General features: G+C 39.4%; 1 protein-coding gene and 1 long non-coding RNA gene across 2 annotated transcripts; both read left to right on the plus strand.

Annotated features, from left to right (window-relative positions):
• The first annotated feature begins 15,574 nt into the window (after positions 1–15,574).
• On the plus strand, positions 15,575–22,421 carry LOC125496004 (uncharacterized). The gene is made up of 3 exons (XR_007272589.2): positions 15,575–16,147; positions 21,915–22,108; positions 22,207–22,421. It is a non-coding gene; the product is annotated as an uncharacterized LOC125496004 (long non-coding RNA).
• Positions 22,422–30,294: 7,873 nt separating this feature from the next.
• Positions 30,295–37,736, plus strand: LOC125495845 (sterol 14-demethylase-like). The gene is made up of 2 exons (XM_048640658.2): positions 30,295–30,797; positions 36,546–37,736. Exons 1-2 carry the CDS (start codon positions 30,312–30,314, stop codon positions 37,545–37,547), a joined length of 1,488 nt encoding a protein of 495 aa, XP_048496615.1. The 5' UTR covers positions 30,295–30,311; the 3' UTR covers positions 37,548–37,736.
• Positions 37,737–57,761: the final 20,025 nt, after the last annotated feature.

A 57,761-nucleotide genomic window follows, 5' to 3' on the forward strand; every position in this document is an offset into this window, starting at 1 on the left:
AATAATGATAAGTCTTAGCTACTTTGGCATTTCTTAAAATAATGACTCATGTAAGACATATAAATTAACTATCTAAACACAGTTCAAGAGAAATACACTTTGTTATACTTGCACTTTGTTTATTTGCTAATATGATCCCACACTTTGACACAAAGTTGGGGTTTTAGGTTTAGGATTTTCTTAAGGCTATTACAGCTCTAGTGCAAGAATGTCCATGTCGCTAAGAGGAAGATTCAAACTATGATTAGCAGTAGGCATATATAATGCTCTCGGGTTTATTTGTCCACCTTGGTGCTTTCGTTTCATATTGGAGCCATTATCATAACCTTGACCCCTTATATCATCAACATTAAAATCAAGAGACTTTGAAATATTTTTTAATTTAATAAAAAATCCCAATCTCGATGTGTCATTCACCTCCAAGAACTCTAAAAAGTACTCCTCAATTTTTATATTTTTTGTTGCCATATTCACACATCGTATTATCAAAGTCATTTGTTCTTGATGAGCAATATCAGGAGACAATAAAAATTGTGGAAAAATATTTTGCTTCTTTATAGTGTTGATTAAAAAAATCTTCACGCTTTGGGCCCAAATGGAGATCAATTCATTTTGAATTTTATGCCCAATATGATGATAATGAATTTCACGATTTTGAATGCATCTAACATGATCTTGCATTATCACATCAAATTCTGCAAACATTTCAATCAATCCTAAGAAATTACCATTACTATCTTGATATAGTTTTTCATTGGATCCTCTAAAAGCCAAATTATGAGTAGCAAGACATTTCACAGCCGAAAATATTCTAAGTAAAACTTGCCTCCTTCGATCTTTCTCTTTCATAATGGCTTCTTGCAAGTTCTTATCAATTGTTTCATTCTTATCTAGCCTTACTCTCATGTCATTCAAAGTAAACATATTATTCATATGCTCGGTGCTATTCTCATGTTGCTTGAGCCTCTCACACAAGTACAAAAGAGACGATTTGCGTCGTATGCGAGATGCCTATTTGCGTTGGACATGGTTCCGACGCCACAGGCCTCGACGCAGATCAGAACACATGATCTGCGTCGGCCAACGACGCAACGCAGTTAGTTATCTATCTGCATCAGACCCTGCCTACCATGCAACGCAGATAGTAAAGCCAGCACCCAACTCACTCATGTGCGTCGCATGTAGTGCTATGTGCGACGCACATAAGGCTTATCCACGCATAATTCACGCCAGCAGCCCAGATGTGCGTCGCATGTAGTGCTATGTGCGATGCACATGAGGCTTATCAACGCATAATTCACCCATAATTCAACATAATCTAGATTCATCACCAGCATATAATTCACACATAATTCATCCACCGAAATAATGACTGCAATTCAGAAACTAAACTGGAAAAAAGTTGAATTTTTACATTGATTATAAATTGTATTTTTACAAAACCTAATTACAAAATAATACAAAAATTACGAAAAAATAAAAATAAGCCAATCAACAAAAGGAAAAAAAAAAAATCAATTACATAGTTACAAAAATTAATAAAAACAAAATGCTTCATCTTCATCTTCAGCTGCCTACCGTCTTCTAGGACGCCGGCAAGAAAATTTAAAACAAAAATAAATTCCGCCGGCGAGAAAACTACCCAGATCCCGCAGATTTTTTCTCTGTCTCGCTGATAATCCATCGACAACCATCCGCACTGAGAGCTCGCAACAATGAAAAAAATCAAAATGGAGGAGAGAGAAAATGGTACGGATAAGGAATGATTTAACTTCTAACCTCTCCTCGCTTCGTCTGAAACTCGAAGAATTCATCCATGGCGGTGGAATATACGTGTTTTGAGATGAAGTAGCCAGAGACACACGAAGAAGCCAATAATTTCGTCGTTCGTTGTTCGTTGTTCGCCTGAGGCGAACGGAGATAGGGAGCGGTGTGGCAGTTAAGAGTAGGAGAAGGAGAGAGAGAGAGGGTGAGAGTTTGAGAGAGAGAGAGAAAGAGGGTTTGAGGGTGAGAGAGAGACGAAGTGAGAGAGGGTTTGAGTGGCGCAGTGCTTTTAGGGTTTGAGGGTTTGGATATGAGAAAGAATTTAAAAGGCACTAGGGTTTAAAAAAGTGAGTTGCTCTTTTGAGCTGATCTGCGTCGGTTGGGCCAAGGGGTCCAACGCAAATTAGCCTTTTGCAACGCACGTTAGTTAAGTGCGACGCAGATAAGGCTTCAATTTTGTCACCTGAATGCAGCGATGTGCGTCGGATGGATCTCAGTGTCCGACACACATGAGTTATATGCGTCGCACAATAATAAGAGTACTATGCATATAGCTCGAGTCTGGTGCTTATGCAATAATGTTTTGTGTCGCAATTTTCATAGAATGCGATGCAAATTATGTTTTGCGTCGTTTTGTCTTTCATGCGACACAAATGGGGCGACACAAATTGTCCTTTTTCTACTAGTGTCACTAATACGCTTCCAATCACATAAACCCTCATTTGCTAACAAACTTTTGTTAGTAATAGACTTGAACAACTTGCAACAAAAACAAAATACTTTGTGAACATGATTAACCATTTCCTATCACTAATCACACCATTGTTCAACTTCCTAGAGAAATAAGCATATGAAAAATTCCTATTATTATTATCAAGAGGAAAGACAAGATTTAATTCTATTATAGTCCCCTTTTCAACTATAATGTCTCTTCATTAGTACAAAATCAACGATTTGCGTCTAGAAATGATGCAAATGTTATGGCGCATACGATTTTAATAATAAACACTTGTTACAAAAACCTTCTCATTTACTTCGTGGAACTTGTCCATTCTAAGACGGAAATTGTCCATATTTACAGTATGTTTTGTTGTTTCATTAAACTTGTGTTACCCTGTTATCAAGATTTAGTTTAGGGATCAGGAGTTATACTTCTATGATATAAAGGAGGATTACAGGAAAAAAGGGTTATTATGCACCTTTTCTAACTAGGCTTAGTACCCTTAAATTCTGAATTGTGTTAGTTATGGTCTCCTAGTTATATTTGATCATGTTGATTGATGTGCGATTTTTGTATGTAAAGTTGGTCACAAGATGATTAATTCGCAAATAGTACACAGTGGCGGACCTAGAAGGGGACATGGGGGTACAACTGTACCCCCAAATTTTTAAAAAAAATCAGTTAAAAAAAAAAATTAAAAAATTCGCGCAGCACGCTTCGCGTTTCAATTCTCATTTTTCTCGCTGAAACTCCTCTTTCTTCTCTCTCTCTTATCTCTCTCCTCTCTCTCTCCTCTCTCACACATAAACGAACGACGTACGACGACTAGTCGACTACTGAGATACTTCCGGTGAAACCGGTGAGGGGCGCCGACCGCTGTCACTGCGATGCTGCCTAAGCCAGACGCCGGTGGCCCAATTCGCCTTCTTCGGCTTCGCAAATCGCGCCCCACACCCACGGATCTAGGTTGCTACAGTGCTGTCGCGGTGCCGGCTGCCTGCCAGAATTCAAACTCCTTCGAAGCTTTAAGCTTGTAAGTTCTTAGTTTATACATTTGTGTTTTAATTTCATATTTTTCAACTTTTCTAAGTTTATATATTGTTAAATTCTTAATTTAATTGAATATTTAGATGGAAATTGTTGAATTTGAACACTGTTGATTAATTAGTTAGGGTTTGCTTATTGAAATTCGAAATTGAATTTTTGACAATCAATTTATGAATACAATTGGGAAATGACAAATGATACACCAAAGTCAAGTAAATCCAAGGGAAAACAAATTAAGCAACCCGATCGTCGACAATTCATTTTCAAGAGACTTATGTATTGAACTTTTTTTATGAACTTTTTTTCTACTATATTTGTGTTTGTTGTACGTCCGTAACTCTATACCCCCCAGATTCAAATTCCTGGGTCTACCAATGATAGTACATATGCATATGCTACAACTGCACATATGTAGACTTTTGTTTATGTAAAGTAAATATGCTACAACTGCTCATATGTGAATATGCTAATAAATTGCAATAAAGAAAGACTCGGCACGGTGATGGACTGTACAAAGTCTCTTGAGGTTGATGTTTCCTTATTTGTTTCTCCTATTTTGTAAGTTGGTTTCAGTGTTATGTACTTTTATGAATCAGTCATTTATGTTGATATATATCTTTTCCGAACTCGTCTTGTAGTTAGATTGAGAGGATCCCATTATCTTAAACAGCTTAAAGAATCTTATAGATTACTATACTCTTGGTGTGTGAGTTGGCCTCATAAATAATATTTTAATGAACACAAAGTAGCAGAGCTTAAAGCTACAGAAGTTTTTGCACTATTTCCCTATATCGTACTTTCAGATAATATGTACTTTAAGATAAACATGTGGTGTAATTGTCATGATCTTGACACCTATTCCCTATGTAATTCAAACCTTATTTCCTGTTTTTATAAAAATATTATGTTTGAAGTATGAGTGTAATACTGTAACTGTTTCGGTGTTGAAAAAGTTAACGTCCTTAATAGAGTTCGCTAAAGATGTGAAGAGTAACGTCCTTGCTGGATAACTACACAATACGCCAACGTGAGCTACCCTCGGGGTGGTTGTGAGGAAACCCCCTCCGACGCTCAAGTCAGTATTGGTCCCACTGGGATTTAGAGAGAGAAACTAGAGAGAGACAAGCTATTTTTAGTATTAGAGAGAATGTACCTGCAGAATAGTACTATTGGGGTATTTATAGAAGTACTATTCCTCTGATAGGACGTGTAATCCTTTGACACGTGTAGGGCTATGACGCACTTGACAGGTGGAAAGATTCCCTCGCTTTTGTCGTGTTAGGCGTCCGCCACGATGTCGGACCTCGAAGATGAACTGATGACTTTGATGGAGCTGTAGATGACATTATCATGCTCGCTTCCTTGACTATGCTTGCGGACTCTTCATGAGGGTCTGCTAGTACACTTGGGTTATACCCATTCAACTAGCCCCCATGCATCATTTGGGGTCTTAACCGCTAAGGATGTTATTGGATGGACGCGAGTGTTTTTGTTGTGCTTAATTTTTCTTTTGAAGGAATAAATCTGACGGGTTCCACGTATCGAAAATCCCGCCCAATATATACGTTACTAGGTTTTAACTTCACCCTAACACTTGACATTAATTTGGGGAGAAGTTGGAGGGTTTGTTTAATCTCAGCCGTTTGTCCGCACATATATACATGGGCGGTTATTTTTTCTGAGTTTCTATCCTTTGCTTCAAAGAATTTTCTTTCTTCTTCTTCTTTTTTCTCTGACAAGACGTCCATAGCCGGAACTTGCATTGCTCAAAATCTTACCTTCTAGTGCTCAACCTTCACTGAAAAGTTAATCATCCTTCCAGTTTTCTCTTTCCGGTTCTAGTGCACTAAAAATTTCGCCTTTTCTTTCCTAGTATTTTGTGGGTTTTTCCTGTGTGCTTGAAGTTCCGTGGTTTTCTAGTGGTTTGTCGGTTAGAAGATTCGATTTTTTGGTGTAATTCTGTTGTTTGGAGTCTTTGTTCGTACTTTCCGGCCACTTTGCTCTTTGCTTTTCCTCTCTTTTTCCGGCGACCCTTCGTTTCCAGGTAATCCTTTGATTTCTCTCTTCATTTTCTTAAGTCTCTTTCGCGTATTCATCATGTCGGACCAATCTGATAGCCAAAATGCTTTTAATGAGGCTTTTATGACCGAAAGTGACCCCTCTTCCCGTTCAGCTAACAATGATTCTGCGCCTGAATTGAGCCCTATGGGGAGGACTAGGTTGTTAGCGGACATACCCCCTACGATCGATAGGGAAAGAGAATTAAGATCCAAATTTCTTAACGACCCCTCTACTCCTGAGGAGCATAATTTGACCTTGAGATACCTGACCGCCAGCCAAAATGGCGATAAACAGATGCTTAGAGAACTTAGGCCCAAATCCTGGCTAGGTGTTCTCGTAGACACCCACCAGTCAATGTCGTCCCCGGCCTTGACGTTGCCCCTCTTAGGGAACATGCTTGGTTAGATAGTTTGGCAGATGCCGGGGTTAGGGTGTCGTCCGAATTTTACGACTGTTTGCAGGAGTTTGCAACTCCTAACCCTCCTGTTGTTAATTTAGGTAATGACAGCGACTCAATTGCTACCATGATGGCTCGTGATGATAATACTGAGGCTGTCTACCAGCGTCGAGCTGGCACAAATGCCAGCGTATCTACTCATCTGGCAACTCCTACAAATGTTGCCAGCTCTAGCCGGCCGGTAGATGTCGCGGCTGGACAAGGTTTGGATGCCTTGTGGCTCCCTGAGGATGCCTCTGCCGGTCCTCTAACTGTAGAGGTTGATGGCCCGTGGCGTCAGGATGCTTTGGATCTTGCATACCCAAGGGTTGCGCGAGATCTCTACTATATGCCGACAGGGTACCGTTTGGTTGTGCCGCCAGAAGGGGCCATTATGACGGAATGCCCTCCTGGTCATGTGGTCGTATACACTCATCAATTTGAGTTTGACCTCCGGTTTCCCTTGGACTCTTTCTTGGTTCAGATCCTGAATGCGTTCAACGTGTGCTTGGCACAACTGACTCCTTTGGTGATCAGAAATATCATCGCGTACATTTGGATTGTACGCTTCTTCGACTTTCCTCAAATGATCAACCTATTCCGCCACATCCATTGGGTGAAGAGAAATGGATCCGCTAGGCAATCGGGCTGGTGGTCGTTGATGACGGCTGGCAAGAAGATGACCGTCCAGCCTAAGGTATCGAGTTTAAAGGGCTGGCATGATGCCTTTTTCTGGTTGCGGGTGCCTGAAGATTATCCTGTGCGTCACCATTTCACAAAACGTCGTCCTCATATGGAACATCTCCCTCTGGTGCCGCTAACCGAAGAGGAGTTAGCGGCCTTTGACTACTTTGATGTGGAGGATTTTGATATTACCTTTGAGGATGGGACGTCAGCCATGGTTAAAGAGCCTAAGTATTGGATTCCTCATTCCAAGTACATCTTAGGGAATAAGCCTCTGTCGGCCGTCTTGATGCTGTCTGATTATGGTAATGCATTATTGTATGTTTTTTGCTATTTGTATGATTTGCTTTATAATTCTCTTGTTTGCAGGTTTTGCTAATCTTGACCTCGACGTCCTTTGCGTCGAAGAAGATTATCGACCGTTAACTAATTTGCCGCCTGCCCCAGTCAACGACTACGAAACAATGCACGGAATTACGAATGGTCGTCGCGGTGGCAATCGCCATGGGCCTCAGAATCTCTGCAGAGGCCGCGGAGCGGTGGTAACCTCGTCCCCACTATTGGTGCTACAGCTTCTGCCAGCACAAGTGTGCCACTCTCCCCTGCCATTCCTCTTCGGTCAACTGCTAGTCGGACTGTGACCAGGGGTCTTCCAACTAGGAGGCGGCCGCGTGAGCAAGTCGCGGCTGATACTGCAGCCAACAAAATACTGGCTCTGGAGGACCCTGGCACCTCTACCACAAATGAGGTAGTCCAGGGGGAGGACCTGGACCTGGATACTCCAGAGGAGACTCAGGAGCGTGCTGCTATTGCTACCGGTCCGACACCTCATAGCGGCACTTCCTGGTTATCTGCCTCCACTTCTTCCATTAGGGAGAAGATTATGGAGTTCATTACCATGCCCAGCTTTCTTATTAACCTATCTCCTGGTATTTTTTACCAGTATCAGGAGTGGATATATAAGAAAGAGGTGCCGCTAAGTGATTCTGTGGCGGCCGCGTTTGCTCCTCAGCCCGTTACTCCTGGGAAGATTTATCGACCTGACTGGGACGTCAGGGAAGATGAATCTGTCTACTCTGAGATTCATGAGAACGGTGGCATCCTGGCCTACTAGATTTTGAAAGGTATGCAGCTACCCTTGGATAGGCCGTCAGGGTCCTTGATAACTCCTGCAACTCGGCTGACTCATGATCAGCTTGTGGTATGTTTGATATATATATATATATATATATGCATTTTAATTTTTTTTTAACTTGCGTCCTATTTCTATTTGCAGGCCAATAATGATGCCCTTGAACTGATAGAGCAATATATGGAGTATCAACGGTTGGTGGATACCTACAAGACCTCGTTGGAGACTAACCAGGGTCTGCTTAAGGATGCAGAGGGTGAGCTGGCACCGGTGAAAGATGAAGTAGAGACTCTAAGGGAGAGAGCGGCCCTATTGGAGGAGACTGAGGAAAACGTCAACGCGTTGACCAAAGCAGTAGAGGCCGCTAACACTGAGAAGGAGGCAGCTGTTTTGGATGCCTCTGTTGCTGCTGAAGCTAAAGGAGCCGCCAAAGCTGTTGCTGAGTTCAAGGCTGCTGATGGGTATGTGCGGATCTCCATAAGAGGTATGATGGCGGTTGGGCGGCCGCTATGAGGTGTGTCTGCAAGGTCGTTCTTGGTTTCGACTGGAATGTTATTGAAGACGCACATGCTGCCGGCCAACATCTCACGTCATTTGAGGGGGATCCTAACTTTGTTGATGAGGCTGCCATTGCAGATGTGGATCCTCGGGACCCTCCTACGCCAGGACCTCCTCCCGCTTGAGGCTTTTGGCATTTATCTCTAAGCTCTTCCTGCACCTCTAATAGGTTTTAACTTCATACTTTTCCTCTGTATGTAAAACTTTTGACAGTTTGATATTGTAATCCGCCTTTTTTTGTGACTTTTTATCTTTCCTTAGTACTTCTCCAATTAAAAGCCTTTTTTATATTGGCCGCCACATTATTTTTTGTAGTTGGCCGCCAAGCCAGTAGCTTTTATTTTATGGAAAGTACTTTCTCGTTTCTTTGTTTTGTTGCTATGTTAGCATCCATATTTTCGTATGATTAACCGCTAATGCACTTCGCCTGTTACGTAGCTTTTCCTTGTGTGCTAGGTCTGTCATATGACCTTTACTGCCTTTAGTCTGTTGTATGGCTTTTCATTTATGTGATAGGTCTGTCATATGACCGTTAGTGCACTTAGCCTGTCTTATGGCTTTTATTTATGTGCTAGGTTTGTCATATGACCGTTAATGCACTTGGCCTGTCATATGGCTTTTATTTATGTGCTAGGTCTGTCATATGACCGTTAATGCACTTGGCCTGGCTTTTATTTATGTGCTAGGTCTATCATATGACCGTTAATGCACCTGGCCTGTTATATGGCCTTTGTTTATGTGCTAGGTCTGTCATATGACCGTTAATGCACTTGGCCTGTTATATGGCTGTTATTCATGTGCTAGGTCTGTCATATGACTGTTAATGCACTTGGCCTGTTATATGGCCTTTATTTATGTGCTAGGTCTGTCGTATGACCGTTAATGCACTTGGCTTGTTATATGGCCTTTATTTCTTGTACAATATTCAATCATAAACAACACTATTTTCAAGGGACGCTAGAACAAGTATATTATTTATGTTAAGAAGTTAGCCTCTGGCCAAGTACATTTTACAACTTATACATAATATTTCTTTAACACACTAGCATTCCAACAGTTTTTAAGCTCCTTGTCGTCCATGTCGCTGAGTATGAAAGAGTCGGGAGCAATTTTCTTGGAGATGACATAAGGGCCTTCCCAGTTGGCGGTTATCTTTCCTTCGACGTGCGCTTTTCAAGTAGCTGTCGTTCTACGAAGGACTAGGTCATTCATGTCCAGTGGCCTTCCCCAACCCTTCTTGTTGTAGACCTTACTGATTCTGTCTTGGAGATGACATAAGGGCCTTCCCAGTTGCCTCTTTTTTTTTTTGTTCTATTTGACCAGAGAATAGCGGGTACCATGTAGGCCCACTTTCCTTTGAACTCATCTAGTTTCTTTTTTAAGGCATTTAGAATCTGTTTATTCGTGGTTTCTACTTGTCGACGACAATCGACTTGAATGCCGTGATCGAAGACGATAGCCATGGGAATCCCGAATCTTGTCATAATGTTCTGCCAAATGAATCTCTTGACCTGGCTAGCCTTGATTTTTGTTGTCGGTTCTGCCTCTATCCATTTTGTAAAGTAGTCGATCCATATATACTATTAGGAATCTCCTTTTCCTCCAGTTGCTTTTGTAAAAGGTCATAGGATGTCCACCCCCCATTGAGCGAACGGGATTAGGCATAAGATAGGTTGTAAATCGTTGGCTGGTATGTGGATGATGAGAGCATATTTCTGGCATTTGTCGCATTTCTTGACATACATTTGAGAGTCCGCCAACATACTTGGCCAATAAAATCCAGCCCTTGATGCTTTCAGTGCCAAAGCCTTGCCGCCAATGTGATTTCCACAGATGCCTTCATGTATCTCCTCTAGAATTTTCTTGGATTCCCATGTCGTTGCACGCTTTAGCAGTGGTAAGCTAAATGACTTCTTGTACAACTCGTCTTGATATATGTTGTACCAACTTGCCTGTCATCTCAATTTTCTAGCTGATGTGGTGTCATTAGGGAAAGCCCCTATTAGCTTGTATGCCACCAACTCACTGAACCATTCCCCCTGTTGGTTTACACTGTTGACGGTCACTATATGCTCCATGATGCTCTTTTCTTTTTGTATGTCTATTGTCACTGTTCTTTCCACGCTAAATGAGTTGGAACTAGCTAGCTTAGACAGGGCATCCGCTTTTGTGTTCTCCGCTCGAGGTATTGCCTGTACTTCAAAGTGATTTAGCTGGGCTATCAGGTCCTTAGCTTTTTCCACATACTTCACCATGTTAGCTCCTCGTACCTCAAAATATCCTTTTAACTGATCACTAACCAACTGCGAATCCGTTTTGAGGAGCACATGTTTTGCACCTGCCACCAGACACATCCTCAAGCTTGCTATTGCGGCCTCATATTCAGCCTCATTATTCGATGCTGAGGACGCGAACTTGATGGCGTATTGGTAGTTGTTCCCCTCTAGGCTGGTCATTACTATCCCTGCTCCGGATCCGCTATCATCAGCTGATTTGTCTACCTCTAATAGCCAGCTTTCTTTTTGCTCTATTTCCTCTTCCTCATGTGAAGCATCTACAACAAAGTCTGCTAGGGCCTGCGCTTTAATGGTAGTCCTGGGCTTGTACTGTATATCGTATTCCGATAGCTCCACGACCCATTTCAACAAACGGCCTGAGCTATCCATTCTCTGCAGAGCCTTCTCTAGCGGTTGATTTGTAAGCACTTGGATGGGATGGCAGTCGAAGTATGGTATGAGCTTCCTTGCTGCGATGATCACGACCAGAGCCATTTTTTCCACCAGCTGGTAGCGGCTTTCTGGACCGTTAAGAATATGGCTGATGAAATATATAGGTTGTTGCCTTCTTTCTTTTTCTACCAATAAGACGACCACCACTGTTTTTGGTGAGGCCGAGACATACAGCTGCAATACATATCCCGTTTCCGGCCTTGTGATGGTAGGTAGGCTTTTTAAGTGTTACTTCACGACCGCGAACGCTTTGCTTTGCTCTTCTCCCCACTCGAACTTTTTATTCTCCCTTAGCAAGGCAAAGAAAGGCAGAGCCTTATCTGCTGATTTAGAAATGAATCGAGTGAGGGCCGCCATCCTTCCGGTCAATCGCTGAATATCCTTTACACTCTTGGGCTTAGGCAAGTCCATAATTGATTGGACCTTCTATCGGTTCGCGTCGATCCCCCTTTTGCTTACAAGGAAGCCTAAGAATTTGCCCGCTTTCACCCCAAAGACGCACTTCTTAGGGTTAAGCTTCATTTGGTACTTTTTCAGTGTTCTGAAAGTCTCTGCTAGATCCTCTAAGTGCTCACGATCGGTCTTACTCTTAACAATGGAGTCGTCAACGTAAGCTTCAATGTTTTTTCCCCTCTGATCCGCAAACACTTTATCTACTAATTTCTGATATGCAGCTCCGACATTGCGAAGCCCAAATGGCATCGCCTCGTAGTTGTATACTTCACAATCTGTGATAAATGTTATTTTCTTCCTGTCGTCCTCAAGCAGGCTTATCTGATGGTAGCCCGAGAATGCGTCAATGAAGCTCAATAAAGCATGACCACTAGTATAATCTACTAGCTGGTCTATTCTGGGTAATGGATAGCAATTTTTTGGGAATGCTCAGTTGAGGTCCGCAAAAACTACGCACATTCTCCACTGCATGTTAGCTTTCTTTACCATGACCACATTGGCCAACCACTGTGGGTAATCACAGGGCTCAATGAAGTCTGCTGCTAATAACTTTTCTACTTCTTCCTTCACAACCTTATTCTTCTCGGTAGAGAAGTTTCTTTTCTTCTGTTTGATGGGTCAGACAGTGCTGTCCACATTCAAGCGATGTACCATCATAGCCAGCTTTATCCCTGACATTTCATCCGCAGAGAACGCGAAGACATCCGCTTTTTCTCTTAGGAGAGTTATCAGGTTGATCCTGACTTTTGGGTCCATGTCTGTTCCGACAGCCATTGTCCTTGTCGGATCTTCTGCTAGCATCTCTTACTGAATCTCTCCATCTGGTTGGGGCCTTGGCGTATCATCAGGTCTGGCCTCCAACTCCGCTATAGGAATTTCCATCATTTCTTCTTCCTTCTCGTTCTCTGCTTCATTCATCGAAGCTCTCCTCTGTGCCCGCCTCTGCTTTCTGGTTGGCGGGTTAACTTCTTCCACTGGCATTTTTTTGCCGGTTGCTTGAGTGTTGTTAAGTAGCATGACTTTGTTGCTTCTTGATTTCCCTTTAACTTTGATGTCGTCCCCAGATTAGAGACGTACAACATAGTCAGGTGGTATGTAGAGACGATTCCCTGAACATCATGGATGAAAGGATGCCCAATAATGGCGTTAAAGCCCCTGGTACATCAACCACTAGGAACTCTGTCATCACATCTCGGGCTTCAACATCATCCCCAATTCTGACCGGGAGGCTTACTAGGCCCTCAAGGGTCACAGATGCCCCTGTGAATTCTATTACTCGGTACCGGACAGGCTTCATGTGCTCCCGTCCTATCATCAGCTTCTTAAATGTTGAAAGGTACAAAATGTTAGCGGAGCTTCCTCCGTCAACCAGGATCCTATGGATCAAGCAATTTGATACTTTTAATGTGACCACAGTGGGTCATCATGTGGATATATGATGTGCTCTGCGTCCTTTACAGTGAAGGACATTGCCGGCATGGCTGGCGGCCGTCTCCACTGCATGCTTTCATTGAAGTTAATCTGATGCCTGAACTCTTTCAAACTCACCTTTGCTCCATTCACGCTTCCGCCATGAATGGGTTCGCCGCTTATCACATGGATCTCACTGATCCTTGACTGAATGTTCCGGTTTACCGGCTTCACTAGATCTCCTTCCTTAGTCTGAGCCTTATATTGGCTGAAATATTCCCTTCTCACTAAATCTTCCAGATTATCCTTGAGATGTCGACAGTCCTCAGTCAGGTGGCCGTGATCTCCGTGAAAATTGCACCACTTACTCTTGCCCCCGTTCTTGTGGAACATCTGCTTCGGACGCTGCCATTTATCGTTGTCTTTGATCATCAAATAGATCTGGCTTCTAGAACTGGTGAGTTAAGTGTACGCGTCAGACCTCTCTTTGCGTTCACCCATGTCTCGCCCGCTTTTTTCACGGTCTCTCATGTCACGGTCATATCTTTCGTTTTCTCTCTCGCGGTCGTTTCCCCTTTTGACCACATTCGATTCCTGCCTTCTTTCGTCTCAGCCACGATCACTCTCGCGACCCTTATCCTTCCTTTCCTTGTCCTCCTTTTTCTTTTCTGACTCATGACTGGTCACGACCTTATCAAATTCTTCACTCCTGATATAGTCATTTGCCTTGCCAAGGACTGCCCCAAGGATGTGTAGGATTTCCGGCCCAGGTAGTTACGGAAAGGTGACCTTTCCATGAGCCCTGTCATCAAAGCCAAAACCGCCACATCTTGCTGCAATCTGGGTATTGAGACCGCTTCGACATTGAAATGGCCAATATAGTCTCTTAGGCTTTCATTCTCGCCTTGCTTTACTGATAGCAGCTCTCCGGTAGTACGCTCGCGGCGTCTATTGCTCAGAAAGTGTGTAATGAATGTGGATGATAATCTAGAAAAGCTAGAGATACTGCCACATGGGAAGACCTTACACCAGATGGCGTTCACCTGTGTGTATAAGAACATGTGACCTTCATAGACTGCCACATGGTCATCAGGATCTTGATTCTCATCATTGGATGGTTTAATATCTCTGAAGTAAAAGGAGAGAGTTTTGGCTTGATGAGAAGGTGAACCCCTGCCGAATAGTTACTAGCACCAGTGGCACTGTACTCACGATGGGAGTAACCCTGAGCCTCCTCTTCAGAATGATACAACTCTTCTGTCTCCAATATTTCTTCCTCTTAATTTGATTGATCAATCTTCTTCTCCATCTCTCGTCCGTCTTGGTTCAAGGACCGCATCTCTATAAAGGATGCTACAGTTTGCAGCTGTTAAGGAGTGAATTGACTCAGTTGAGCCAAGTTAAATGGTACATTACTGTTTGGGGTCTGCTCTTCAGGCATCCGGTAATTGAACTGTGGATTTCCCAGTGCCCCAGTGATGACTGGCTGCGAAGATGTCTGTCCGACATCAAATTCTTGGGGACCGTGATTGGTATTGTTGGTTGCGTCACCCATGGCTGTTACTTTGAAAGGGTAGGAAGTCCCCCTCCTTCTAGCGCCAAGTTGTTTCGGTGTTGAAACAGTAACGTCCTTAATAGAGTCCGCTAAAGATGTGAAGAGTAACATCCCTACCTGCAGAATAGTACTATTGGGGTATTTATAGAAGTACTATTCCTCTGATAGGACGTGTAATCCTTTGACACGTGTAGGGCTATGTCGCACTTGACAGGTGGAAAGATTCCCTCGCTTTTGTCGTGTTAGGCGTCCGCCAACGATGTCGGACCTCGGAGATGAACTGACTTTGATGGAGCTGTAGATGACATTATCATGCTCGCCTCCTTGACTATGCTCGCGGACCCTCCATGAGGGTCCGCTAGTACACTTGGGTTATACCCATACAGTAACTATGCAAATTAGGCGGACTTCCTACATTTACCAGGTCATAGAAGCTATCTGATTGAGTAGTTACTTCTTTACTTATAAAAGCCATACTGATAACATTGTGAACCATTTTGATTTTCTAGTAGTGGAGAGGGCTAAAGTTGTTCATCTCATCTTAACACAGTTGCAGCATAAGGTCGTATGTACGAACTACCTTAGTGACTCAGCTTGTAGACTTTCATGAATGTTAACTTGTGGAACTTTTAATCAAGATAACAGGGGATATCACAACAAGAATCCGCCATTTTAGCGTCTGCATTTAGCGTCCGACAGTATAAGTGGATGGTAAAATCAAAATTAGCGTCTGATATATAACAGACGCAGATTAGCGTCTGCTTTCTTATTTTTTAGCGTCCGTTCTTTAAAATAGACGCTATTAGCGTCCGTTCACAGAAACGGACACTAATTAGCGTCCGTTAAGTAAATTAGCGTCTGTTTGACAGACGCTAATTTATTGGTCTTGCCAAATCAATCGACCAAACCGTCCAATTGTCCTCAATAAGAAATAAAATCCTCTCACTCAACTCTCTCTCACTCAATTCTCTCTCTCACTCAATTCATTTTCCTCAGAATTGGTATTTCGTTAAATCTCTCACTCAATTCTCGGTATTTTTTGCTTTTTAAATTTTCAGTTTCTTAATTTTCGTTTTTTGAATTTTCATTTTTGGTTTTAAATTTTTAGTTTTTGAATTTTTGTTTTCAGTTTTTGTTTTTGGATCTTCGTTTTCACTGTTGTTTGAGTTTGGGTTTTTGGATCTGTTGTTTTGCTTTGGGTGGGTCTGTTCGTGGGGTTGTTTGGGGATGGTGGTGCTTTCCGGCTCGTGTGGGGGTTCGGTTGGGTGGGGCTTTGGGTTAGGGTTTCATCGTCGTCTTCTTCTACTTGCACTCGACAGCTCCTATGGAGAACTCATCAATGGCAGAATCAAAATGGATTTTCTCTCTCCTATTAATCTACTTCTTCGTCTCACCCGCCTCACTTTTTGTTGCCAGTGAAGAAGCACAAAAAGAAGAGTTCAATGAAGAACTGCTACTGAAACCGTTGCCCGATCGGAAAGTTCTAGCGCATTTTCACTTCGATTCAAAAGCTATTTTTTCCTCCTATAATGGCGGACATCATTTCCATCTCTTTCCTAAGCTAATACTCACTCCTATTTCACAATCTAAAAAACTGGTAAGAATTTTAATTTTCAAGAAAAGACTTAATCTTGCATTACTTTTTTTTTCCTTTCTTGCATTGATTTCTGAACATTTTCCATGTTGGTTTTGTTAGATTAATTCTTGAATGGTTTGTGTTGTTTATGTATAATTGTGAAACAATCTCTTAGATTTTATCTAAAATGGACTTTGATGTCTGCAAAATCATAATTATCTCATAAAATTAAACCTTCTGTTTTAACTTTTAAGAAGAACCTATTCACTTCACATGGAATTTAGGGCCTAAGTTTGTTTAGAAGGTAATTTTTGCTTTTCTAGTGAATGGATTAACTTTTAAGAAATGAATGGTGATAATGAGGAGACAAGTGACACAAAAGAAGACACTCAATTTGGTAAGTTGTAGTACTACAAGTTAATTAATAGGTTTATGCTTTAATGAGGAATTTTATCATAGTAGAGTTTTGTGATCATTTATTAATATAGTGTTGCTGTAGGGCGTGGTTATTCGATGTCCAGAGCCTCGAAGAATTATGAGGAGCTAATGAAGGATGTAGTTGCTGCTGGAATCTCCAGGCCTAAAAGACCTTTCTTTGTTACTGATATAAAGTCTTATGCTCTGGATACAGGATTGTACTTGGTAAGTTGTTTTTTTTTACGCTTTTCATGCTTTCATGTGTTCATTCAGAGGCAAATTATTGTATCAGACGATCATAATAGATTTACCAAATAAAAATAGTTATAAGGTTGGCCTTACAAATAAGAGAATAGAAGTTGCACAAGAAACTCAAAAGTTGAGAAAAATACTGTCTTATGAGGTCAATATAGCATCTTTACCCTTAAAAGATTATATTTACCAACAAACTTGTAGTACTTGTGCAGAATGTTTCCTTAGCTTTTGTTCGAGATCATTTAGGATGCACAGGAGATGTAACCAAGTCGGTAAAATCTGTAAATATCTAATGGTTGTTGCTAGAGGTGATGATTGACTTGGTGCACATGTATATATCTTTTATGAATGGGATCAAATCAGTAAGGTAGTGCAGATTCATTATTTCCTCTTGGAGGGTGCACTGAGTGGTTGATGCAAATATGCTGATAATAGTCGTTTGGAGAGGTTGAGCACTTTAAATTGTTTTGACAAAGAGTGATTTATCAGATATAATGTTGTATGTTCAGACTAGACACAACTGAGGTATTGCTTAGTAGCATGATGATATTCGAGTCCTTTAGATAGTGCTCTTTAATGAGTTTGTTCATATATGATCCATGCATTTAAACAAAACTAGAACAGGTATATTTCTGTCATTGCCAGATGATTGTGTCCTGGAATCTACATCCGCTGGACAGAAATCCTACTTGACACAACAAGAATCCGCTTTTCTAGCGTCTGAGCTTAGCGTCCGTCATATAAATCAGACGGTAAATGTTAATATACCGTCCGTTAATTAATCAGACGCTCAATAGCGTCCGCTTTCCATAATTTAGCGTCCGCATTTTCAACAGACGTAAATTACCGTCTGTCTGTGGGATGCAGCGTCTGATTTTTGACGGACGGTAATTTAGCGTCCGTAAAGTCAGACGCTACTGGCTTTAGGCGGACGCTAATAGGGCGGCTATAACAAAATCAAAATCGACCCTTCCACATTCATTTCGACGAATTCTATTATGTCCAAACCAAACCCTAACCACTCTTTTCTCTCCGGCGAACCCGCGTCTGTATTCGACACCGGCGAAACGTCGCTCCTCAATTGTCACCGGCGAAACGCCGCGTCTTCATCGTCAGTTCAGTTCACCGTCGTCGCTCACCTCCATTGTCGTTGCATCTCGCACGTCTTTACACTTCACCGTCGCCGCTCCTCGATTGTCTTGCCGGAGCCTCACCGGCATCCTCACCGCCGCCTTCACGCTTCAAATTCGCGCTTCCAACACAAACAAACCCAACATCAAACGCTGTATGTCAATTTCTTTTACATCCCTTTGTTTTTGTAACTTAAATATGTCAAATTCGCGCTTCAAATTCGCATCTTCGTTCATGTTTTGTTTGTTTTCGACTAATTTAGCTATTTAGGGAGTAATTATTGCTTTCAAGTTTGCTTTTATGATTTATTATTTGCGTACGATCTCACTGAAGGCGATCTTCTTGCTGTCTTTGCTCAGTACGAAATTATTAGCTTTCATTTGTTGCAATTTTTTTCCTTAATTTATCTGTTTCGTCAAATTTTTAATTCCTTTAGTAATTTTTTTTGTTTTTTGATTGAATTCTTTGAAGATATGGCGATCTTTTTTGGGTTTTTTATGTGGGTTGTTTCAGATCTAGTTTCTTTTTGTTAATTTCTCTATTCTCCTTCAAAACCCCATATTCCTCTCTTTTTTTCGATTTTTTTTTCGATATTTATGTGGGTTGGTGGGAAGATTTGGTTTTGAGATCTGGCGGTAGTGTTCGGAATTCGTACTCCCACAAACTCACAACCCCAAAACCGAGTTCCCATCTTCCATAAAAACCCACCTCTCATATCCTCGTACATTCCTTTCATTTTCTCTCAAAATCCAAACAATCCCCAGAAATCGAAATGGGTTGTTTATAATATCAATGGGAACTTAAAATGTGCAGGTAATAGTGGAAGAAAATGAACCAGAAGAGAGGCTGCTCAATAGGTTTATGAGAAAAGTTTTAAGAGCTAATATTATTCAAGAATCTAAGAGAAGGAGATGGTTTGAAAATCCTCTTGATAAGAAGAAACGCAAGTCTCGTGAAGCTGCTAAGAAGAATCGTAAAAGGTTTTTCCTATTGATTTCTTGGAATTTTTACTCTTTTGCTCTAAGATTTTGTTATTTTGATCTGATTGTATTTGATTGAGCTTGCAAAGTTGTGGGATTTAAGTTAGTGTTTAGTAGAGAAGTGATTATAATATGTCATTTGTCTTGCCTTTTTAGATTGTTGGGATTTGTTTGTTGTTGTGGAGTTTGGTTTTGTGTTGTTTAGTTAGGGTAGAATATGTTGCTGGGAATTCTCAAAGACCCCGGAAAAAGAAATGCACTTTTTGGTAGATTTATTTAAGTTCATAAACGTAACTTTTGAGTTGAATGCTCTTTCATATTCTGGATGACCAAATTTAGATTGAGGTTAGTGTACGTTCTCAGATGCTGATGTTTAGTGAGGGCTGAGGCATTTGCGTTTACAAACCTCAACCTGGTTTTGCTGTCAGAATTCAAGTATGTGATTAGAGAATTTTCTTATGGTCTTTTCTCAATCTAATAGATACAAAATGGAGCTACTTTTGTCATGGTAGATGAAGTATCAGATCCAAGGGATAAGGGTCCAGCGTTGCTCATCCAAGGTAAATTGGTTCATAAGCTTTTGAAACTATTCTAGTTCCAAAAATTTTCATCCAAGCTCAGATGCATCAAGCTCAGTGGTTTAGTGTTTGTAGATGAACTTCATAGACTAAATTTTTTTTATATACTTGTCTACACATTAGTATAGAATTACATACCAACTCTTCAGAGATATTTTTTTTATTTCACCAGAAGAAGACTATCCAAGTGAGTAGTAGGTAGTACGAGGATGTGGGATTAACTCGATTAAGTAGCTAATATCATGGCAATCAAAAGGTGGGGAAAAAAAGGGGATGGAGGTTGTGTGTGAAGTTTGGACTACTGGTAATTGGTACTACTCAAATTTCTTAGATGTAATAAATAATTGACCTGAAGCCTGAAGGCTCCTCCATCTGTAAATTGTAAAGTCGTAAACATTAGAAAAGGCTAGTAATTGTAAAGTCCTGTTGTAGAAGTCTTCCGGTTAAACTTATCTGTCCACAAAATACAGCAAAAAAGAACTATGTGAAGTCTTCAACAGTTGGAACATAACTTGCCATTACATTATAGCAATGTCATGAAACGACATCGTCGTCTATGATATTTATGCATCTGAGCTTGATGCTTGCAGATGATGGAGGTGGTATGGATCCAGGAGCAATCCGGCGATGCATGAGTTTCGGATTCTCAGATAAGATGTCTAAAAGAGCCATCGGGAAATGTACACTAAATTCACTTTTCATTATCCTGCTCTAAATTACTTCATTCTCGTCCTTTTAAATGGTTTAGTGAAATGTCTTTCAGATGGAAATGGATTCAAGACTAGCACCATGAGACTTGGAGCTGATGCTTTAGTCTTCAGTTGATAAAATGACAGTGGGTATGTTACTAGTGAATTTCACTGATAAAATTAGTGACCTAGGTGACTAAATTATGATTAACTTTACCTTTTTAAGACACTCTAAGGTTGACATTCAAATATTGAAAGCTTGAGCCCCTGAGAAAGAATTATATCTAATAGTTATGTATGGGGAATTTGTGTCATTATGCAATGGAAACAATAACAGGATCTATTTCAAGTTGAGGGTGAATTACCATTGACTAGAGGGATTTTCATTATGTCTAGTTTCATGGGGGTTCATCTATTCATTTTTTCTCTGAAAAGTTGGTTATGTCATGCATACAAGCTATGCGTCTAGTGAGTTCTTGCAAACTAATTTTTTAAATGGGGGTTATGTCTAGTTTCATGGGGTTCATCAATAGAAAAATTACAGAACTTTCTGGACTTGTTATTTGTCATTAAATTTTTAATTTCCATAGCATTGAATGGATTACTGCAGACCATTTGGCTGGTGCTTGGATAATATGTTACATTGTCATGTAAAGGAGTGTTTTAATTGCATTGAACATGATACTGATCAGTACATAAAAAAGCTAGTTAGGTTCTTTGGATGGCTAAATAATTTCTGAAGAATTAATACAGCTTGCAAGTTTAGTTTACTTAATCTCCCCTACTTTTCATGCTTATTTAGGTAACAATTAACACTTAAACTGCAGGCAGTGCAACCAACAGAAGAAATGATTCACAAGGAGAAAGAAGAGAAGAATTTCAGCAAAGGAAGATTAGTTGAAGTGAGCAGTGACGAGGATAGTTTTGAGGGTGCTTGGTTCACTGCAACTGTTCTAAAGTCCTTGGTGACTCAAAATATTTAGTTTTGTTCCAGATTTTTGGTGTGGAGTTTAAATTAGTGTACATGTAATTATATGAGATTTGTATTAAATTTTGTTCTAAGTATACTAGAATTTAGTTCTAGAATTATTTTTTCACTTGTATCTACATTTATTATCAATAATAATTGAATTTATTAATTTGTTTGCCTTAATAAAAGAAGTATGGTATTTGCATCATTTCATATCTTATTACATTTAATATCAGTTAATTAAAAAAAAGAAGCCAAGGACATTAGCCAAGGAAAAAAGTAGGTTATGTGGAAACAGTCGCTAATTAGCGACGGCCTAGGACATTAGCGACCGCCTAGGGCAGTCGCTAATTAGCGACCGTTCTAGGCGGTCGCTAATTAGCGACTGTCCTAGGCGGTCGCTAATTAGCGACTGCCTAGGCGGTCGCTAATTAGCGTCTCCCAGGTAAGCGGTCGCTAATACGAAATATCGGTCGCTAAATATTTAGCGTCCGCCTTGCGGACGCTATTTGGAGAATTAGCGACCAAGGGTTTTGCATCAGCCTTTTAGCGTCTGTCGGCGGACGCTAATATATTTAGCGTCCGATTCCGTGTTTTTAGCGTCTGATTTATGCGGACGCTAAAGTCTGACATTCTTGTTGTGTGAAATAGAAAAGCTCTATCTTATCCTTTTCTATCTCTTCTCTACAAGAGAGGTGTCTCTCTGAGAATGTTGTTTGGGCTACCTCTATGACATGGCATATACAAATATAATGCGAATTCTTGTAGAAGTTATGCTCATGGGGGTGTTGCGAGATGATTCACTTGGCAATAGATGTTTCTTGTTGGCGGTTTCAGCTACAAATTATTGGACAAAACAAAGCATAGAAAAGGTTTATGGTCACCTGAAGAAGATCAAAATCTAAGAAATTACATTCTTCAACATGGCCATGGCTGTTGGAGCAGTGTTCCTATTAATGCAGGTACATTTTTTATTTGATAATATTTATAGTATGTGAGGATATTTATGACTTTAATATAGTAAATATTGTACTAATTGTGATTTTTTTTTCTTTTGCAGGTTTGTTTGGGTTTGATAGGATGACTTTGGAAAGGTTGAAGATTGAAAATTTGTATATTGAAGAAGAAATGATTTCTTTCTAATGTATTAGATAGATTTTTTGTTATTATTTATTTAAGTAAGGTTGTAAATTATTCACAAATTTTGATTTATCATTTCTATTTATATTGTAATTACTTTTATTACATATAATAATAATTATAATTTTTCCTCTATATTTGCATTATTATATTTGATAGTGACAAGTCTGACCCAACACAATAACCAATGAAAAGTGGTTACTAACAAGTCTCAACATTGCACCATACAAATACAAGCCTGGAACATTACATTTGAAAAAAAAGAAAGAGAATTACCGTCTGAATTTTCAAATTTAGCATCCGACTTTATAGTCAGACGCTAATTAGCGTCCGACTTTAGAGTTTAGCATCCGACTCTAGAGTCGGATGCTAATTAGCGTCCGCCTCTAGAGTCGGATGCTAAACTCTAAAGTCGGACGCTAATTAGCATCTGACTCTAAAGTCGGATGCTAAATAGCGTCCGTCTATGAAGTCGGATGCAAAATTTGAAAATTCAGACGCTAAATTTTTAGCGTTCGCTTAACGGACACTAATCGAAGAATTAGCGAATAGGGGTTTTGCATCAGCCTTTTAGCGTCCGTTGACGGACGCTAATAACTTTAGCGTCCGATCCCGCGTTTTTAGCGTCCGATTTTTGCGGACGGAAAAGGGTGACATTCTTGTTGTGTTATATCATCAATAGTATCAATGTGCAATTCTGTAAGCTGTGCAGGTCGTTGGGTAAATGTAGGGTTTGACTCGTTATATTTTTCTCATTTTGTTTAGGTTGCAACACTCAGTGCTTTAAGTAATGTAGCGGTGAAATTCACAACGTGTAAGTTAATTTTTCTTCGACATGGGGGTGTCAAACAACTGGTTCATTTATCAACATCGATGGATTCTACAGTTAGGTTGAAGTCCCTATGGGCTTTGAAAAAATTTGATTTTCCTTGTTGATAACCAGTTTAAAGAGGAAATATTTCTGGAGCTGACCCTTCCACATTGTGGAGTCTCATATGTGGTAATCATTGTTGCTAACTAGCATAGGAGATAATTTTAGCATTATATAATATTTACTTACTATGACAAAGTTATGATCTTCCCTGTTGCATTTGCATCCAGATCATGATCCTGCTGTCCAAGATCAAGCTATCTGTTTTGTTCGCAATCTTCTTGACTGATGAGTTGACTCTATTGAGAATGTCTTCACTGAAGAAGCAATTATATCACAAGCAATAAAAGACAATTGAGGATCTATTCCAGGTCTGAAATTTGCATTCAGGTTATGTCTCTATCTAAAGTTAAAAACATATAGGCGTATTTAGACTGAGCATATGTGGTTTCTTGTATGTTATCGATATGCTTGCCAGCTGGTGAATGAATCTCCTCTTTTCCATGTTGACGTTTGTCGGGTTCGTTGGATATTTAGAGCATTTGTATGATTAGATTCATGATTATGTTTGTATAAGTCGCTTGATTAAGGTGTCGTGACTTAACAACATAGGATATAGAGGTTGCCTTTATAGAGCGTTCGCTCAAGGTAGAGCGCTCGCTCAGATTGGGCAGGGATCAAGGAAACGAAACAAAGTCGACTGCAGGTCCATGGAGCGTGCGCTCCAAGGAGGAGTAAGCGATCCACAGAGGAGCCGGTGCTCCAAGTTGGTAGGCTTCGGGTTTTTTGTGAAACAATACTTGTTTCCTTGAGCGGTTATGTGCTTTGAACGTAAGTTTAGGCATTGTTTTAATCCTCTATATATATGAGATCTCTCTCATATGATTGAATGATGTTGAAAAACTCTCTCAAACACTCAAGCACAAAAGTTAATTCATCATTGCAAATTAAAAACACATTTGTTCTTAATTGACAATGTTCTTAGTGAGCAAGAACATTGTTGTTCTTCTTTGTATCTCAAGAGTGAATTCAGTGTAACCCGTGCTTAAAGTAAGGGTCAAAATATTGCTTTTGGAAAAGCGTATCGCGCCTAGAAGATTCATTGTTTCTCATAACCAAATTCGTGATCCTTGCATAATATTTATATCTTTTTCTAACAGGGTTAATCTGTCGCAATCTTTAGTAGAAACTAACACCGTAAATCCTATGTTTTGGATGTATTTCCATATTAATCCACATTTAATACATATTAATCCACATTTTGATTTATTAGTAATCTCAAGTTTAGGTGTACCTTCCTAAGATAGTTCCATCATAAAGTTGATCAATTGAACAAGAAAAATGATCATGCGTAACCTAATGAGTTGAATGCAGAAAAAAGAGATATAAGATTGAATTTGGACCTCGAAAAGGAGGATAATGTAACCTATGAAAGTTTGAAATAGGTGTAGGTTACTTCGGACTGCGGATGATGGCATGAAGCCAAAAAATTCATAATTGTGTCAGTTATAATGTCAAATTTCCCTCCTTTTATTAGTTCTTTCCATGCTCTTTAATCTTTATCATTTTAATTAGTAATCAACTCTACAGGATCTGGTCATGGCTCTCTAGAGAAGATGGAATTCAAGCATCGATTATTAATAGCTCCAGTGGCGGCTAAAGGTGATCCTCTGCCAAATTTGTGAGTATTTGTGGCTTTCCTGGTATTAGTTTTTGTTTCCCTATTTCCCCCAGTAAGCTATGAGAAAAAAATATATGAGAAACTAGCAAAATAGATTGAGATATATAAAAGAAACATGAATGAATACATCATAGTCGAAGAGTTCACCCTGCAAACTTTTGAGGCAATGGTAGCAGGAACCTTAACGTTTTTGCAGCGGGAAAAATAGAATCTTTTCGTGGACATGAAAAGTTCTGAATTATATACTTCCTTCGTTCCAATTTAGTTGTGATATTTGAATTCCCACGTGAATATAGAGAATTTGGAGGGAGTGTAAAAAAGTGGGAAAATTTTCCCACCAAGGCAGATTTGCGTCCTCCCAAAAAAATTTGGAGCCAAAATTTTCAAATTTCTGAAATTTTAAATCAAATTCAAATTTGTCCAGAATAATACCACCATGTTCTCCCTCTTTTATATATAACCCAAAATTTAATGAGGGGCATTTTCACAAAATAAGAGAGAGACAAACTGTTTTCCACCTAAAATGGTGTAGTTACACAAAGTAATACCAAGTTTAAATCTTAATTACATCACAACACACACATCACTGTAATTAGTACAAATCTTAGAAATTAGGGGGCTGAAACTCCAAAAAAAAAAAAAAAAACTTCCAACTTTTGTCTTTATTCTTCACAGATATCTACCAAAATAGAGCCATTAGATGTTGAGGAGCTTAGTGTTCAAAGCCTTCAATAACTCCTAGACACTGAAGGCATGGAAGAGTGCGGAGTTGCTGCTGCATGAAATGGGCACTCATTATAATAGTGATGATAATTCAGACTCGGACAACGAAGGTGGCATAATCACAGAAATAGGGGAACAATCACAGCAACATCAACATGAATACCAAGCAGAAGAGCAGCAGCCACAACCAGCAAAACATGTCATTGTAAGTTCAAGTAGAAAAAAATAAGAATTGAGTTTAGAGACAACAAGAAAGTTAATTGGTGAATTTCTTACTTTGGAAATACATGGTAAACTTCCATGGGGTGTTAAAAGAAAATTTTCAAAAAAAATTTAAGATTCATAGGATGACAGTGTATATAATATGAAATGATGCAAAACAACAAAGAGCAAATGACCATGTTATAGATGTAAGGAGCAAAAAAATTGGAAGATGTGACAAAAAAACTTAAAGTCTATGATGAGGCATGGCTTCAGACAGTTCCACTTCACTTGAGGACAAGTATTAGGGCATTTGCTGGACATCTTAAACTACATCATGTTGATGTATATAGACTCTTAAAATTGGGAAAACTGAGAAGCCATACAAGCAGCAACCATCCCAAGTTGACAGAGAAACATAAGCTCGATAGGATGCAGTGGGTATTGAAACATATACTACCAGCAACTAGCACGGAACCATCAACATTTGTTGATATGCATAATGTAATTCACATTGATGAGAAGTGGTTTTAGTTATACGCATATATGAGGAGGTTCTACTTACTCCTTGTTAAGGATGATCCTTATAATTGTTATGTTTCTAAGAGGTACAAAATAAAAGGGTTTTTTCATGTGTGCAACACCAAGACCCATCAAGGACAGTGAAGGGAATATGATACATGATGGGAAGTTAGGTATCCATTTGTTAAGTATGTCACTGCCAAATACTCAACAAAAAACAGAAGAGTAGGCACACTTATCACTAAAGCACTTGATAGTGTTACACAACAAAGAATGAGAGATATGATCATCAACAATGTCATTCATGCCATCATCGGGAATTGGCCTGAGGGCTTGTCAAAAGACATCTACATCCAGCAGGATAATGCAAGGCCACATATTCATGCAGATGACCCACAATTTAAGGCAGCAACAACTCAAAATGGGTTCAACATTAAGTTGATAAATCAGCCAGCTCAGTCTACTGATGACCTAAATGTGCTAGACTTAGGCTTTTTCAGAGTAATACAAGCACTGCAGTATTCGTCATTTCCTAAGATCCTAGATGATTTGATCACAAAGGTTCAAGATTGCTATGACTTTTTTGACCCAGTGGTGTTGAAATATACATGGCTACAATTGAAATATGTTATGGTTGAAATTCTTAAGTATAAGGGGGGAAACAGTTACAAGAATCCACATCATGGTAAAAGAAGGCTAGAAAGACAAGGCTTACTTTCGCAAAATATCACAGTTGATCAAATAGTGATTGATGAGGCAGTTGCTTACCTTAATGAGAGGTTCATTAATGTTGGTGAAGCATTTGACTACCTTGATGAGCTACTTCTTTCAGGGTAGCCGGGAAATTCTTGCACCAAGTAGCATCATCTTCTGCTTGGATGTACATCTGATTCTTATAAGCGGAGAGATGATCATCTGGATCAGTTGTTCCATCAAACGGCTCTACGGTAGGGAGTTTAACCTTTGGGAAGGAGGGCATCTCCATGATCCTGGTCGAGAAAACGGTTGACTAGTTGACCCGGAGGGCTCCCAACTGTCACTCAACGGGTATGAACTCCTTACGATACTCCTTTAACACAGGATTAGACGGGGTGGTTGCATCGGCTACACGCATATAAACCATCGGCTACACTCTTGCCTTAGTCCAAGAGGACAAGGAACCAAACTTTTCGTTATATCCTGGAAGGCAACCTCAAAAGGGGATCTCTTAAGTACGGTGTAGACCCTAAGGCCAACTGTTTTCACGCAGTAGATTTATTTGCTTCCAAGTATTCCCTAGCGTCTTGTTTGAATCCTATGTCCATTTGGACGAACATTATCCATGTCATGACCACTAAATTCTAGTCCATCTTCCTTCGCTGTTCACTATCCTCATGAAGTTTTCCTCTAGTTGTCCTCATAGAGGCTTTTTGATAAGCAGGTCGACTAGGACCGACATTGTTCTCATGATTGCGACTTCAAAGAGGGGATAGATCGTTGACATCAGGTTCTGGGTTTACTTGGAAAAATAACATATTATTTTTGATCTGTTCCTGGAAGATTGCTGCCATCTTGGTCTGTAAGTCCTTTAAAACATTTTCCAGATGAGCAGCAGACCTTGGACGTTCACGATTTTCCTGGATGACAAGTACTTGACTCTGACCGGGAATATGTATAATGGACGGAGGGATATCCCTCCTTCTAGGTGGTTGCTCATCATCTACTATGTCTTCTACTCGAATTTGAAAACTGCAGTTTCTAGCCACATTGGACGAGCAACAATCAGTCATCGTTGCATCTCCTCATAGAAGGCACCAAATGTTTAGTCTACCTGTCCGACAAGCAACTTCAATCCTTTAAGATCTTCTTTGGAGACTTGTGCACCGATTCCTTAATTCTGCACCCGAGCGTGAGCTTCATTCTCGAACCTGCAGTAACAGGAACTAACCTAGGAGGTTTGGGTGGTGCTTCCCGCTCAGAAACTTAAGTCAGATATCAGGTATGGAAAAAGGGAGTAGAGATAGAGAGAGAAAGTGAGAGAGAATATTTTGGTAGAGTAATGGCACATTATTCAATAAGCTATTACTTGATTTTATGGTAACTATTTATAGTGTTTGGGATCTGATGTAATACCCCTCATGATTTCTTCAAGGTATTTAACAAGTTACTCATTCCAACTGGATCCGCATAAGTGAGGATAAAATACCCCAAAAGAATTAGTGTTGGTTATTGAGAACAGTTGTTGGCCTTGGATGCGCATTAGTGACCATATACTCGACTTCGTAAGGATCGGGTGTTACAAATGGTATCTGAGCAACACTATGACCGCGTGCCTCAACTGAGGGTGTATGTAATATCTCTCAAGCCATTTTTTGAGAATTGGGCTTTCATTTATTATTTTCAGGCCAAAAGTGGGCTTTTATTTTCTAAAGGACAACCCTTTAGAAAGCTGCCCAATTTTCCTTCCCGTTCTGGGACACGTGGACGTTCCCGATTAGTAGTGTCCCAATACTAACCCTTTATTTTTAGGTTACAACAGAAATATTAGAGTTTTATTTTGATTAAATAACCAAAAAGTAAGATTATACAATATAAATTAAGTATAACTTTCGCTACATTATACGAAAGTTATGATTATTACATCATTGGAGAGTACTTACAACCTATGAAAATGTAAATATTTAGATGAATTGTAACAATGGCTAATGTTTTATCATTTACGTTGGACCATGTAACGATAAAGAAATTATAAGACGAGTACGAATTTAATATAATAAGAATTATTGTATGAATTATGGTACGAATAGAGTTTTAAAATTATTAAGAGAAACGAAAGTTTCATTTTCAGAAAATTATCTAAAAAATCAATAATACACATGCTTATTTGAACTTTTACTACATCTTAAAAAATTACACAATCTCATTATAATTGAATAGAGCTAATTGAAGTTTGCATTAAAATATTAATTGTTAATAATGTAGGAATATAATTATATTACTAAATACAATTATGATTTTTGAAGTCCTCTATATAGTATTAACTGCAGAGAAGTATTATATACTCCCTCCATTCCACGAAGATTTTCCTATTTCCATTTTTCACATCTGTCAATGCACATTTTGTAGGATCAATATCTTTAATGACATATTAGTAAAATTGTAAAAATTTGATATTTTCTAATGTACTCCTGTAGACGATTCGAACAAAACTCCACATGATTGTGTTTTTTCTGGATTATATTGAAAAGAATTTAAATGATTCTCTTTACTTATAAATATTGCCAAATTTGAAAATAGGAAGATATTACAAGAGCAGAAGGAGTACAATTTGAGAAAATAAAGTAATAGAGCCATAAAATTACATATATATTAGAGTTTTGAATGATGAAAAAATTAACACAAATTATTAGAATAGATGGCTTAATTTTAACATAAAATTAGACGAATTCAATACTGAATTTTTCTAAGAAGCCCATTCTATGATAAATTTTTTATAAAGTTTGATTTTAAATAAACAACCTTAAAATATTATAGTACTACGTAAGATGAGTATAAGTTTGTACATAGTCTAAAATTTTTATTTTTATAAATAAGATATTTTTGTCATAGTTGTTAGCCTAGTACAATATAAATTATTAGATGTTACATAATGAATAATTTATACAACCTATAAAGTAATATGAATTATAACAAGAGAACAACTAAAAGAAATATGAATCATTGTATGAATAAGAGTATCGACTATTGCTTAGTTCCATTATACTCTTGGAGCTAGCCAATAATAACAAAATATTATAACAATAGTAGGATTATAATACAACTATATACTAATAAAAGGAGGTCTTTGAAGTACTGTCTACGGAAGAAAAGGATTTTAACTTGCTTTGAGTTGCAATGATTTGTTGGAATAGTTGACTTTGCCTTGTATAATATTCTCCTCGCAAAACACAAACTCAATTCGAAAAAGTTAATTGTAGATCAATACGTCGATGCCCATTATATAATGCACATAAACACGTCCAAGCAATACACCAAACAAAAGAAGAAGATGGAAATTATTAATACGAAGCTGCAGTTGTTCAATGTAGCGCTGCTCGTTATAGCTACATTTGTAGCAGCAAAATTAATAACAAAATGGGCCTTCAAAACTCCCATCAAAAGCAGCAAACACCTACCACCACCCGTGGTGAAAGGGTGGCTGCCGCTTATCGGGGGTTTGCTTCGCTTCGTAGCGAACCCCGTCAAGATGCTAAAGGAGGAGTATGAAAATCTTGGTAGTGTATTTACTTTGGATGTGTTTAACAAGAATTTCACATTCTTGCTTGAACCAGATGTATCTGCTCATTTCTTCAACGCGTCGGAGTGCGAGGCCAGTCAGCGCGAGGTATATGGCTACACCGTGCCGATCTTTGGACCTGGAGTTATGTACGACGTCGATTACCCTGTCCGCCAGGAGCAGTTTCGCTTCTTCGAGGAGGCCTTTCGCATCAACAAACTCAAAGGTTTGGTTGATATTATGCACCACGAAGTTCAGGTGTGGACACCATCTTTTCTACTCATTTCTAAAATTTACTATTACGTGTTCCTTTGTTTTTTTGCCAAACGTTACCATCAGCCCTAAGGGCTACTTTTAATCAATTAATAGCTAGCATCCCAAATTCTATTAAACTTGAAATGTTCCATACTAATGGATTCAGATCCATAACCATGTTTTTCAGTGTAGGCGATTTTGTAGAACTTATTAATGAGGTCCTATCAATTAGTATTACACAGAAGAAATCCACTATATAGAGTAATACAATTTGGTTCCTTTCCTAGACAAACTTGGGATACGTGATTTCAGGTAAGATCGGTTTAAGAAAATGGGACTTCCCTGTTTCAAAATTCAAGCCACGTATAATATCCGAGGTCGAATTTTGATTGTTATTTACATTTAATTCATGTTAATAATAACTATACAAAAAAAAAAAAAATCATCATAGAACATCCGTCCAATAATGTAGTGTTTGTTTTCTTTCTCGGAGTTAAATTTTAAAATCTTTAACCAAATATTCTCATTAATATATAAAAAAAAATTCATACTCATGTGTGATGTTGTTAGATTCACCTAAATGTTTACTTTCATAATCTGAACTTTTTATAATTTTTTTTACTGATATAGGATTAATGATATCGAAAGTCAAATGTACGTTTTAAAAACTGTGCAAAAAGAATCAATTAAACGTTATATTATGAGACGAAGGAAATAATATTATTCAGGAGAAATCTAATGATCTGATTTTTATAATTTAATTAGGTCATATTATTAGTGATATTTCTAGTCAAACTAATTTTTCGTAATGCGTCCATACATATCTTATAGTTTGAAACTGGGATAGCACTAGAATATCTAATATATAAGAAAAGGACCACTCACTATTGTTCATGCATCATCTATTAACCTAAGAAAACTTTTTTTTTTTCATTTATTATCACTTAATCTAGTTACTCTACCATACCATAATTATTGCACGCATTTATTAGTCTAAGGGATCCTTCATTTTCTTTTTTATAAACAAAAATAAAAATATGATAATCAGAGAAAGTAGTTTTTAATTTTCATTTGTCAGTTTTAAAATTGACATACATAATATAAGTATGATTAGTTTTCATTTTATTATACCACTTATATCATATGACTTTTATATTCAAAAAAACAAAAACTGAAAACTTAGGGCCCGTTCGTTATCGTCTTCTGTTTTTAGTTTTCAGTTTTTTTGAAATCAAAAACCATAATATGGAAACCAAATTAAGTAGTTTCCAACTTTTAGTTGTCAGTTTTCAAAATTAGCATGATTACTATCATTATGACCAAGTTTACATTTATAATACTACTTATAGCATATGATTCTAAAATCACAAAATCAAAAATTAAAAACTGACAGTGATATCGAACGGACCCTTAGTGATGTCAAACGGGCCCCAGGAAAAACACGTGCTCCTTGCTTTAAGTTTATCCAAGTTCTGTTTATTACATGATCACTCCTCTATTAGGAGCATCCAAACTAGAGTTAAAACTATTACAAGATGACTTATCTAATAAAAAAGAGTTCCATACAGATTTTGTTGAGGGATGGGGCAAAGTATAGACGCTGTAAGGGAATCTTCTGTTATCTCCTAATCTTCCGCTGTATCTTTTTAGGCATCAGCAGATGTGACATTAATTACCTAGCTTGAGGAACAAACACCCTGCAGTCATTGATAATGTATGTTATAAAAGTTCTTATAGCAATATATATCATTTTGGATGTATGGCGTTGACAGCCAATACATTTTACATGGGTTCCATTTGTTTCTTTCAATCATAAGGCAATTGCAATGCCTTTGAGTTCAGATTCCAGTGCATCTGTTGCAAAGAAGGCATTTTGGCTACTCAAGTTGAATATTTAAATAGGACAGAGGATAGAATATTATGTTTACGAAAAACCTAGGCAGGCATCCCTTCTAATTAAGCTAGAGCTAGAGGCCCCAAAGGAGGAAAATGAATAGAGCGTTGCGGAGACTTAAGGTTCTAGATTTGGACTCATTAGTTGTTTGGCCAGCCGCCAGTGATATTACAAAAGTTTCAAGGATGGATTTCATGGATCGGAGGAGAAAGAATTTTGGTTTCCTCCCTAGCCTTACTTTAAATGGAGTCCACTCTTTTAAACACCAAGCTTCATGGATTACCCTAGATTGGTATTCTAGGCAAATAATGAAGAGATAAGGAGAAAGAGGATTCGGAAAATAGTGATCCAACTCGGAGAATCCAACAACAATCAAGTCTTTCGAAAATAAGATACTTCTTTCATTTGTTAAATCAAGTATACTTACTACCTATGAAGTCCAAATCATGTAAATTACAAACATCCGTAGTCTACTTATAATCTATGATCTTGTAATCCTTTGGTTATAACTACTAAATTTTTCATGCGCAACCCTAATGCCATTAGAACCACCAACTACTAACCAAGGCATATTAACATTTTTCGCAATATCGTTCATATTTTCCACATGATAAGCCTACTATTAAATTAAATTTAGTATTTGCATTATATAATTCAACAAAAAAGGAGGAAAATTATAAACCTGAATTACTCCATGGATGGCACGAGGTTCTTTAGTTATGAAAGTGAAGCAATGAAGCCGCCTGTTCCATAACATAAGAATGCCTGCAGAGAAGACTTTAGTCTCAACCGTCTCAAAAGCGTTGAAGGAAAAGTTTTCTACAATCTCCTTAATATTCGAACGAGCTTCTCTTGTTTCAGTAATAAAATATGATCATAGGATCATGATCACATATAAGTTGATTGAGGTTCCTTCGAAAACCCATTATTCACAAGAAAATATCAAAAGGAATTAGTTTTTTGCTTTGTTATTCAACCCAATAGTTGAATTAGCTATTCAATATCTCTAATATATAAGTGAAACGGGGAGGAAGCTAGTTTTGCCTTACAAAAAGTCTCATGTAAATTCAATGAATTTAAATTGCCATATATATTAAATAATTTTTTCTTATTGCTACTTGCCATATATATTGAACAAGTTAGCAATTAAGTTAAATTTAATTTTTCAATTAAATATTAAATTAAGGATAACAATTTCCTCTTCTTACATATGTGTGAAAAACTTTGATCAAAAAATAAATTGACAATATCATTTTATTTAGAAGAAAAAATAAAAATTAAAATTCCATATTGATAATTATACTAATAATAATTTAAAACCTAAATGTTGATTATTATTCGGTAATCTCTTTTATATTAATCAAACTCTTCCACTTTATTAATATTCAACGATTGAAACTGATACACAAGTTCTTCCGCTTTATTTTTATCACAAGTTTTTTTCTACTTTATATTTCCTTCTCTCGATACTGTACTTGAATAATGATGAACAAAGAACTAAAAACAATCAACGAAATATTGATTTAAGAAGGCATATCTAGAAAATTAAAAATAATCATAAATTTTTGTTCGAATCAAATTTGTTTTATAACATTGATAAGAATCTAATTAAGAAAAAAAGTTAATATGACACGCACGCATAGCGTGCAAATATGATAGTATTTAATGCTCTATCACAAATTATTCACTATTCTCTCTCATAAAATCATATTTTTTCTCACAACATTCATTTACATAAACAAAATATTATTTACATTTATCTTAGATTCTACTTACCTTAATTCCTATGAAAAATATTAGGCAAACATTTATATTATGGGACGGAGGAAATATTTCCAAAGAAAAATTTAATCACTTTGCCCGATATAACATTTTATATTTTTCGTCCATCGTCTCAAATTAATTTTACACTTTCATCTTGAGAAAAGGCTTAGTGATAATTCCTCTAATTTTGTTAGTTGCAATAATTACATTTTTAGGGGTTTTTTTTTATTTAGATGCAACATTTTCTTTTGGAAAATTGGATTTTAATAATCCAACCTTTAGGCTGTCTTCTTAAAACAGTCCCACTTATAAGTTATTTTTGAATAATCCAACCTTTTGGTAATATCTTCTCATAATGATCCTAGTGACTTGTGACCTGAACATCAGGTAATTTTTACCCCCTCCTCCTACTCATTTCTCTCTCTTCCCCCTTCACCTCCTTGGTTCAGTTTGACCCCTCCCATCTCTTCCACCGGCCGCCCTCTATTTCTCTCTTCGTCGCCGGGAAGGGGTGACATGATGGAAAAAGACGAAGGGAAATCGGGTGGGAATCAGGTTTGTTACGGGGGTGGGAATCGGGTGGAGAGATCGGCGAGGTTTGCAGGGGGTTTGCTCGGGGCTACCGGCAAGGTGTGGGGGGATTACATGGGGTTTGTTACGGGGGTGGGAATCGAGTGGAGAGATCGGGTGGGGTGGAGTTTAAGGTTTGCAACGGGCTGGAATTAGGCCGCAGCATGCTTGGTGGTGTGGGGTGGGGGTGGGGTGGGGGTGGGGGTGGGGTTGGGCTGCATCGAACTGAGGTGGGGTTTGTAGCGGATTGGGGGTGGGATGGGGCTGCAGCGAATTGGGGTGTGGTCGGACTGCAGGGGCTTGTGTTGCAGTGGGCTGGGGTGGGGGTGGGGCTGCAAGGGGTTTCGGTTGGGGGTAGGTTGCAGTGGGATGGGATAGGGTGGGGTGGGGGTGGTGCTGCAAGGGGCAGGGGTAGGGTGGTGGTAATGGTGGTGGTTGTGTAGAAAAAGAAGTAGAGGAGGGAGAAAATGTTATGATCAACGAGAGGGTGACATGTGTCACATTTGACCTATTATGCCGTGACAACAGGTTAAGGACCATTATGAGAAGATATTACCAAAAGGTTGGATTATTCAAAAATAACTTATAAGTGGGACTGTTTTAAGAAGACCGCCTAAAGGTTGGATTATTAAAATTCAATTTTCCTTTTCTTTTTTGGTAAAGGTTTTGTTGGCAATTTGACCATTTTATCCTCATTTTACCTAACGCACATGCAAAATTTCAACAATTGAGTCAAATATTACTTTCTCTTTGTACGTTAGTATTTGTTCAAGATTTATTTCAACTAAAAAAAATAGAGATTGTATTTAATGCATCTATCTACTGGATCCGCTTACTAATATTTAATGCATCTATCTATGATTCTATTCCACCTCCTTTTTCTTTTTGAAGGGTTCTATCTACTCCGTTTTTTTTGGGGTGAAGTAGAGGGACACACCCTAAAGAAATATATATTTGCTTGTTGTTAATGTATATCTACTGGCTTTAGGAATACACAAGTTTTTTTGAAACCTAAGTTAACTGATTTGGTGGAGATACAAAAGTGGATCAGTTAACTTGAACAACTGATCCGACTTTGTGCTCCAAACTAGATTAGTGAAGTGTTAACCGATCCGGTGGTAATCATTTAACTTTCCTCAACCACTCCGTCCCTAACTGATTTGTTTCGTTTGCAAATTAGTTAATCCATTTTGAACGGATCAGTTAGAGTTTTTCCTACTAGTACACCCTAGCTATTATAACTTACCAGCTACCAGATCTACCTTTTCTAGTGAAAAAACTCCATTATGTCCTATTACATCTGCATATAAGTAAATATGTGGCTTCATAAGAATAACAAATAGATTTAGAAAATGTCTAATAATAATGTCTAAAAAATTCTGAATAGTTAAAGTATGTTGAGTTAAGTTGAGATAAGAAAAACAACATGAATAGAACAAGGCTTATGTAATTGTCTTTTGAAAATTCGATATAACTACCAGAGCTAGTTGGTTAATGCTGCTGGTATTTATACTTCATTTTAGGACTTCTTTTCCAAGTGGGGAGATACCGGAGAGGTTGATTTGGCAGTTGAGCTAGGGCATCTTGTCATTCTAATAACAAGCAGATGCTTTCTTGGTTCGGCAGTCCGCGATAATCTTGTTGATGATATAGATACTCTACTCCATGATATCAACAGTGCGTGGGTACCTATTACTACCATGTTCCCCTATCTTCCTATCCCAACTCATCGTCGTCGCGATAAAGCCCGAGAGAAACTCGATGATCTACTTTCAAACATCATAGAATCTCGAAAATTATCTGGGAATTCAGTGGATGACATGTTGCAGAGCCTGATTGAGTCCAAGTACAAAGACGGTCGTGCAGCAACCGTGAAAGAGATTACAGGTCTACTCATTACTATGCTGTATGGAGGCCAACGTACAAGTTTGAGTACATCTATCAGGGCAGGAGCTAATCTTCTGCTTTATAATAAGAAATACTGGATTGCGGCTTTAGAAGAGCAGAGAAGTTTGATGAAGAAGCACAGGAATACAATAAATTACGATGTTTTATCAGAAATGCAAGTATTGTATAGCTGTATTAAGGAGACGTTAAGGTTGCACCCTCCGATTGCATTGTTACTGCGCCAATCTCATACTGAGTTCGAAGTGATTACTCGAGAGGGTAAAAAGTATGGCATTCCAAAAGGTCATATTCTTGTCACTTCAGCTGCTATCACAAATCGTCTGCCGCATATTTACAAGGATCCAGATAATTTTGATCCTGAAAGGTTTAAGCTCGGAAGAGATGAGGATAAGTTAGCAGGTCGGCTGTCTTTTATATCTTTTGGAGGAGGACGACATAGCTGTCTTGGCGAGACCTTTGCATACTTAGAGATGAAGACTATATGGAGCTATCTTCTTAGGAACTTTGACCTCGAGCTGAAATCTCCATTCCCAGAGACAGAATATAATGACATAATTTGGGGTGTTAAAGGAAAGGTGATGGTGCGTTACAATCGTCAAAATCTTGTAATTGATTGAAACTTGGGAATCCCTGTCCAAGTCTCCAAGATGTTCAATTATGAATGCTTATTTATGTTTACTTGTACACTGCAAGTGTCATGCAATGCAATGCTATGTCATTGTTATAGTTGAAATACGCATGTAGTAAGTTTATGGAGAAATCATATAAAAAAAAATAAAAATAATACTATCCTCCTCTATTGCATTCCCCCTTGTTGCATTGATTTTTCTCTCATTACTCGTAGAGATGGTTTACGTTGGACTCCGTATAGAGTGATCCAGACCAGGGCCGTCTTAAACATCTTAGAGGCCCTGTTCTAATCTTAAAAATTAGGCCCTTATATTTAGAAAAAATTTCATTTTCATAATAAAAAAATATTTATTAAAAAAATTATCAAAATACGATTATATTCTTACAAATTGAATTCACGAAAACTTAAACTACTTTATTAAAATATTACTTCTAGTACAAAGAACATAACTGAAAACTACAAGATTTTACCTACTAAAACATATAATACGACTTCTAGTACAAAGAACATATACTAAAATTCTGAAAATATAAAGTAATATAACTATAAAGCCACTAAATATAAAGTATTAGAACTATAATGCACTAAGTGAGTAAGCCACTAAATATACCTGTTGCGGTGCTGCCACATCTACTCATCTAGTAGACTTTTTTTTTTAGGGGAGCCACAATCTAGTAGACTAGTACATCATCTTTTTCAAGTTCATATGAAGCACGCATGAGTTACTGTAAAACCATTTCAAACCAAAAATTAAACACAAAAAATTGATAATTGATAAACACAATCGAATAACTAGTGAATGATAATTAGTGTAGATATTTAGAATTTAGGATTCACCTGTCTCAAACTTTCATCTTCGTACTTTAATTTCTTCGAAGTTTGACTTTGACAGTCGACTGCAAATTTCACTAATCTTCAGTTCGACCGCAAATTTCACGAATATTTAGAAAGAGAAGGTATATTCAATTATTCAGTTCTTCACGAATCTGGTTTCTTCCTCTCCAAATTTCCAGAAATCAAAAATTACAAAAATTTAAAGGTATGAATTTCAATTTCTTTTGTCTCAGAACTAATTGATAATTGATGAAAAAATAAAAATGAGTTATAAATATATAAAGAGTGAAAAAATAAGTTGTTAATTGAAGATTGAATGGAGAAAATCAGAATTATATTTTCATATTTTAGGTAACGTTTGATAAGGAATGAGTGAGAGAATTTGGGAAGTTGTTAAGAGAAATTAAGAATTTAGAAGATGTTTAAAAGATACCAAATTTCTGAAAATTGGAAAGAGAAATTAGGGGAAGTTACTCAGTTAGAGAAGAACGTGGTTTGTTATTTGCAGTTTACACGCCGCGAATGAAGAAGGATGACAGAGAACTGGAAATTTTTTTTTTTAAAAAAAGCTGGGCTGCAAATTGGGCCCTCAAAATTTCGAGGCCCTGTGCTGATGGTCTGTTTGCACAGGCCATTGGCCGGCCCTGATCCAGACTAAGATTTTTATCCTTTGGAAAAGAAAAACAAGGTAAATGTTTCCAGGAATCTATCTTAAGAGTAGTAATTTCTTCCTTCAGTACAAACATGCTGAGGAATATTCTACTCCCAAGATATAATGCTTACACTATATAACTACTAGTCTTATATCCAAGCAATGGATGCGAAAACAACCAATTCCTTATATATGGATGATGAGATCCCATTGATACAAAGCCAATTCCAATAGAATTATTGGAAGGTCCCATTGGCTTGCATCCTGTAGGAATGGAACCAACGAATTCGCCAATTATGAGTTGGGCACTGTTATGCCTAATTTTTACAGGTTGACACTGACGCAACGACATAATGACTTTAACGTTAAGACGTAAGGCTAGCTGTGAAAGTAAGGCGTGAAGACTAAGTCAATCAATCTAGCAACTAATGTTCTGAGAAAGAAGGATGGTGATCCTATCATGATTCAGCTAACAACGTCGCTACGGAAAATCAGTTACACAAAGCTAGGAGGCAGATTTTGTTGGTTGAGCATAGCAAGGAGAATCTCCTACAATCAAGGAGAATTACCGTTGTAAATTCTTAGTGGAGTGATAGAGTATTTAAGCCCAAAAAAGCTTGAAAGAAAGATACGACATTACTAATACAAAAAAGCATATAAAAAGAGTTATTCATTCTACTGAGTTACATTCAATATTTGTACTTAGATCAAAAACTTAAGCTGTAACGATTGTTGTTCATCTGGAACGACAATCTCTGATAGTAGATTGGTGGAACCATCTCCACCCGCGGTTTTTACCCACCTTCATTGGGGTTTTCCGCGTCACCATTTCTGTGTGTTGATCCCTTGAATCTCCTCTTGCATTCATTCCTTGCATCGTAAAACTCAATATCTGTTTAAATCGTCTCTAACTTTAATTTTGTCGTAAGAGGCAAATTTTAGCATAAACAGGCACTTTAACCGTGAAGCCATGGATGGTCAGCGGGGATCATCGTACATGGTGAATAACCATTTATACAAAACTTATACCTCGAGCACACGCAATAGATTCGTCAATTCAAATGGGGATCATCGTCAATTATACAAAACGTCATTAATGTTATCTCCTTGCGTAAGGTCAATAATGACAGGATTTCCCATTGCGAACTCGTTATGAATGGGGGCGGTTGTAGATGGGTAATCTCTTCGAGAAAGGTATTCGTGTTAGGTAATCCCGTTGTTAGCAAGTCATTAGCCATCACAGAAAGACATTTGCAACAGGGTATCTTGTCCGTCATTATTACGTTGTCATAAATGACCCGGATTCTACTAGTGATATTGAGACTTCCTTAATGTCATTAGAAGGGATGGCAATTCCATGAATTGATGAGACTAAGGGATTTCAAAGAGTGGGTTGGAGCTTGTGGAGGTCCCACTTTTACTAGGTAAGATGATAGAAGCCACTCGCACGTTTATGCCAATCTAATGAGGGTTTAACTTGATAGTTTGAAGTAGATATGTAGGAGAAACTCAATTGTCAAGCCAAAAGTAGATATTTTAACTTTTTCAAACTTTTCATTTCACTCCGTGAAGAACCTGTCTTTGACTTTGAGCAAGAATTTTCTCCATATGAATGATGTTTCGGTGTTGAAACGGTGGCGAATCTTTATAATGTACGTCAGTGATTAAGGGTTGCCCGAGACTGGTGAGCTGCAAAAGAACAAACCTGAGCTACCCTCGGGGGGGATGCGAGGAAACCCTATCCGACGCTCAAGTCAGTAAGTGTCAGCAAAGGATTTAGAGAGAGAAAACTAGAGAGAGAGAGATAAGCTTTTTTTTTAGTATTTGAGAGAATGTACCTGCAGAATAGTATCATTTGGCTATTTATAGGAGTATTGTTTATCTGACAGGATGCGTAATCCTTGGACACGTGTAGAACTGAGGTGAGTCTGACTGGAGGGAAGATTCCCCTTATTTTGTCCTTTTTTGTGGCCACGAGCGTCATTTCGTCCCCTTACCAGGGATGGTTTGGCCCACTCTGATGAATTTCTGTCCTGAAGAGTTTCATGCCGGACACCTAAGTGTGCCTGATAGTAGAGTTGGGGTGCTACGCATACAACTAGCACCCATTAGGGATCGTGACCGTCATTGATGTTGATTTTGAGGAGGTGAATGAATTTTGCATGTTGGTTTAATAACTTTTTTATGTTGCCACGTGTTGGCTTAGAGTAAGATGTGGATTTCAAAAAAGCGTAATCATTACTGTTTTTTTATGGAATCGCGCTCGTTTTCCACCCTTTTGTTTATTAGGGTATTCTCTAAAGATGACACTTGGCATGAATCCAAGTTAGTAGTTGATGGGTTGTTTCATCGTAACCGTCCGCCTTAGTACTTAAAAAACAAAATTGCCTTTTCTTTATGTTTTATCCATCTAAGTCTTCTTTCCTCAACTTTTCTCTAGTTTTTCGAACTTTTCGAAGATTTCAGACCTTCTTTTCTCTTCCAAGATCTTCACTTCTTGCCCAAATGTTCTAAAAGAGTACTTTAGATCAAATATCTCTTATTGAGCTTAAGGGATTTTGCCAAATTTCGTCTCTTTTTTGGGTTTGCTCGAGGGTTTGAACTTCATATACCTCGACTTTTCTCTGGTGAATTCTTGATTTTCCGGCGCCGCTGGACTAGAAATTTCTTCTTTTGCGCTTTTGGAACTTCTTCTGTAATTTTGGAAGGCTTGCTCAATTTTTTCGGTCAGTTTTCCGGCGGGATCCTCTTCAGGTATCCATTCCATATCCGTTTAGCTTTCTTTCGTTTTCTTTTTTTTTACTTAGAACTATGCCGGACCATTCATATAGTCAAAAAAGCTTGAGTGATAATTTTATGTCTAAAAGTGGTCCTTATGCTCCCTCTTCCCATCATGGCGGACAAAGTTCGTTCACCTCTAGCCCTAGGGAAGGAAGAACCCGTTTATAAGATGACATGCCCCTTACTGCCGATATGGCAAAGGAGCTTAGATCTATGTTTCTTAACGATCGATCTATCCTTGAGCAAGAGAGTTTGACTTCTCAGTTAAGACATCAAATCTTACCTCGCCGGACCGCTAGGAACCCTCCACCTGACGCTGTTCCCGGACTTGATGCTCAACCATTGAGGGAACATGCTTGGCTAGATAGTTTAGCGGATGTCGATGTTGTAGTAGCAGATGATTTTACGACTGTCTTGACCGTAATGTCGGCGCTTCTCATCCCCCTGTTGTTGATTTAGGTTCTGACAACGATTCTATTGCCAGAATGGATGAGGCGGTTGGTGTCGGTCCTTCAACCTCTGGACGGGAGCCAACTATTTATCGGTTTGAGATTGTTATATACGAAAGCTCCAATATATGGCTCCTAACTCTCGTCCCGAGACAATCCTTGAGTGGGACAATGTGGGGCACTATGGGATCTAGCTACCCTTGGATTACAAGAGTGGTCCCAAATCTGTGACCATCTGTGAGAGATGGAGGGAACACGCCTTATCTTTTGATTACTGCCGGGTTGCAGAAGAGTTGTATGGATTCTCACACGCTTACAAGCTGGTGGTCCCAGATGAGGGGCTAAGGTGAAAAACTGTCCGGCACGGCACATAGCCATTTCTGCCCTGCACCTTGAATTTGGGTTGTGCTTTCTTGGACTTAGGCTATGTTCAGTTCACCTTATTTTTGCTTATTTCAGATCTAATCAGATCAGATCAGAAAAAATAAGTTCAGATCAGATCAGTTCAGATCATGCTTATATTTAAAAATCACTATATCTTTCATTACATATTAGTAAAAATTATAATAATTGAATATTAATAAAGTACTCATTGAGACGAATCAAACAAGACCCCACATGACTAAATTTTTTTCTTATATATTGAGAACAATCTAAAAGATAAGATCTTGTTATCAGATCAGTTCAGATCAGATCAGATCAGATCAGAAAAAATAAGTTCAGATCAGATCAGATAAGTTCAGATCAGAAAATTTCAGGTGAACTAAACATAGCCTTAGTTTAAGTCAAGATCTTAAAGGTTTTCAATGTTTATCTCGCCCAGCTAACCCCTGTGGATGTTAGGAACCTTATAGCCTACATCTGGGTATGTCGCTCTTTGGACTTCCCTGAGACGCTTAACCTTTTCCGTCGACTCCATTAGTTGTGGAGAAACGAATCTACTGAGAAGGGATGATGATCGTTGATATCGACCAATAACAAACTTATAGTTTACCCAAAGCTGACCGGGTTAAAGGGTTGGCAGCCAGCTTTTTACTGGTTAAGAGTGCCAGACAATTTCCTCTCTGCCGACACTTTACCAAGCAGTTACTAGGATGAAAGATGTGCCTTCCTATTGTTTGTTTGCGGCCGAAGAGAAGGCCGCCAATGGACGAATTTCCTGCACTTGGCTTCCAAATGCCAAGTACATACTTGAGAACGAGCCATTATGTGCCTTGTTCCTCTGCTGGACCCACCCTGAAGGTGTGTATTTTGACACTTGGTTCGATATAGGATTTTGCTTTTTATTTATTATTAGTATCAACCATAGCCATTTATTCAGATTTTTTGGAGGTGCCGGTAGTCTATGTCTTGAGGAGTTAGGCCTTGACGAAAATCTGAAATTGATGTCGCAAGCTCTTGAGGAGTTAGGCCTTTACTACGACACTGTTCACAGACTCAGTGAGGGCTTACGCAGCTGATCGCAGTCGTGGTGGCCGTAATGTTGGTCGTGTTGTCCTCCGTGCTGGGCATACTTATGGTCGTGATACTGGTTGGGGGATCATACCCCTTCTCTACTCGTTGTACACGTCCCGGTCAACCGGGGTGGCGGTAGTGTTAATCGCAAACGTCCTTGGAAGTCCACCAAGGTGGAAGAGAGCCGCAGTATATGACCAACTATGGAGGTCGCGGCCACATCTAAGGAACAAAACATGGGGTATGGCATCCATATATTGGATTCTCCTATCCGTGATCTCTTTTATGTTGTCGATTAGGCTTCTCCTCCTGATTCTGCTCTTAGTAGCATTGGGACGGTAGTGGCGTCTGGCTCGTCCATGCACCATAAAATATATGAGATTCTTAGCGCTCCGAATTGTCTTTCAGATTTGGGCCCGGTAATTTTCTCTCGGTTCCGTGAATGGATAGACAATAAGGAGGTAACCCTTTGTGCTGCTATTAAGTCTATCTTCACTCGCCCCAACTACTCCTAGACAATTATACCTGCCTAATTGGGACGTGAGGGAAGATGAATCCCTATATGTAGACATCCCAACTAATGGCGGTGCTCTGGGTTATCTCCTTCTGAAAGGCATATCACCTTCTGAAAGGCCTTCAACTGCCGATTGATTGTCCGACGGACAACCTGTTGGCATCGGCAACTCAGCTCGCACATGATCTTGATGTGGTAAGAGTTTTTTGTCGTCCTCTCTTTATTATTTTCATCTTTATATATGTATATTTCTTTACACTTTTACTCTTGTTTTGTGTCGGCGAACATTTTGGCGGTTGAGTTGACAGAGCAGTACATCAACTATCAACACTTGGCCGAGAGCTATTAACAATCCAGTAATGACTACCGGGCCAAGTTTGATGCTGCTAAAGTTCGCACCGACAAGTTGCAATTGGATCTTACTTCTGAGAAGGCAGTAAGTGCCGAGACGGATGTTCAGCTGGTAGGTCTCCGCCTGAAGGCCCAGAAGCTGGAGGAGGCCGAGAACAACCCAACTGACCTAGAACTGGCCTTGAAGACTGCTAAGGAAGAGGCGATTGTTTCCATTGAGAAAGAAAAGTCTAATGTAGGTCACCTTGCCGTAGCAGAATTCAAGAAGTCTGGGGAGTTTCTCGGCTTTCTGGGAGAGAGATACGATGGGGGTTGGGTGGCTGCGAAGAGATGCGTTTGCCATACCCAACCATCCTTCGAGTAGAAGCAGATGGAGGTTGCCTTTGCTGATGGCATCCATACACGTCCTCTTGAAGGTGAACCCTTCATTTGCATTGGGCGCGTGATTGCCAACATCCTCAATGTCGTCGCAAACGAAGAAGCGCCTCCCTCATGAATTTTTTGGTGGTCATCTCGAAGCCCCTCCGTTGGGTCGAACAGTTGTTAATTCTTTGTAATTTTGAATATTCTTGTAACCCTGAATTCAACCCATTATGGCATGTGACTTTGATATTCTAAAAGTGCAATTTATTGTTACGAATTTTAAGTGCCTTTTTTGATGGCTGCCAACAGTTTTGCTTGTAGTTGGCTGCCATGCTAATAATTCATAATGTTTTGCATCTTAAATCTTCGTCTCTTTTTGCTTTGTCTGATTGTTCTTATTTTTTGCCAACGTTAGCAATAGTTGACCACAAATAACCTTTGTTTACCTTTTGGCTGACTGGGCCTGTTACATGGCCTTTTTTATACTTAGCCTGTTATATGGTTGACATTAATTTGGCATGTTATATGGTCGATTTTGGTTTGGCCTACTATATGAATTTTGTTTCTAGGGGCCCTCCCAATTAGTATTCACTTTTCCCTCTGAGTGTGCCTTGCATGTGGTCGCTGTCCTTCGTAGGACTAGGTCACCAACCTTTAATGGGCTTTTCATCACCCTTCTATTATAGTGCTTGCTAATGATATCTTTGTAAGTTGTTGCTTTTAACTCCGGTAAGAGTCTTACTTCTGATAGGAAATCCAGGTTTCTCTAAGTGCCTGATCATTTTGCTCAAGGTTTTAGTGCTTGATTCGATATGAGGATAAACCCACCTCTACCGGTAACATTGCTTCTGCACCGAAAACTAGATTAAACGAGCTCTCTCCTGTTGCTTCTTTTTTCAGTCGTCCTGTTTGCCCATAACACAACCGGCACCATCTTGGCCCATCCTCCTTTGAATTTATCTAACTTTTTCTTCAAGGTCTTCAATATTTGTTTGTTAGCACAATCTGCTTACCCATTGCTCCGAGGGTTACAGAGTGCTGAGTAGGATGGTTTATGTCGGATGACAGCCAAATTGGACGTCATGGTCGAAAAAAATAGCCATTGGGATTCTGAATCTTGTCATGATATTTTGACAGAAAAATTTACGGATCTAGTATGCCTTGATTTTTGCTGTCGGCTCTGCTTCTATCCACTTTGTAAAATATTCAATCCCCACCATCAGAAACCTCCTACCTCTTATCGCTATTGTGAATGGCTGCAAGATATATATCAATCCCCCATTGGGCAAACGGTGCTGGGCATAAGATAGGTTGCAAGTCATTAGCGAGTTTGTTAATTACCGGGGCGAATGTTTGGCATTTGTCACATTTCTTCACATAATTCTGAGCATCCGCCAACATACTTAGCCAATAAAAACCTGCTCTTAACCCATTCAGTACCAAAGCTTTTCTCCCATTATGATTACTATAAATCCCTTCATGTATCTCTTTTATGATCTTGGCAGACTCTCCGGCAGTTGCACACTTTAGTAGTGGTAGGCTGAAATATTTTTTGTACTGTTTACCTTGATATATTATATACCAACTTGCTTGCGGTTTTATTTTGTTTGCGGGACATTTGGTCTCCAGGAAGCGTCCCTGTTAGCTTGTATTCCACTCACTCACTAAACCATTCCCCTTGTTGATTGATGTTGTTGACGATCACTATTTTTTCTGTGATGCTTTTTTCTTTCAAGATATCTAGTGTGACAGTCCTTTCAATGTTGAATGAGTCTGAACTATCAAGTTTGAATAGTGCTTCCGCTTCCACGTTCTTGGCCATATGAATCGCTTGTATTTCAAATAGATCCAACTAGGCAATCTCTTTGGCTTTCTCGGCATACCTCTGCATGTTGGCCTCTCTAACTTCAAAATCTCCTATGAGTTGGTTATTCACTAGTTGTGAATTCATCTTCATGGAGACATTTTTTGCGCTCCTGCTGCGAAGCACATTATGAGACCGACAATAGTTGCTTCATACTCAGCTTCACTGTTTGGCGCCGGGAATGCGAATTTTTTGTCGTACTCATAAGTATTCACTTCTCGGCTTGTCATTAGAATCCCGATCCCTGATTCGTTTACTGCGGAGGAGTCGTGCACTTCTATTAGCCATGTTTCTTTTTCTTTCGTATTTTCTTCCTCTTATGAAGCTTCTACGATGAACTATGCCAAGGCTTTTGCTTTAATAGCGGTCCTGGGCTTAATTGTTTGTCATATTATGATAACTGAATGGCCTATTTTAGCAAACGGCCTGAGCTATCCATTTTTTGCAAAGCTTTTTCCAGCGGCTGATTTGTCAGGACTTGGATGGGATGAAAGTCGAATTATGGCCTAAGTTTCCTGGCGGTTATAACGACTGCAAAAGCCACCTTTTCCACCAACTAATAGTGACATTCCGACCCATTAAGAATGTGACTATTGAAGTATATAGGTTGCTGCCTTTTTTTTTCCACCAATAAAACGGTCACAACCGTTTTAGGAGAGGCCGAGATGTACAACTACAACGTATCTTCCGTCTCGGGTCTTGTGGTGGTGGGTAGGCTTTCAAAATGCTCTTTTAATGCCAAAAAGGCTTTCTTTGCTCTTCTCCCCACTCAAACTTCTTATTTCCCCTCAATAACACGAACAAAGGTAGGGTTTATCTCCTAACTTCGAGATGAACTGAGTCAGGGCCGCTATCCTCCGTTTCAGCCTCTGGAAATCCTTCACACTCTTTGGTTCAAGCAAGTCCATGATTGTGCAAACTTTATCAGGGTTCGCGTCCATTCCTCTCTTGCTTATTATGAAGCCTAAGAACTTCTCGACTGTTACTCCAAAGACACATTTATTTGGGTTGAACTTCGTCTTGTATTTTCTCAAAGTATTGAAAGTTTGTTCGAGGTCACTCAAATGTTCGCGATCAGTTTTTCTTTTTAGGATGGAGTCATCCACATATACCTCTATGTTTCGCCCCTTCTGGTCTGCGAATACTTTATCGACCAGCCGATATGTTGCCCCTTCATTGCGGAGCCCAAGCGATATCTTTGTAATTATACCCCGCAATTCACGATGAATGCTGCTTTTAACCTGTCAGCCTCTAGCAAGCTGATCTGATGATAACCTGAGAACACATCCATAAAGCTCAACAATGCATGATCACTAGTGGAGTCCACTAACTAATCTATTCTCAGGGGAGGATAACATTCTTTTGGGCAACCTCTATTTAGATTTGTAAAATCTACGTACATTCTCCACTGGCTGTTAGCTTTTTTTACCATGAGCACATTGGCCAGCCATTATGGGTAATCACATGGTTCAATGAGGTCAGTCGCTAGTAGTTTATCTACTTCTTCCTTGATGACTTTGTTTTTCTTAGCGAAAAACTTTCTTTTATTTTGCTTGACAGGATGGACTCCACTATCGATGTCTAAACAATGTACCATCATGGTCAGGTCTATTCCCGGTATCTCATCCGCCAAGAACGCAAAGACATTAGATTTTTCTTGAAGGAGAGTCACCAGGTTGACTCTGATCTTTGGGACCATGTCAGTCCCGATAGCGACCGTTCTTGTCGGATCTTCTGCTAGCATCTCCTGCTTTGTTTCACCATCAGGCTTGGGTCTTGGCATATCATCAAGCCTAGAGTCCAAGTCCTCCATAGATATTTCCATCATTTCTTCTTCCCATTTCTCGGGTTCTGATTCCCTTGCTAGAGCTTTCCTCTGAGCTCTTCTTTGCTTCGGTGTTGGCGGGTTTACATCTTCTACCATAATTCTTCTTGCGGGCTGTTTCAAGGCTGTAAGATAACATGATTTGGCCATCTCCTGATTTCCTCTCAACTTTACTATCAACCGTATATTAGAGACGTACAACATTGTCAAGTGATAAGTAGATACAATGCCTTGGATGTCATGGATGAAATGGCATCCTACTATAGCATTCACTACAAAAAAAATTGGTTATAGAGGCACGTTGTTTGGCCGACTTGCCTCTAAAAGCCCCTTTTAGCATCGCATAAACATGGTTGCCCCTAAATTATATGGTGTTTAGCATCAAGTATATTCTGGTGCCTCTAAAGATACATTTCAGCATCACATGAATGTTGGTTGCCTCTAAAGCCATTTTTTTTAGCATCATATGAATATTGGTTGTCACTAAATCCATATTTTTAGCATCACATGAAATTAGTTGTCTCTAAAGCCTTTTTTTTTTAGCATCAACTGTAGTTTGTTGTCTCTAAAGCCATGCATTTAGCATCACATGAATTTAGTTGTCTCTATAGCCATGCATTTAGCATCACATGAATTTAGTTGTCTCTGTATATGTGTGTGTTTGTGTATACATACCGTTAGTAATAATGTTTAGATAACTGGATATTTTAATTTCTTTGCATTATCTTTACTTTTTTTGTGTTAACTTAAAACCATTCGTACTCTTACAAAATGTTAATTAATTAATTTAACGTCCGAACTTAGTGATTGATTTAATGAAGGCAATCGAAGTCAACTTGCCTCTAAAAGCCCCTTTTAGCATCACATAAACATGGTTACCCCTAAAACATATGTTTTTTAGCGTCAAGTATATTGTGGTGCTTTTAAAGATACATTTTAGCATCAGATGAATGTTGGTTGTCTCTAAAGCCATTTTTTAGCATCACATGAATATTGGTTGTCTCTAAAGCCATTTTTTTTAGAAGCACGTGAAGTTAATTGTCTCTAAAGCCTTTTTTTTTAGCACCACATGAAGTTAGTTGTTTCTAAAACCATTTGCTTAGCATTACAAGAAGTTAGTAGTTTCTAAAGCCATTTTTTAGCATCACATGAAGTTAGTTGTCTCTAAAGCCATTTTTTTAGCATCATATAGATTATTGCTGCATCTGAAGATATTTTTTTTTTGTGTCACATGAATTGTGGTTGCCTTTGAAACTACTTTTTTTTACATCATGTAGATTATCATTGGTCCGGGAGGATTATATACTGATATGCCCATAGAATTGATTCTTCCTATTGTGCTCAGAATATTACTACAAGTAAGTTGTTTCAAAATAGTTTAATTAAAACTGGCTCACTTAAGAAGGTTAACCTTTACTCAACTCAATAACAATAGAAGTCAAAGATGCTTGCAGTTCAGATCAGGTTCCATGATTTAGCTCCGAGTATGGTTTGTTTAAATAATGATTAGCTTTCCCATCAAAAAAAAATAATGATTAGCTTTCCCATCAAAAAAAATAATGATTGGCTTGACCATAAAAGTTAATTCTCTTTTACTTTACCTGTTTAATATCCCTTACTACATGAAATTGCATCTAGTTCTTTCACGGTATATTGGGGTGAAATTTCAATTTAAAAAACCATATATAGTCCTTCACCTCTTGTATATGACAGGCTAAAGTCGTATCACCTAATCAAAAATAACCTAAGGTCCACTAACTAGTAGTCAGGGAAGTCAGGATCGAATCCACAGGGAGAAGTTATACTATTGTATCTGAACTCTAATATTATACAACAAAATCAGATGAATGGTTGTGTTACTAAGCTAAACAGGCAGAATTAAATAGAAGGTGTAAATATATCAATAAAGTACTAGAATCATGGATCACTATGCATACAATTCGGGAAATCAGGATAAATAATAACCACCTAGTAAGTCAACTTCTAGGGCACATGTAATTTCTCTCGAACATTACCTCCCTCAAAGATCACCCAGCCGCTCTCGCATAGTCAAGGGTCACTTTGCCTAATAATTGAAAGCCTATACGGTATCTCTCCTCTCGAAGTAGATTCAGTATTGCAACAGTAGAAATATAAATCAGGCCTAACTTATAATCCTAGCATGAAGAATCAATCAAAGGAAACAATTGAAATACCAGATAATCAAACTAATCTATCAATCCCTTGTATACATAGATCTCCACAATTCTAGATATAGAACTACTCACTCATAATCATGAAATCAATAACAAGAATCATATAAAAATCATACTTTGAAACATGGCAAATAACTAAGAAAACAATAATGTTAACAATGGAAGAAATAACAGAAGATAAGAAGAAATTACCGAATTATATTGAACTATGAATAAGCAAAAGGTTTGATCTTGAATTGAAATCACAAAGCAATAAATTAAGGTTCTTGAAACACTCTATGGAGAAAACTAATAATAAAAACTAGATAGGAGTTAATAATTCTGATTTTTCTATTTATACAAGCCCTAAAACAATAGAAGAAAATCTCGAAAAGAAGGGCCCGAATCATTAAAAATCCGCGTCTCGTCAGCGCCCGATCGGGCCAAAGTCGCCCGATGACATCGGGCTCCAAAGCAGATGATAAGGCCAAAATCGCCAGACGCCCGATGCAATCGGGCTGACCGCCCGATGACATCGGGCGGTCTTATGAAATGGGAGGCAGAGTGCTGGAATGGCGCCCGACGTCGGGCCAACTCGCCCGATCGGGCGAAAGACCGAATTACGACAGGGCATAAACGCCCGATCGGGCCCGCAGCAGAAGCATGAGAACTGGTATCTCGCCCGATCGGGCTGGGCCGCCCGATCCTATCGGGCCGGTCCAGCTAATCTTCGTTTCTTGTTCTTCCTTTGCTCAAAGTCCCGGAAATCATCCTCGGGATCTAGAAACTCGGCATCTAACCCTCTAATCCACTGTGCAATCATGTAAAGTAGGTGATAGCTTCCAAAACCTACAATTCAATACAAAATAGCAAACCACAACTAGATGGAGAGAGTTAGTACCAAATGGCTCCTAAGAGCACCATAATCACAACTTTTAGCACATAATTAGGGGAGAAAACTCTATATAAAACCATAACATCAAACTCCCCCAAGCTAAACCTTTGCTTGTCCCTAAGCAAAGCACAACATGAATATGAATAGAATTTGCTTCACCCCTCAAAGTATGAAACTCAAACATTTTGACCTCAAAAACCTTCAAGCAAGCCAAAGTTCAAGTTCAGTTGATCAGATCACTTTTGACTACCAATCACTTAAGCAGATTGTCCGAAATAGAACCATACATAACTTGCACATCTTGAAAAGGGCTCACCAGGATGTCACTCCTCTCAATTTTTGTGGCGAGCATAAAGTGTGCCCGAACGCTCACCAACCCAACCATAATATCCCTTCCCTCTCACACTCTCATGTGTTTAGAAAAGGTAAATATCGCTCATCCTACTCAAGTCGACTCGAATAACAAACTTAAACTTCGACTTTGGCACATTGACTCTGTATCATTCCAATAAACATTCAAACAAGTGCTCAAAAGGTCTTTCTGAGGGTTGTAATGGGGCTCGGGTAAAGGTATGGGAATTATTTGGGGAATGTGGTGGAAAAGCCCAGAAAAGGGGAGCAATCAACACTAGTAGAACTAGGTGTGGTAAAACAGCTTCCATGGTCTCAATCACATACCCAAAATAATGACCAACTTTAGATTTTTCGAACCAACCAACAATTGTCCCTTTGATAGTTTTCAGCAAAATGTATTGTTCTGGTTTTTACTCTTTTTTCATGACTCGTGACTTCTTGATTCTTTTCATGTGTTATTTTCTATTTTTTCTTTTTTTCTTTTTTTTTTCTTTTTTCTTTTTCTTATTCACTTCATCATGTCATCATAAACATATTATCCAATCAACCCGAAAATCAACCACACTAGTTCTATCCTAACAAATGCTCCCCCAAGCTAGGCTTGGGACAATAAACATTGAAAAGGCTCAAGGCGTGTAATGTGGCTTGATATAGATCCAAAGAAACTCATTAGGCTCAGCGGGGCTAGGAGGGAAATGATTCTTTTGTAGAAAATTCTGAGGCCAAAATTAAAACAATTGAACGCCTCTATCACAGCACAATGTTCAAAGTCATCAGAAATCAACGAGTACAATGCCAAAGTCAAGATAAGAATGATATGAGGAACTAACACACAAGGATAATTCGGACATAAATATGCATCCGAAGGCTCGAATGAATCCTTACAATGTAACCAGTCCAAGCATGCAGTTAAAGTAGGTGTTTTATCATCAAAATCTACTCAAGACCAAGGCAATCAAAGATCACATCACAACATCCCAATCACGAATGCCCGATTATCCAGTATAATGAGTTAAATCATTTTTAAAGGCAAAGTTTGGGGCACAGGGAAGCAATTTCACTATTCATGTTCAACTCGTATTTTGGTATTTTTTCAGCAATATTTCATTTTTTGTTGTTTTGTTTTTATGAAAAGAAAAAGTTAACCAATTAACTAGCTTAACTAACCTAAGAACACAACACTAACCTACCTAAAAAGCAATAATAGTGAGAGGGGTACTTACAGAAATCCTCCCCCAAGCTGAACGAGGCAATGACCTCATTGCAACAAGAGGAAGGGGAGACATGGATATCAGTCATCCATGTGCACGTCCTCACTAGCATCATCTCCATCCACCTCATTGCGGGCTGACTGTAGCTCGGGTTCCACGTATACCACGAAGGATGTGCATCATGCTCAGCAATGCGATGCAAGCGGCAGTTCTCGTCATACATCGAGTACAAAGCCAGGTGTTGATCGTTGGCTAGTGTATCGACCCGCTGACTAAGATTCTGTAGAAGAACACCATTGGCATCAACCTGCTGGCTGATACCTTGGATAGCCGCTGTATTGGCTGTAATGCCAGTATCCATGCGATGAAGCAGGGTCATCATTTCCTGAAAATCAAAGGAAGGAGGAGCAGTAGAATATGGGGGAGGGGGAGCATCAGAAGATGAGGGAATATCCTCAACATGGGGACGACGATAATAGTACGCTCAGGGATCTCGGGGCGGGGGTGGGAAAGTCAGAACCTGCAATGGGAAGGTGATAGTGAGGTTGGCCAGGTTTGATTTTGGCCAAAGGGTGGGCAGGTCAATGGAACGCATTCCGTTAATTTGCCACTTGTATGTGTCCCCACCCCGTTCTAACCAATGCAGGCGAGTGAGATAGGCATAGTCCAAGAGGGTAGGGCCTAAGGCTGGCTGATACGGGTCTCGTCAAAGTCTGGAATGGCCCTAGCAAAAAGAGTGACTAGCCCCCCGTTCACGATGGGCCGAGAGGAGAACGTCCCGTCGGCGCCTCTTAGGGTATGTGGTGGCAATACGCTCCATTTGGAGCGCAACATGGTGAGGGATGTTGTAGTGGAAACGCGGGGAGTGCCCCGATACATGTAGCTGCCTATGAGATAAAGCTCACCCCGCGAATGAGCTGCCCTCAACCCTCCCAAACAAGGTCTTAGACATGAAACGAACCCAAATTTTGAAGATGGGTTGGTGTATATACCTAGCATGACAGTGTTGCAAGGTAAAATCTGTTTCATCCCCCGTTATAGCATAGTAGACATCCCTGTGATGATAGTCAGGTGGATGCCCAATCTCCCCCCGGTTGAGGACACGGAGTATGCGAGCAAACTCCGGCAGGGTGAGGGTGAAGTCCCTATTTAAAGCCTATAGGAAACATGTGAGATTGGTCCGGAACGAGGGTGAGTCACATTCAAGCTACTATAAAATTCATACACAAGCACGGGATAGGTATTGACATGAACAGTATAAAAGGGTTCCATACCAATGATTTTCATGAATTCCTTAAATTCATTATGAATGCCCAATTTATCCAAGAATTCAATATCAAGGAATGTGGTAGGACTTACCTCGCGCCCCTTGAGGCGCTGAAATCGTTCCCTCTGTTCTTCCGTGGAGAAGATGACTTCCGGGAAAGTCTCATCTCTGGGAATTTCCGGTGGTGGTGGTGGTTGGGACCCCGTGGTAGATCTTCGTCGCCTTGTGAACATTATGCTAAGATGTGCAAAAATATCAACCCTTCAACTCACTCTCTAATGGGGAAAAGATGGGGAAGACTTGAAGCACTCAAATCCTCACTTTAATGGTGGAAGAAAAAAAATGGAGAAAAAGATGAAGGAGAGAGATAGAGTGGGAGAAAAGTGAAGAAAGTAGGATGAGAGATGAGTAGAAAGTGATAGGAGAGAAAAATTGGTAAGAATTTGAAGATTTGAAGGAGGGTCTTCAATGGTGGAAAGGGGGTTTGGAGAAGAAGATGGGAGAATTTGGGGGTTAGGGTTTGGAAGAGAGAAAAATGTGAGAGGAAGTGAGTGAAAAGAAGGGGAAAACCCCTTTAAAATCGCCAGCCGGACCCCGAGCCCGATCGGGCGAGCTCGCCGACGCCATCGGCGTCCTTTTTTTGAATTTTTCTGAGTTTGGTTGCGCGCCCGATCGGGCTGACTCGCCCGATCCCATCGGGCTTCTGTCATTTTTTCCTCTAAAAGAATGCTGGTTGCGGGCCCGATCGGGTGTCCACGCCCGATCGGGCGATTTTTTCGTCTTCTCAATTTCGGTTGCGCGCCCGATCGGGTGTCCACGCCCGATCGGGCCTTTTTGTCGTAAAAGATTGTGGCGGTGGTTCGCCCGATCGGGCGTCAAGGCCCGATGGGATCGGGCGACGTACTTTTCCTTTGTTTTCGACTTCGTTGCGCGCCCGATCGGGCATCTCGCCCGATGTCTCGGGCTATGCCAGTAAGCAGGCTCGTATTTTTCTGATCCAGTTGTAAGCACTCCTGCACACATGTAACCTGAAGAGGATATCAGTACCCTCTCACTCTCTCACCAAACTACAAAAATAACAAAGTAAAAAAAAAAAAAAATCTAGAAAAAACTACAAAGAAAGGAAAGAAATCGGGTTGCCTCCCGATTAGCGCTGGTTTATAAAGGTCCCGCACGACCATAATGCTTCATCCCTCAAACAGAAGGGGATGGGGTTGAAGGTATAACTCCTCCACAGATCCAACAGGGATTCCGGTATAGTACAACTTCAGACGTTGTCCATTAACTTTGAACTTCTCACCTGTTGCATTCATACCTCAATAGAACCAAACTTGTTAGTGTTAGTGACAGAAAAAGGACCAGACCACCTAGATTTCAACTTACCAGGAAAAAGCTTTAGTCTAGAGTTGTACAGTAAAACCTTGTCACCAATATTGAACTCCCTACTCAGAATTTTCTTATCATGCCATCTCTTAGTGCGCTCTTTGTAGAGCCGCGAACTATCATAAGCATTTATCTAAGTTCATCAAGCTCATTAATCTGCAGTAAACGCTTTTCTCCGGCTAATTTAGCATCAAGGTTCAACTCTTTAACCGCCCAAAAAGCCTTATACTCTAGTTCGACAGGTAGGTGGCATGCTTTTCCATAGACTAGGCGATAAGGGGTGGTACCAATAGGGGTCTTAAAAGCAGTTCTATAAGCCCATAAGGTGTCATCTAACTTATCACTCCAATCTTTTCTCGATTTAGCTACCACTTTCTCCAAAATAGACTTTATTTCCCGGTTAGACACTTCTACTTGCCCACTTGTCTGAGGGTGGTATGCTAGGCCAGTCCTATGGTAGACACCATACTTTTTGAGTAGGGCTTCAAAGGTTCTTTTGTGAAAGTGGGATCCCCCATCACTAATGACAACTCTTGGTACCCCAAACCGTGGAAAGATAATCTTTTTGAACATTTTCATGACAACCTTAGAGTCATTTGGTGATGCAATAGCTTCTACCCACTTAGAGACATAGTCAACAGCAACAAGTATGAAATTGTTGCCTGAGGAAGAGGGAAAAGGACCCATAAAATCAATACCCCACACATCAAATAGTTCAACTTCTAGGATGGGTGTTTGGGGCATCTCATGTCTACGGGAAATATTTCCTGTTCGTTGGCATGCATCACAAGACTTAACAAAAATACTAGCATCATGAAAAAGTGTTGGCCAATAAAAACCAGATTGAAGTACCTTTGCTACTGTTTTGGAAGGCCCAGCATGGCCTCCACATGGAAGGGAGTGAGAGTGCTTCAGAATGTCATGCACCTCCCACTCTGGGATACATCGCCTGTATATAGTGTCAGCACAGAGCTTGTAAAGAGAGGGTCATCCCAGAAGAATTGTTTGGCATCATGGAGAAATTTCTTTCTCTGCTGGTAGCTCAGCTCTGGAGGGGTTTGTCCACTCACACAAAAGTTGGCGAAGTCCGCATACCACGGGGTAACAGAAGTGACTGCCAGGAGCTTATCATCAGGAAAGGAGTCGTCAATGGGAAGACCTTCTTCCATATCTGCATACTGCAATCGGGACAAATGGTCAGCTACTACATTTTCTGCACCCTTTTTATCTCTGATCTCCAAGTCGAATTCTTGGAGCAGCAAAATCCACCGAATGAGTCGAGGCTTGGCCTCCTTTTTGGCGAGAAGGTACTTCAATGCAGCATGATCAGTGTAGACAATGACTTTAGACCCAAGCAGATAGGTCCTGAACTTGTCCAAGCATAGACCACAGCTAGCAGCTCTTTCTCTGTAGTGGCATAATTGACTTGAGCTTCATCGAGTGTCTTGCTAGCATAGTAGATGGCATGGAGGATGTTGTCTTTTCTCTGACCAAGGACAGCTCCCACAGCATAATCACTGGCATCACACATAATCTCAAATGGGAGGGTCCAATCTGGAGATCGGATGATAGGAGCAGTAATCAAAGCTTGCAATCCTGTTAAAAGACACTAGACACTCATCAGTAAACAGGAACGGGGCATCCTTGAGGAGCAACTGAGTAAGTGGTTTAGCAATTTTAGAGAAGTCCTTGATAAAGCGGCGATAAAATCCCGCATGACCAAGAAAACCTCTAACACCCTTAACATTCACAGGAGGGGTAATTGCTCAATCACTTGAATTTTTGCTTTGTCCACCTGGATGCCTCGTTCAGAAATAATATGACCAAG

Source organism: Beta vulgaris, chromosome 3 (assembly GCF_026745355.1).
Source record: "Beta vulgaris subsp. vulgaris cultivar EL10 chromosome 3, EL10.2, whole genome shotgun sequence".
NCBI classification, from domain to species: domain Eukaryota; kingdom Viridiplantae; phylum Streptophyta; class Magnoliopsida; order Caryophyllales; family Amaranthaceae; genus Beta; species Beta vulgaris.

Coding starts and splice junctions, on each gene's coding strand:
- LOC125495845 (XM_048640658.2), top strand. CDS start 30,312: ATGGAAATTATTAATACGAAGCTGCAGTTGTTCAATGTAGCGCTGCTC. Junction 30,798..36,545: donor TTATGCACCACGAAGTTCAG/GTGTGGACACCA, acceptor ACTTCATTTTAG/GACTTCTTTTCCAAGTGGGG.